Source organism: Sciurus carolinensis, chromosome 1 (genome assembly GCF_902686445.1).
Source record: "Sciurus carolinensis chromosome 1, mSciCar1.2, whole genome shotgun sequence".
Taxonomy (NCBI): domain Eukaryota; kingdom Metazoa; phylum Chordata; class Mammalia; order Rodentia; family Sciuridae; genus Sciurus; species Sciurus carolinensis.
This window is the reverse complement of record NC_062213.1, coordinates 30,932,639-31,004,727: the sequence shown is the minus strand read 5'-3', so window position 1 is coordinate 31,004,727 and position 72,089 is coordinate 30,932,639. Positions and strand designations below refer to the sequence as shown.

General features: G+C 36.3%; 1 long non-coding RNA gene across 1 annotated transcript; it reads right to left on the bottom strand.

The window, feature by feature from the left end:
* Nucleotides 1–22,877: 22,877 nt before the first annotated feature.
* Nucleotides 22,878–50,176, bottom strand: LOC124960187 (uncharacterized). The gene is made up of 4 exons (XR_007104043.1): nt 50,099–50,176; nt 49,071–49,116; nt 30,128–30,252; nt 22,878–24,268 (listed from the first exon to the last, which is right to left on the bottom strand). It is a non-coding gene; the product is annotated as an uncharacterized LOC124960187 (long non-coding RNA).
* Between the last annotated feature and the right edge of the window lie 21,913 nt (nt 50,177–72,089).

The window sequence follows — 72,089 nt, the reverse complement described above, 5'->3', positions numbered from 1 at the left end:
GAGACAAGAAAACTAGACAAAACAAATCAATGTTTTGCCAAGATGTGACTGAATGTAAGAAAAAACAGCAAATGAACAGGATCGAAAGCATAAAATACATTCAATCCAGTGAGAATTGATTTATCCTCAGAACAGAATCACTAGCTAATAGCCGTACTATTTTGCTATATTCCTGTGGCACTTAGGAAGTCTGCATAATCCTGCATGCCCATTCATACAAGTGGAAATAATTTGCCGTTTTATAATGAAAGATCTGTGACCACAATCCGTATCGTGAATCCTCTGTTGCCTCTCTGCCACTAACAGGTCCTGAGAAAGGCAAAGATCTACAAACTGGTGTGTGTGTGTGTGTGTGTGTGTGTGTGTGTGTGTGTGTGTGAGAGAGAGAGAGAGAGAGAGAGACAGAGAGAGAGACAGAGAGAGAGACAGAGACAGAGACAAACACACATAGAGACAGAGACAGCACAACTCTTGTCCAAGATTCCTACATGGGACTCCTGACCCCAGCATGTGTCTTAGGCCTCTTGTGGCCCTTCTAGTCTAACACCCAGACCAGGGTTTTCCAAACTTGGTATTCCAGAAGAGGACAAAGGTCTACTTATCAAGAAAAATATAAGTAATAATGTTCAATACTCAAAGAACATTGGGAAATAGTATTAAGGATAAGGAGACTTCCTCAAAACTTCAAAGGTTTTACGGTATTATTATTGTACATTGTATATGTTCACAAATGACATATGCTGTCTTCATATTCAGACATATTTTAACCCTGGAGTTCCCAATAGTATTTAAGTAAAATATCCAGTGGAACATGATTGACAACTTTTGACTTAGACTAGTAAACGGCAGACTCTTAGGGTCCTTTACTCAAGTCTTATCTCCTGTTGTCCCCTGAAGTTGAGGTAAGAGGCATAGAATAACCAAACTAAGTTGCTCACCTGGTGACCTTCCAAGTCTATCAGTAAGTTGCAGTCTCAAATCTATCTTACCCAAGGATGCATGGTAGGAAACACTTCATAAGTGGAACAAAAAGGTCATAATCCTCAAACGTGGAAATTTGAAGAGGTAAAAAGTCATTTCAACAAAACAAGGGCTCTTAAGCATTGCTTCTCATACTGAGTCTCCACCCATAAACACTGTGGTTCCTAACCTTGAACCATACTAGCCCTTCTTCTGCACCTCTTCTTGAGGGATGTGAAATCTGATGAGATAGAAGGTTTTTAGCATCCTACATTGGACTTAAGACTGTCACTATAAATGTACTCATTCATAGACAATAATCATAGATATTCATATGATATTATTCTTACCTAGCAAAATGTAAATTTTGCAATTTACCAGAACCTATAATGGTATTTTATTTAATTAATAATTTTTCTTTTTAAAAAGGGCTAGAAAATAAGGCATGAAGAGGAACTCTGTAAATGAGTGTGGTCTAACTAAAACACCAAAGAATGTCTCATACACATCAGGAATCATCTAATGCCTCACTTACAAAGAGTGCCTGCTGGCAGGTAATGCTCAAACTTCCTACAGATTGGCAGAAAAAATAATTATTGTGACTTGACTGTGTAAGATGTGTGTGGAAGCAAGGGTTTTGTCATATAGGACTTCATTTTTAATAAAGTCTCCTAAACAGATAAAAGAGAGAAACAACTGAACACTAAATTTATTCTTTATTAAGCTGGGTAGGTTGCACTAAATGCTTCCTTCTGGAGTATTTTTTCTTAGAAAATAATAAGACCTATAATGTGAAGTTCCCACATTTTGGAATCAAACAAACCAGGGATTGGATACCTCCCCATACCACTTTCTAGCTAATTACTTCAGGCAAATTCATTAATCTTTCTCAGCTTTAGTTTGTTCATCTATAAGACAAGGATCATAATGTCTAATTCAAATGGTTAATATGTGAATATCATCTTGCAATATTTCCAGTTCATTATAATTATTCTATAAATAAGGTCTCTTCAAGATAAAATAAAATCAAACTGATAAGCAAAATCAGAATAGTATTAACAAGAACTATCAATTTTGTTTCTATGATTGTTGTTATTCCACAATAAAATTCTTTTACCTAATTTGATTCTATTTTAAGATTGTACCACATCTCTAAAAAATTATAGCATATATATGGTTCAAAATGAGTTATGTACCTGACAGTGAGATCTAACAGTGGCAAAGGTAAAACTAATCACTCTAATTGGTGAATAGAGGGAGACTTAACTTTGGAGAATTTTCAGTAGAAAACGGATTCACCATCTTGGAAGTAAAGTCTCCTCTATTTAGGTTTTACTTTGTAGTCAGTTTTGAAAAAAAAGTTCTAAATTATTGACCAAATAAAACATTGATGAAATAAAATGTAAATTCTTATTGAAATGGTAGAATCAAGTATCTAGTAACTTGTATACATGTCATTGTCAATTATTTGTTGAATACTTGCAACTTTAGGAAGAAGCCCTAGGCTTATTTTAATCTACAGTGCTCTTTTAGTGTATTCCAGAGCATATTACCCCAACTTCTTCACACTCAATATTTATGAAACGTTGCAGGCATATTAAAGGTAAAATACAATCAGACTGTCTGAAAGCAGATGTATTTCCCTGGGGATAATATAAGAAAATTGAAATGGGGGTCAGAGGTACTCCATCAAGTGAGCATTTGTTAGAAAGGTATTATAGAGTATTCGTGTTTAGTAGGAAAAGTAGAACTATTGTACTTAGCATTGGAATAGAAAAATTAATAGACAAATTGAGGTTTACATAAATGTGAAAGAAACTAAGGAAGTGAAGGTCTAGCAGGCTACAACTGAAGGATTGGGAAACAGTCACTGATGACTTCAACCTGAAGTGCTGGAATGGGCTGGAAACCAGAGCTCAGGAGTCTGAGAAGTTACTCTTTCTGGTCATCATGACCCAAAAGAGGGAACTACAGAAATAGCCATAAAAAGGCACATGACTCACCGGAACACCATCTGAGAATATGGCTACCTCTTCAGTTCTGACTTCCAAGTCTCTTTGTTCCTGAGTTCTCAGCCAGAATTATACATAGTTCTGAGGCAGATCTATCCAGGGAAAAGGATTAAAGAAAATGTACTTCCCAGTCTTGGAAATGTACTCCTCTGTCTTGGCTCCCATGGGAGGGCAGTGAGAGTCACAGAATGTTTAGAGAGATCTATTTCTCTAGTATGACTTTTAGTATTTTCCCTGTAAAAACTCTGTTGGCAAAAGTAGAATCAAAATGACTTAGTCTAATGATCTTATGACTAAATCAGGAACAAAGAGACATTGGCAATTATGAAGATCTTTTGTGTAAGAGACATTAAAAGATTTATAGATTATTTCATTTAATTTCAAAATGTGGATTATTATTATTTTTTCATATTACAGAGAAGGCAACTTCATGTTAAGGATGAAATAAATGTCTCCTGAATAATGTAACTTCTAGATCATGAAGTAGATAAACCTTACATTTTTGTCTACAGTGTTACTTCTACCACATCATCTCACAGCCCATGAATGAATGGGATAGAAATTTTGACATTACTTTTAGTAAATCACAAGTAGTTTTGTTATTAATTCAAGTCCACATGGGCATTTATTTAACATTCACTGTATATTTTGTGGCTTATCTGCATCAGAAAGGGAGAAATAAGTATTTTAAACTATCTCTCTGGATGACTGGCATTTGCCCTATAGTTTGTAAATCATGGACTTAAAGATTTCATTAATCATCAGGGTGATCATAGAACTAGTTTGGGAAGAAAGACAATTTTTCTGCAAATAATATAGTAATTAATACAAATTAAAATATAGAATTTGCAAAGGTTCTGTAACATACAGATTAGAGGTAGTTCTAATTTCCTACCTTCTTTTTCAGTATAACTGCTTTGCATAATTGTCTTCCTGGAATTAAATAACATGCTATGATTATTTCAAAATAAAAAGGAATCTCACACCCAAGAAAAGCACAAATGTTTCTTTCTTTCTAGGAAAAAAGTCAGTAAGTTATCGAAGATCTTAACATTTTCAAATATATATGATAGTAGTCTGATTATTTTCACCCCCAGCTGTTGTCACAGATTTAGAATGCAGCCACATTACTAAAGCCAATTAGCAATGCACACTAAGTTCATTTTGGGTTCCTACATAATGACCTAGTACACTCAGCACTCCAATAACCTTGGCAGGCACAATAATACTTTGAAGTACTTACAGTCACCACTCCAGAACTCTTGGTACATCTTGTGCTGCTGGTTCCAATTTCTAAGTAAAATATTATGACCTTAATTGGAGATATGTTTCTTTTTAACAGAGATCTTTGCAGACTTGAGCTTATGTTCTAAATGCATCAACAAGAGGAAAATCATATTAAAAGAATAATCATAAAACTTCAAGTACCTCACCTACAGGATTTAAGCAAGAAGCAAATGTCTAATTATGCTGTTGTTCACATAGCTCAACAATCCTGCTCCGGATTTTCTTGTGTGGAAACCACAACATTTAGAAAACCAGTTCTTAGCCCCAGGAAGTCTTCCCAAAGTGAAAACCCAAAATATTTAAATTCAATAACAGAAGGGGAACTTCAGTTTTAGCTTATTGTTTTACCATTGAGAAACACAGTGGAAATTATTTATGTCAAAGCTTAATGAAGAAAATGAATTAAAGGAAGCTCTTTGAAACATTTCAAATGGGGATAAACTGGTCTTTCTGAAGTTGTTAGTATTCTTCTTCCTAAAGAACCGACCGGATTCCTCTGCAATAACTGCCTGATTCCTATCTGAGAATGGGTTTCTGCCACCTGGGAGCCATGAACACTAGACTAAAATTACCTTACTGTCCAGTTCTTTTTGGTGGGGATTTGCACTATGCTCATCGACATTGGACTCCATCAATTCCTACGGAACCTACTTTTTTTGATCTTCTAGTGTCTGGTACCCAGCTCACCTGCCTTTCAAGATTCATCTTTCTCAAGACCCCCAATGCTTTGTTCTACCCTGGAAGTCCCTGTGGTTTCTCTAACTACTCGGTCACCTTACCTATTGCAGTCACATGGGACTTTACACCTGATTCTAACAGACAATGGCCCCACAAATCCCTTATTTAAGAATCAATTGCTGAGAAAGTTTAATAACAAGTCTTTCTACAGACCTTTATTTATTTTCCTCATGTTTAACGTGGCAGTTTTTACTACTTCTAAGGTAGCTTTGAGAATTAAATGAAATGACACTTGAAAGCATTCAGTGTCTATACACATTCAGCACCTGTCACTTGGCATGTACTCAAGAATTAAAGCTATTTTTTCCTCCATTTTATTACTCTTACTGTGCTTTGACAATGTAAACTTTTTATATTTTTCTATTTCATGCGATAGTTCATCTACTCTTTTGAAATAATCACAACATTATAGCATTAGATAAAGTTTTCAAAACTCTAGGGTAAGAATTACATGCTTCATTTGGAAGTTTCTTTACCTACCATCCTGATAGTATGTATTTAATAAATAATTACTGAAATGAAGTGAAGAGGAAGCTGGAGGAGCTTTGATGGCCGTTGCCAGGCTGCCTGTTACGTGTTACTCCTGTCAGAATGTCTTCCATGAATTAATGATTCAGAACATTAGGTGGTCAGCTGAAGCTTCCCAAAGAGGGAGACAAGCAGGAGAAGAGGAGGATTTAGCATGAAAGCCTAAGTTTCATCACAGTAAATTCAAATCCTTCTCAAACTAGGCAGGTGGTGCTTTCATTCCAACTGTTAATGAGATGGCATTGGTGTTTAGGGGCACAAGGCAGGATGTCCTGCTTTCTCTCACCCCTGCCCTGCTTCCAAGCTCTAATGATCCCAATGATTCATTTGCACTTAAATCAAACTTAATAGATACAGTATTTGTGCAAGTACAATTCCAGGTTTTTTTTTTAAACCTAAGTCAAAGTTAAAGGAAAGCTATGAATGATTTTAATACTTCCTAGGATTCAAATTTGGCAAGAATTTAGCAAGTCAAAAGAAAAATTTTTATGGTACCAAGAATTGCCTTTATTTTATAGCCACAGTCCTTTGGAGTCCTGAGTGACATATTAGAAAGAATGGAGAAACCAGATAAAAGACTTTGGAAAGTTTTATTTAGCTGATTTCTCTTCTAATAGTGAGAATAAAGCCATTGATCTCTTGATTCAAGTATGAAAAAACACGATTTTTATCAACTTATTTAAGCATACACATGTGCGCGCATGCACACACACACACACACTTGTTAATATATTGAATATTACTTTTTAAGCATCCCCTCTTATCACCATAGCAACCTACCACCCACAAAGATAAGCTTAAGGGGCCTACCAGTGCTAATTTCATCCACAATTTGACGTTAAAGGTCTTCTTACACCTTGTGGGGCATTTTTGGTATCTTATCATATATAATATCTGTCCATAGACATAAATATTTTTAGAGATTGCACACTGTATCTCAATTTATGTCTTCTAGCAGAAGTAGGTCAAATACAAAAATTAGACAAATCCTACACACAGACCTCATAAAGGAAGGAGATAAAATGCTATCATATCATAAAATAAGAAAATGTAAAGATTACCACTTGCTGGTCCTACTTACCACTTAAGAAATTATAGGATAGAGGACAATAGAGAAAAATTCACTGACATATATTTAAACCAGGTACTCAACAGCTAAGTGAAGATCCTAAAAGCTCCCTAATTCTTCTTTAGTCACCCTATTCAGTGGGAATTACTTCAGCAGCCTGTCAGAACTTCCACAAATTCCTTTGTGTAACTTCATTCTACATTTATACTATATACGCATATCTTGAGAAATACTCTTAATGCAATGTAAAAGAGTAATGTGACTCTAGTCTAACACCCTGGCACTTTTATTTCCTGAGTAGTATTGTTACTGCAAGTCTGTTTGAATTACTGATACTTAGTTTTAATTCAAAGGTGAGAGCACCAGATAGCAGTAAGTCACAATCAACAAAATTCTCCACAAGTACCAACTGTTGGTGAGGGTGTAAAGCAACTGAAACTCTCAAACACTCATGGTAGGATTACAGAATGGCATCACCACTTAGGAAACAGTTTTGTAATTTTTTTATATAGTTAAATATGTACTTATTCTATAAAGAGGAATTATACTCCTATGTATTTACCCAGGGCAAACAAAAACATTGTATGCTGATACAAAGACTTATTATCCAATGACCATAGCAACATTATTCATAAAAGTAAAAAGAAAAGAATAAAGAACTGGACACAACCCAAATGCCCACTATTGAACTGATAAACAAATTGTGGTGTATTCATAACATGGAATAATATCCAGCAATAAAAACAGGCAAACTGCTGATTTGCACAGTGAGTTAGATGAATCTTAAAAACATTAAGCAAAGCAATGAAGCCACACACAAAGGACTATACACCATGTGATTCCATTTATATAAAATTCTAGAAAAGACACAAACTAGAGTGGCAGAAAGTAGATCACTAGTTTCCTGCAGGCAGGACAGAGGGAAAAAGATTGAGTTTAGAGTCACAAAGAAATCTTTTTTTTTTTTTTTTTTTTTTTACATAGGGTAATGATGTTTATTATATTTTTCCCCTCCACCCCACCCCTCCCACCCCTCCCACCCCTCCCACCCCTCTTTTCCCTCTACACAGTCCTTCTTTCCTTCATTCTTACTGCTCTCCTTAGCCTAACTCTAAACCTAACCCTAAACCTAATGCTAGCCCCTCCCACCCCCCATTATATGTCCTCATCCGCTTATCAGCGAGATCATTCGTCCTTTAGTTTTTTGAGATTGGCTTATCTCACTTAGCATGATATTCTCCAATTTCGACCATTTGCCTACAAATGCCATAATTTTATCATTCTTCATTGCGGAGTAATATTCCATTGTATAAATATGCCACAGTTTCTTTATCCATTCATCAACTGAAGGGCATCTAGGTTGGTTCCACAATCTGGCTATGGTGAATTGAGCAGCAATGAACATTGATGTGGCTGTATCTCTGTAGTATGCTGATTTTAAGTCCTTTGGGTATAGGCCAAGGAGTGGGATAGCTGGGTCAAATGGTGTTTCCATTCCAAGCTTTCTGAGGAATCTCCACACTGCTTTCCAGAGTGGTTGCACTAATTTGCAACCCCACCAGCAATGTATGAGTGTTCCTTTTTCACCACATCCTCGCCAACACCTATTGTTGCTTGTATTCTTGATAATCGCCATTCTAATTGGGGTGAGATGAAATCTTAGGGTGGTTTTGATTTGCATTTCCCTTATTACTAGGGATGTTGAACATTTTTTCATATATCTGGTGATTACTTGTACATCTTCTTCTGTGAAGTGTCTGTTCATTTCCTTAGCCCATTTGTTGATTGGATTATTTGTATTCTTCGTGTAGAGTTTTTTGAGTTCTTTATAGATTCTGGAAATTAGCGCTCTATCTGAGGTATGGTTGGCAAAGATATTCTCCCACTCTGTAGGCTCTCTCTTCACATTTCTGATAGTTTCCTTTGCTGAGAGAAAGCTTTTTAGTTTGAATCTATCCCAGTTGTTGATTCTTGCTTTTATTTCTTGTGCTATGGGAGTCCTGTTAAGGAAATCTGATCCTGAGCCAACAAGTTGAAGATTTGGACCTACTTTTTCTTCTATAAGATGCAGGGTCTCTGGTCTGATTCCGAGGTCCTTGATCCATTTTGAGTTGAGTTTTGTGTAGGGTGAGAGATAGGGGTTTAGTTTCATTCTATTGCATATAGTTTTCCAGTTTTCCCAGCACCATTTGTTGAAGAGGCTATCTTTTCTCCATTGCATATTGTTGGAACCTTTGTCTAGTATGAGAAAATTGTATTTATTTGGGTTTGTGTCCATGTCCTCTATTCTGTACCATTGATCTACCTGTCTATTTTGGTACCAATACCATGCCGTTTTTGTTACTATTGCTTTGTAGTAGAGTTGAAGATCTGGTATTGCAATACCCCCTGCTTCGCTCTTGCTACTGAGGATTGCTTTAGCTATTCTAGGTTTTTTATTCTTCCAGATGAATTTCATAATTGCTTGCTCTATTTCTGCTAGGTACATCATTGGGATTTTAATTGGAATTGCATTGAATCTGTATAGAACTTTAGGTAGTATAGCCATTTTGACGATATTAATTCTGCCTATCCAGGAACATGGGAGATCTTTCCATCTTCTAAGGTTTTCTTGAATTTCTTTCTTTAGTGTTCTGTAGTTCTCATTGTAGAGGTCTTTCACCTCTTTTGTGAGATTGATTCCCAAGTATTTTATTTTTTTCGATGCTATTGTGAATGGAGTAGTTTTCCTAATTTCTCTTTCTGAAGATTCATCACTTATGTATAAAAATGCATTGGATTTATGAGCATTGATCTTGTAACCTGCTACTTTACTGAATTCACTTATGAGTTCTAAAAGTTTTCTGGTGGAATTTCCAGGTTCCTCTAAATATATAATCATGTCATCAGCGAACAGGGATAGTTTGAGTTCTTCTTTTCCTATTCGTATCCCTTTAATTTCTTTGGTTTGTCTGATTGCTCTGGCTAGAGTTTCAAGGACGATGTTGAATAGAAGCGGTGAAAGAGGGCATCCCTGCCTTGTTCCAGTTTTTAGGGGGAACGCTTTCAGTTTTTCACCATTTAGAATGATATTAGCCATGGGCTTAGCGTAGATGGCCTTTATAATGTTTAGGAATGTTCCCATTACCCCAATTTTTTCTAGTGTTTTGAGCATGAAGGGATGCTGTATTTTATCAAATGCTTTTTCTGCATCTATTGAAATAATCATGTGATTCTTAACTTTAAGTCTGTTGATATGGTGAATGACATTTATTGATTTCCGAATGTTGAACCAACCTTGCATCCCTGGGATAAAACCCACTTGATCGTGGTGCACTATCTTTTTAATATATATTTGTATGCGATTTGCTAAAATTTTGTTGAGAATTTTTGCATCGATGTTCATTAAGGATATTGGTCTGAAATTTTCTTTCCTTGATGTGTCTCTGTCTGGTTTAGGTATCAGGGTGATATTGGCTTCATAGAACGAGTTTGGTAGGGTTCCCTCCTCTTCTATTTCATGGAATAGTTTGAGGAGTATTGGAATGAGCTCTTCTTTAAAGGTTTTATAGAACTCGGCTGAGAACCCATCTGGTCCTGGACTTTTCTTTGTTGGTAGGCTTTTGATGACCTCTTCTATTTCATTGCTTGAAATTGGTTTATTTAAGTTGTGTATGTCCTCCTCGTTCAGTTTAGGTAGTTCATATGTCTCTAGAAATTTGTTGATGTCTTCAAGATTTTCTGTTTTGTTGGAGTATAGATTTTCGAAATAGCTTCTAATTACGTTTTGTATTTCACTCGTGTCTGTTGTGATGTTTCCTTGTTCATTCCGAATTTTAGTAATTTGAGTTTTCTCCCTCTTTCTCTTTGTTAGTGTGGCTAAGGGTTTATCAATTTTATTTATTTTTTCAAAGAACCAACTATTTATTTTATTAATTTTTCCAATTGTTTCTTTTGTTTCGATTTCGTTGATTTCAGCTCTGATTTTAACTATTTCCTGTCTTCTACTACTTTTGGTATTGGTCTGCTCTTCTTTTTCTAGTGCTTTGAGCTGTAGTGTTAACTCGTTTATTTGTTGATTTCTACTTCTTTTTTTGAATGCACCCCATGAAATAAATCTTCCTCTAAGTACTGCTTTCATAGTGTCCCAGAGATTTTGATATGATGTGTCTTTGTTCTCGTTTACTTCTAAGAATTTTTTTATTTCCCTCCTGATGTCTTCTGTTATCCATTCATCATATAATAGTGTATTATTTAGTCTCCAGGTATTGGAGAAGTTTCTGTTTTTTATTCTGTCATTTATTTCTAATTTCAATCCATTATGATCTGATAGAGTACAAGGTAGTATCTCTATCTTCTTGTATTTACTAACAGTAGCTTTGTGGCATAAAATATGGTCTATTTTAGAGAAGGATCCATGTGCTGCTGAGAAGAAAGTGTATTCATTCTTTGTTGGATGGTATATTCTATATATGTCCGTTAAGTCTAAATTGCTGATTGTGTTGTTGAGATCTATAGTTTCTTTATTCAATTTTTGTTTGGACGATCTATCCAGTGGTGAGAGAGGTGTGTTAAAATCGCCTAGTATTATTGTGTTGTGGTCTATTTGATTTCTGGAATTGAGAAGGATTTGTTTGACGTACGTGGATGAGCCAATGTTCGGGGCATAGATATTTATGATTGTTATGTCTTGCTGATTTATGCTTCCCTTAAGCAGCATGTAATGTCCTTCTTTATCCCTTCTGACTAGTTTTGGTTTGAAGTCCACATTATCTGAGATGAGGATGGATACTCCAGCTTTTTTGCTGTGTCCGTGTGCATGGTATGTTTTTCCCCATCCTTTCACCTTTAGTCTATGGGTGTCTCTTTCTATGAGATGTGTCTCTTGCAGGCAGCATATTGTTGGATTTTTCTTTTTAATCCAATCTGCCAGTCTGTGTCTTTTGATTGATGAATTCAGGCCATTAACATTCAGGGTTATTATTGTGATATGATTTGTATTCCCAGTCAATTGACTCATATTTGTTTTTGACATGATTTGGTTTCTCCTTTATTTGGCTATTCCTTTAGGCTAGCGCCTCCTGTTGCTGATTTGCATCGTTGTTTTTCATCTCTTCCTCATGGAATATTTTGCTGAGAATGTTCTGTAATGCTGGCTTTCTTTTTGTAAATTCCTTTAGCTTTTGTTTATCATGGAAGGATCTTATTTCATCGTCAAATTTGAAGGTAAGTTTTGCTGGGTATAAGATTCTTGGTTGGCATCCATTTTCTTTCAGGGCTTGGTATATGTTGTTCCAGGCCCTTCTAGCTTTTAGGGTCTGGATTGAAAAATCTGCTGATATTCTTATTGGTTTCCCTCTGAATGTAATTTGATTCTTTTCTCTCGCGGCCTTTAAAATTCTGTCTTTATTTTGTATGTTAGGTATTTTCATAATAATGTGCCTTGGTGTGGGTCTGTTGTAATTTTGTATGTTTGGAGTTCTATAAGCCTCTTGTACTTGGTTTTCCATTTCGTTCTTCAGATTTGGGAAATTTTCTGTTATTATTTCATTGAATAGATTGTTCATTCCTTTGGTTTGTTTCTCTAAGCCTTCCTCAATCCCAATAATTCTCAAATTTGGCCTTTTCATGATATCCCATAGTTCTTGGAGATTCTGTTCATGATTTCTTACCATCTTCTCTGTTTGTTCCACTTTGTTTTCAAGGTTAAATATTTTGTCTTCAATGTCTGAGGTTCTGTCTTCCAGGTGTTCTATCCTATTGGTTATGCTTTCTATGGAGTTTTTAACTTGGTTTATTGTTTCCTTCATTTCAAGGATTTCAGTTTGGTTTTTTTTCAGTATCTCTAACTCTTTATTGAAATGATCTCTTGCTTCCCGTATTTGGTCTTTTAACTGTTGATTGGTGCGATCATTTAATGCCTGCATTTGCTCTTTCATCTCCTCCTTCAATGCCTGCATTTGCTCTTTCATCTCCTCATTAGCTTCCCTGATCGTTTTAATTACGTACATTCTGAACTCCCTTTCTGACATTTCTTCTGCTCTGCTGTCATTGGGTTTTATTGATGTAGTATCTAGGTTTGTTTGGGACATTTTCTTCCCTTGTTTTCTCATAATGGTCAGTTGTCAGTGGGACCCTGAGATATTGCAGTTTTCCACTATTGGCTTATAGTGTCCCAGTAGATTTCCAGTGTATCACCTCCCAGCCTTCAGTAGCCTGATGTCTTGGAGGAATCTGATAAAGCAGCTCATTCGAAGAATACTGCCCCTAGCCCCCTACTGGTTCCACGTTTTGGAACTGGCTCTGTACTGAAATGCTCTCACTGTGGGCCTGCACCGTGCAGCTGGCCGTGTGGGAAGAGCCCACTGCCGGAGTGTGGGAGACTACCTTGGGAAGACTCAAGCTGCCCTGCCCGGCTCTGCTAAGCCACCTCTATCTGGGCCTGCCACCCGGGCTGAGCTTTACCCAGTGGGCAGACTCACCCGTGGCTCCACTTCAGTCCGAGTCTCTCAATGCCTCCCCTTCTTAACTCCTGGGTTCTGGAGCGACCGGGGGTGCAGTCTCCCTCTAGGCCGCCATCTTGGATCGCCCCGTGAAGAGAGCCCGCAGCCGGAGTGGGCAGAGCCGCCTGAAGAGGTCTCCGGCTGCCCTGTCCTTATCCCTGAGGCTGACTGCAGATCGAGCCTCTCCGCTGGTTCTTTGCAGGAATACACTGCACTGCAGGGGCTCCGGGACTCGGAGCGTGCTCTGTTCAGACAGGCTCTCACTAGCGGGCCAGTTCCGTTCCGAGAACCTGGAGAAGCTGGCTGTGTGGGCGGGGCCCACCGCCGGAGTGCGCAGGACTGCCTGTGGATGACTCTAGCTGCCCTGCCCGGCTCCGATAAGCCACCTCTATCTGGGCCTGCCACCCGGGCCGAGCTTTACCCAGTGGGCAGACTCACCCGTGGCTCCACTTCAGTCCGAGTCTCTCAATGCCTCCCCTTCTTAACTCCTGGGTTCTGGAGCGACCGGGGGTGCAGTCTCCCTCTAGGCCGCCATCTTGGATCGCCCCGTGAAGAGAGCCCGCAGCCAGAGTGGGCAGTGCCGCCTGAAGAGGTCTCCTGCTGCCCTGCCCTTATCCCTGAGGCTGACTGCAGATCGAGGCTCTCCGCTGGTTCTTTGCAGGAGTACACTGCACTGCAGGGGCTCCGGGACTCGGAGCGTGCTCTGTTCAGACAGGCTCTCACTAGCGGGCCAGTTCCGTTCCGAGAACCTGGAGAAGCTGGCTGTCACAAAGAAATCTTTCAGAATGATTTGATTTTTTATTGCAAGACCTCATCTTGTCACTATCTGGCTGAGGAAGGGTTATTCTGAAGTTCTTCCTCAATTCCCTGTCTCCATTCATTTTTTTTCCCAAATTATATGTAATTACTAATAAGCATGGTTTGGGTGATAAGCACCTAGATAATCTGGGGAGATGTGGAAATAACTATAAAGAGAAAGAGAAAGTATTACTAATCCATGTTGGTGATTCTTTTCGGTTACATTTCTAAAATTTTTCTGAAATGATTATTGTGATTTTTTTGTGTGTTGTTATGTGAGACATTTAAAATATTTAAGAAGATGTCACATTAGAGAATCTGGGAAAGACTATAAAGAATTTGTTAGACTTGTGATTTATTTTAAAACAGGTTAAAAAAATGAATGTTATTAGATTTCTATCTTGATTTCTTAATTTTTAAAAACAGATACCAATTATAAAATCAAATTGAAGGGTGTGGGTACAAAGTCTTATAAATTTCTTGACTAAATATGTTCTCACAATTTGGTAATAGGTTTTAAAGGAGTTATCAATATCAGTCTGCCCGTTTAGGTTTCAAGATACATTTTAAATTTTTTCATTTTTATATTCAGTCCTAATTTTGAAGAAGATTTAGAATTCCCCTCCTCTCTTCTGCCTCTCCTTTGCCAAGTGTCATTTTAGTCTTTCCAAGGCTTTAAACTTTCAAGAATCAAAGGAAGTCATCCATTTTTCCTTTGTTTTCAAATTCAGTGTTTCTTTGGGTACCATTGCTACTTAGTTGAATGAAAAGTGACACAGACATGAACTGAGAGCAAATAGATGAATAAAATAATCTATATTTTAAACATTTTATCCCCGACAGCTCCTAAATCCATAAAATTTTGTAAGCTTGTTTATTTAGCCAATCCATTTTTGGAAGGAACTTTTCAGAAATTACCCATGAATAGGAACCATGTCTTACTTGAAGGCCATACATGGAAGATTATTTTCAATAATGAAAACTATTCACAATCTAAATGTCCAACAAAAGATAATTAGTTAATTAACTATGGTAGAATCTGGTAGAATCTCTCATTGGACCATTATTTGATCATAAAATTAGATAAAAGGAACTTGCACAGTGGCATATGCCCATGATCCCAGTTACTTGGGAAACTGAGACAGGTGTGCAAGTCCAAGTCAATTCTGGGCAACTTAGAGAAATTAAATTGAATTAAATTAAATTAAATTAAACCTAAATGACTGGGAAGGTAGCTCAATGGTATCTGGGTTTAATGCACAGTACCAAATAACAACAATGATAACAACAACAATAATATAAAAGAATATTATAGCACATGGAAGGATCCAGGATTTAATGTTCACTTAAAAAATCAAATAAACAATGTATGATTCTATATTAAACAAATAAACAATACATACATATTGAGTAAAGATCTCAAATATATATATGTTTCTGAAGTGATCTCTCCAGTTTATATCTCCAGCTTTCTGTATTTGATTGCCTACTGGATACTTCTGCTGTGAAATCTCACAGCACTTCAAAATCAACATGCCCCCAACTGAGTACATCTTGTATTCCTCCAAACATGTTCTGTTTGTTATGTTCCTTAGCTCAGTCAATGGCTATCCATCCAGGTATTCCAGCCAGACATCTGGATGTCCTCAGGTCTTCCATCTGCCTCCCACATTCATATTCAACAAATATTACATTGGCACCTGTTGTATGCCAGAAACTGGCCATACCCTGAGCATTCCATGTGGATAAAAGCACACGTGTTGCCTACATTCATAGAACTTAGTGTCAATAGAAAGTAGACATTAATTACAACACTGTGAATAAGTAAAATTATAATGTATTTTGATTCTTCTATGAAGGAATAAAATAGGTGTTCTGACAGAATAACAGGAACAATCATAAATAGCACAATCAGGAAATTCCTCTCTGAGCAGATGACATTAAGAGACTTAAAAAGTCATGAGAAAAGTGTGTATCAGAGAGGAGAGAATTATTGGTAAATGAAAGAGAAATAAAAATCACCCAGGAAGCAATTCAGGATCACATTGATTTTGAATTCTCAACATTTCTTGAATCTGTCCTCTTCTCTCTATCCTCAGAGCCTGAACTTCCTTCTGGTGGTTTAGGAGTTTCTTTGGGTGCCATTGCTACTTGCTTGAATGAAGAATGACACAGGCATGAAATGAGAGCAAATAGATGAATAAAATAATCTATATTTCAAACATTTTATCCTCTACATTCTGGATAAAAGTGCAAATGTTCCCTACATTCTCACTTCCTCACTGAACCAATCCCCTTCCACCACCCACCTTCCATCCCATACTTCAGTCATACCAAAGTTCTTTTACATCTTCACATGTACAATTCTGTTTCCCTAAAAGCCTTTCCCCAAGCTGTACCCTCAACCTGAAATACTACTCCTATTCCCTTTCATCTGATTACATTCTTTGTATCTCTCCTAAGACATCATTTCACTGGGAGAATCTTCCTTGAACTCCCAAGTATGATGAGGTGCCCTTCTTAGGTGGCCCAAGAGCACACTGTCCTTCCCCTTTCACCCATGCCCTGCATTGCAATCACCTGCTTGCTCTCTTAGTGCCTAGACTATAAATTTCTCAACACAGGGACTTTTCTTTCCTTTCATTGCTTTATCTTGAAAATCTAGAATAGGTCCTGATATTCAGTGAGGGTTCAATAAAGACATAGAGAATCATTGAATATATGAATGAATAAATATACAAATGAGCAAAAATATTTATCACTGAGTTATGAAAAGTATGAAAGACTTAAGGTTTTGTTTTTTTGAAAGTCTTCATATTCTAAATTTTCTATAGATAACATGTATTACTATGCTACAGAGGAAAAGTATACAGGTTTTAGATGGTCCATCAAGAACTGATATGGAAATGGCTAATACTTTTTAGGCTATCCCAGAACTTAGGTTGATCTGTCTAGAAATAGGTGAAAATTTCAAGATCTTGAGAGTGGGTAGGATCTGAAGCAGGGGTGCTACATCATCTTAGTCAGTCTGAATGGATGAAGCTGAGATGAAAGGTTCCAAGGGAGGGAATTTAGGGGGAGAAAAAAATGCAAATCCAGAGCATCCCATCCAACTAAGCCATCCTCCCACAGGGACTGGAAAATAGACTGCATCCAGTGGTCAAGCATCTGTTCAGATTCCTAGAAGCCTATAGAAGGGGGACGTGATATGGAGAGCAGGTGGTAGAACAAACCTGGAAATGAAGCAACTATTCTCTCTTTATGGGGAATTTACATCCTCAGCATCAGTGGAGGGGAAATTACTAATGATATTGACAGCAGGAGGATCATCACATGGTTCAAAGACCACTGGAGAGGTTGTCATGTGGCCAATATTTAGGTTACTTGATTTTGTGTGACCCCAAGAGAGGAAAGTATCTTCTGGATCTTGACTTCTTCCTTTGTAAAATTAATGGATTAGACCAGCTGAACCCTTAAGTTGTTTTGCAATTAGAACATTCTGTGTTCTCTCATTCTGGGCAGAAAGCCCAAGGTGCTCAACAAAATAAATCTGTTTTGAAGTCATATATAAGGGAATGATTCACCTGTACTTATTTCTAAAGCTCAATGTGAATTTTCTGACTTTCAGATAACACCTTGACACATGCTTGATAGTTTCTGAATAAACTTGCTTTATATGTGATGAAACATACTAAATTTAAATTGACTCTAGTTTAATCTAAAAGCCATAGCAATCTGACACATTCATACCCATAGACAAGGGTATGAAGAATTTCATTTGCTGCTCATGCTTGGTGCTAGAAATCCTTGAGAGTCAAACACAAGTCATTTATTTTATGACTCATTTCTAGCAACTTGGGAAAAATATATTTAGTAGTTCTGTTGCAGTGCTATGAAAAGTCAAAATAATGAACAAATATTGAAATTCCCTCTAAAGCACCAGAGAAAATCACATATAAAAAGATATTCTGGACATAGTTTACACTGACTCTTTACTTCAGAAATTCATTTGTCCTTGAGACAATTCCATTATGAGGCATCCTATTCTACCTTGGATGGAGGAGAGACTTGATCTTTCATTCCATCCTAAGACTATCTTGCTTCAAGTCTGGTTCTGATCTTGGTGACCTGCTCCAACACCAGGCATTTTCAAATCTTCTCTAACCTTGGTTTACAATATTCAAGGCCCCCCCAACTGGTATTTCCCTCATGGATATCCCTGCCTGGTTATGCTTTCCTGACTGGAATTTTCAGAATCCTTGGGGTCACACAGAAATGTTGTGCACATATTGCCTTCTGTAATGATGGCTCATGGTAGAAATTCTTCCCATAATATAGCAAGGACATCAATGTTACATGTATCCAAGACATGCAAAACCAATGTGTACGATGCATATCATGAGTATTGAAACAATAGCTAAACCTTGTCCACCCAAACCACTGCTCTTCATCTTTACCTTTAACAAGCATAGGTGATATGATTGTGCCAGGTCATTACCACCTAAGTGCAATCTCACAGGCACTGAACCTGTCTTAAATTAAATAAAGATACTTTCAGGTAATGTACCCAAGTCAGGTCAAATTAACTACAATCTGGGTAGCAAGATAGATTTCATCTGATCCACAAGGCACAATCATATCACATGAGCCAGAAGAGAATTTGGGGCATCTTACTTCAGAATGGGACCATATAAATGAGCAAGCACTCAGAAGCTTTATTAAGTTTATGTCAGATTACATTGCAGATGAGTAGTAAGCACAGGTAGTCAACAAAGATACCACAAAGCCACTAATGATTCTCTGCATGTTCATACATCCAATACAGGAATCACACGTCTCCTCTCCAGGAGATCTGACAAACTTGTATGCTGATTTCACTGTTATTTTTGTAAAGACTATCTGTAAGATTGACTCCATTGTATCTGTTTTGCAAAGAGGTCTCATTGATGATAAGCAGTTGTGAAATTACACCCATATGTTTTAGAGTGTGATTTACTCCTTAGGAGGTTCATATAATCCCATTAAAATTTAAATAATAATATAGATATTTCCACTCTCCACCACTAATGTATGGAAATCTTTTAACCAGAAACATATCCAAGGTTTCCTAAATTCACTCTCTATGAAATGAAATGCTTAACTCTACAAAGTTGAGCTGGCCTTCTGATAAAACACCCATTCCAAAGGTAAATAAATCTGTTCTCTAAGTTGAGATGGAAGTTGGAGAAATAGTGAGAAATAATGAGAAATTTTTAATGATTTGTAAGTCATTTTTTATTCATATAAATTATTGGTATACTTAAATTTATTCTTTTTCTTGTATCCTATTTACTGTGCTTTTTCCCTTTCTTTTTTGTCTCCTCCTTTTGATTGTATTATCTTTTTCTTCTTGTTTTTTCCCTTCCTGCCTTAAAACAATTTGGGAAATTATCCATGTTACTTCTGCTATTTCAGTAATGATCTTTATATTTTTAATACATCACATTTGCTTACTTATGCTAATTTTTTCTACAGTTTTAACTTTCTTCTTTATACAAAGGAACTTAAATGCTGCAAATGTGGCCATTTCTATTATTTTAGTAATGACCCTTATATTTTTAACATATCAAATTTACTTAACTATGTTCTAATCTTTTCCAAAGTAAAGTCCTTTATAAAAAGGATTTTAATATGCTGCAAATATGACCACCTGTCCCTTTGTTTAAAAAATTGTTTATTATCTTTAGATGTACTTTATTTCTCAATTTCTTTAGTTACCATTGCTTTTTTCATGCAGTTCTTTCCTCCCAGATTCATTCTTTCTTGCTGACATACATTCTTTAGCATTTCTTTCAGTAAATGTGTATGAAAGCAAAATTTCATAGTGTACATGAAAATATCTTTATTTTACACTCACTCTTGAATAATAGTTCTGAATGTCACATAATTCTGTATTAACAAATATTTTGGTTTAGCAGTTTAAAATATTCCATTTTCTTTATACTTCTATGTTGCTGGTGAGAAGTCTGCGTGAGATTTAATCATCAGTCTTTATAGATCTTGTTTCACTCTGTTTGCTTTGATTTTATCTTTTTGTCTATACCATAGTGCATCTATGTCTGTAGCAGCTTTATTTTTCTATCTAGGGAAATAGGAGGAATGTTGGAATAAAATGCAATATTGGAATTACTTTTCTTTTACTCTCAAGGATCACATCAATGTCTTTTCTAATGGTTTCACAGTATCTGCACTTGACTTCTTCCATTTAGTGTTCCTCAGTGTTCAGTTTACACCATAGTAAGCCTAATTATCTAAAATAAAATTCTGATTATGTCATTTTCTTGCTTAGAACACTGGAGAATGTTTTGAGTCCCTAAGATTAAGACCAAAATTTTAAACAAGAAATAAAGGCCCTAAATGATCTCCCCAGAATTATCTTGAACTCTTTTTTCTTTGCTTTCTGACTTCCAATCATATTGAGTTTCTCTTAGTTCTTTACCTCTTTGCCCAATTAAATGCTGATAATTCTTGGGATTTAATTTTAATATTGCTTATAAAATGAAGTCATCTCTGACCACTTGGAATACATTAGATCTCTCTAAGATGTGCTCTCATAACTGTCTGCCTTTTGGTTCAAAGGTTAATAGGACTATATAAATATATGACCATATGACTGCCTATCTTGTCCTTTTGAGGGCAGAAACCCTTCCTCTTTACTCAACATTATGATCCCAGCACCCTGCATAATTCTTCTTGACAACTAGTGATTATTCTAAAATGCTAAAAATAAAACAACTCAAAAAACCCTGCTAGCATATTCTTTTTCTGTTTTACATGCATGGAAGACATCTATTGCCTATTAAACTAAAAAATTGCTTGTTAAGACTTAGTAGACCTAATGTATCATTTCTAGCAAATGTTAGACACAGCTGAATTTGAAAATTGCATCACTCATAACAATGTTTTATGGAACTCATCAACACTTTTCTCTCAAAATAGGTGAAGATCAACACCATCGTATTTCACTTTGGAAAATGCTTCTCAAAGGAGATCATGGATAGCTTCCTCTTTGTAAATATATTTTCTTGATGTTTGTCTTTTTGCCAAAATGTCATACAATTAAAAATTAGACATGTATACATAAAAGTAAATATGATTAAAAAATAAAAATCTACTCTTGGGATCATGGTCTTAGCTAAGCAAGAAACTGCCATCTGGAAAATGATTTTCACACCCTGGTGACTGAAGTGACCTCATAGCACCAAGTGTGACATGCATCCTTCACTTCTTTTCTAATTAAATGCCATTTTCTTTGAAGGAGTTTTTAACTAAAAATATAATTCTACTGATCTAATCCAAGTGAAATATAGCCTGACAGATGGAGGAATAGTGGGAAGTACTTTAATATCACTCTTTCAAAATAAAGTATGACCAGAGAAAGATGTGGTTAATCATTAGACTTTATTTAAAATGCTGATGTATTCTTATTTTCCACTTCTATCACAATTATAATTTGAATTCCTAGCTCACTTAGTTTGAAAACAAAGAAAGAAATAGCAATCTTCTATTTTTCACTGATTTATTCCCTTAAGGTTTTGCACATGAAAAATGAAATCATTTTGTTTCTTTTTTTTTTTTTTCCATGAGCATATTTGGTGGTATAGTGCTTTTCAATTCAGCAGAGCAAACATTTCACAGCAATTTCAATAGAGCAGCTGGATCAAGTCTGTCCATGGTAACAATTTCAAGGAACATATACAGTTATATGACAATTGATAATATATCAATATTATACATTGGTAATATATAATATAACATTTGCCTCGATGTACCTTTTTTATAACAATGTTTTGTTTATGTCAGTTAGGTTTTGCCTCCAGCTGATATATTAGAGACCCAAAATAACAGTGGTGCATGCTAGACACTTATTTCCCCCTGTGTACTAGAAATGCAGAGGTAGGTAGTCTGAGGCTAACCAGGGCCCCATATTCTATATTTCTGCTTTGGCAATCTTGATATAGTAGACTAAATGTTTTTGTCCTCCTCAAATTTATATGTTCAAGCCCTAACTTCAGTGTGATGGTATTTGGAGATGGAACCTGTGGGAGATAATTGGGATTAGAAGGAGATCCTGAGGGTGGTGTCCTCATAATGAGATTAGTGCCTTTATAAGAAAAGGAACAAAACTGGTTATTTCTCTCCATGTGCATGAACTGTGGAAGGGGCATATGAGGACACAGAGAGAGGGCAGCCTTCTACAAGGGAAAAGGACTCTCATCAAGAGAGTGCATCAGCTGGCACCTTATCTGGGACTTGCCAGCCTACAGAACTGGAGAAATAAATCCCAATTGTTTAAATGACCCAATCTATAGTATTTTGTTGTATAGCCCAAGCTGACTAATACACTTAGTGTCTCCACTGTTAGCTTTCCTCATTAAACTAGGTTTCTGCTTGATCTCTAAATTGGAAGCAAGAGCAAGGGGAGGATGATAAGAGCTTTCCAGAAGCCCCACGCAGTGACAGTCATTTAAATCTCGTGTATATAAGGGGCCCAGGAAATGTTCTTGATCATCAAGGGAACTTACCCAGCTTTCTGTAAGGAAGAAGAAAATGACTATTGGGTAGGCAGAGGGTGTGTGTATCTGTTCTCAAGAACCAGAGAGGCTCTGTTTACCCACTACCAGAGTAGATTTTTTAACCAATCTGATTCCAATCTTGGACAATAGAAGACAATCTTCCTTAGGATGCACCAGGTCCACTGATTTTCTTTTCCTGAACATTAGTACTATCTATTTTATTTAGTAAATGTGTTGTCTGTGTCTAAAAAATATGCTTTTGGTTAATTAAGTCATATTTAATGTGTGCTAGAAAAAGTCAAAAATCAAACAAATCTCAAGAGATTCTTTTCTCAAATTTTATTTCATGTGATAAATTTCTTTTTAATAGAATTTTTTTTAATTTTTTTTTTCATTTCAGTAAAAGTAAAGAACATCAGCTCAGTGACAGAAAAATCTATAGGTCATATCAATTAAATTCTTTGTTAATGGTGTTTAATTATGGAGTAAACATGAGGATATGAAGTCCATGCAGAAAATATGCCCATCATAGTAAGTGAGTAATGTCAGAAACTTAGCAGATATTTAGTTCCCATCTCTCTCATATTCTAACAAACAAAAGCAAATAAAATAAAATAGAAAAATTAGTGTAATACTAAAATATAATTCAATATTTAGAACCTGCTAGTCTGAAGAGAGGGGGTTTTCCACATCTTACCACAATAAAAACCATGTTTTCATTCATTTCTCTTCTTTTTACCAGTGACTATCTAGCTCTTTAGATAACCAGAGAAAGTAATGACAGACCATTTATACTACGATAACTCAGATAACTAAAATATAAAATGCTTTATAAAATATAGTATATAAAGTCAAAATAAAAATCTGTAAGGTCTGTTTCTTCTGATAGAAATGAAAATAATGACTCAGATCCTCACCTCTCCCGCTCTTGCATGTGATGAATATTTGCTCCTTGACAAACACACATTTCTCGCCCCAGAAAAATCTGAGTATGCTGTGTGGTCCCCAACAGTCACCTCTCTTTTATATATTGCCAGGGCAGTCAGACAGCTCTTGCCCTTGGATTTTCCAGGTGTGATTCAGATGCTTGCCCTCTGCAGACTGCATGATACAAATATTGAGATTCTCAAAACTTCTTTTCTTGGGTTTCGGGGAACAAGATCCTTCTACCGTCTTTCTTCCAACTCAGCATGCAACTTTTTCCAAAGAAACCTCCCTACTTTAATCTATAACTCTTAAGACTTTCATACCATGAAGGTGAGCAAAGGGATATTAGCCAGGTAACTGGTAGATTCTGGGGCAAGCATGGCAAATAGCTCCAGAGGAGACCAGGAGTGGGCATGTTGGCCCAGTTTTTCCATCTATGGTCATTCTTTCTTATATCTTGGCCAACCACTGTTGCCTGAATTCTTTTCCCAATCATTTTGCTTTAGACCTTTCCTAAAATGTCTTGTTTTCTTAGCTCTCTCTTTTCCAAATGCTCAAGGCAACATTTTTCTGTATGATCTTTTTGACCTTTCAGAAATGGGTAACAAATTTGAGAACACAATCCAAATGATTGGGAAATGCTAATCTGTTGCAAAATTTCCTTTTAGTTCTGAGGTTTCACCAGGACAAGTTCTAGGAGAAAATGCTTCATTTTTCTTCCACATCTTTTTCTGTTCTCCATTTCCTCATAACAAATTTACCTTTGGCAAGTTCTATTTGGTGAGAAATGATAGCAATTCCCAACCTAAATACTTCTGGCAAGAGTTCAGCATCTTAGCAATTGACTGATCATTCTGGCCTCCAAGCTGGACAATGCAGAACCACCTTGAAGAAGAGCTCTTCCAGGAACCTCTGGTATATGTAAATAAAAGGAAATGATTGAAACAAATGTACAACAAACATCAAAATCCATTATCTAGACTTATAAAAATGCACCATCAATTTTGTACAAAGCCTCTAAGTCCCAATAAAAAATGTAAAAAGACTTACAGGAAATTTTTTTTAAAAAACTAGGAAATCTATATGGGCAAACACTGTGACTTTAAGGCTCTTCTTTCTTCCTTAGGATGAATTAAAATCTAAGAATCTACTTTATATAGAATTGAAACAATTTTTAAATTGGTAATTAGCCACAGTAAAACCAGCAGGATTTCTTCTGACTAGAAATTCCTGAAAAGTTTCTCTCATTTTGCTGTTGAATTCATGAAAGGCCTTCTGTTTATGACAAGACTTTCATGAATCTATGGAAGCTTTTCATCTTTTAAATCCACCTGCACCATCAGATGTCAATGAGAGGTCTGCAATCAAAGAGTGAGATAAAATTTAGACTGGACTATCTCTGGCTTGCTGCAAAAGTTGGTAGTCTATATTACCACTTGCTTCTTCCATGCATGCTTGTGACATTGTTGAGAGAAACAGGTAGATTGAGAGAAATTCTTTCTGGTGTTTTTCTCTGGCCTCAGTGGTCTAAGGAATTCATATTCCTGGTTGATGACCCCCAAATCTATGTCATCTCTATCACTTGACAGTTCTTCCCCTTGACCTCTGAGCCACACCTGTAACTGCTGCCACAAATCCCTGAAACTCATCATATTGTAAACTTACATTCATGAACTTTCTTACCAAGCCCTACCCATCCCCACATGTCTTAGATTAATACTCCACTACTCAGACAGTCACACAAAACTGAAATCTTATTGCTTCCTAACAATTCTTGAGTATGTGACAATATTTGCATTTCAGGACTCATGGACAACTGAAAAAAGATTAAGAAGCAGTAGATAATCTAAATATATATTTTAAGAAGTACTTTGATTTGGGTGACACAGTTACAATTCTCTGCAGGGTTTTGATAGTTTGCTAGAAAATGCAAATGATTCAGTACTAATACTACAATTAAAAAATCAACAAAAGCAACATCTTGTTCCACTTTAAATGACTAGGAGATGCACTTTTTCTTACTATTAACTAAATTTTGGTTTTATTTGAATTTTACCATTTTTTTCATGAGTGCCCTTTTTCTGTTCCAGGATACAATCCAGGGTACCACACTGCATTTACTTGTTATGTCTCTTCACCTCTTCTCTTCTACGACAGTTTCTCAGCCTCTCCTTTTCTTACAACCTTGAAATATACTCATTTATGTAATATCTCTCAATTGGAGTTTGTCTGATATTTTCCTCATGACTACACTGGGGTTTGGAATTTTTCAAAAGAATGCTACAGAGGTGAAATACCTTTCTCATTACATAAAATCAGGGTACATGATGTCACATGCCATCACTGGTAATCTTCACCTTTAACACCTGGCTAAGGTCATGACTCTCAGGCATCCACTGGAAATTTACTATTTTTCTATTTTCCATATACTATTAGGAATGAAATTTTATGCTTAAAAGATTTAAGTTTTCTAAAAAGATTTATTTACTTATGTTTCTGTTTTGTAGTTCTCTAACACAGAGCAGCACCTTTCTTTCCAGAAAAACTAAATTATTTGAATTTCTTCCCAGAATCTAATATAATCCAAGGTCAATTTTTTAACAAATGTTTGTTTAATATCAAAATATAACAACCCTGTGCTGACTTTCATATAGAACATTTACATCAATATCATGACTCATAGTTGTAATGCATTTGAGCTGTTCTTCTCATTGATTGACTAGATTTCCTAGAACTTATAAAAGCTAACTTATATGGATAGTCTTTGTGGCATTAATCAATCAAGAAATCACTTATAATAGCCCCTTTTATATAGAAAAGCATGTATAATGTATTTCTGTGAAGCTTTTAAAAAGTTCCAACAAAAAGAAATATACTTGAAATATATGTGATGAATTCTGATGTAGTTTGGTGAAATAAAAATACTAATATAAAAGCATTTTAAATTATATTTAAAATTTTGCGAAACACCTAAAACTTCCTGTGGCAGGGAAAACATGCGCATGCAATAAAACATTATCTTTGACAGGTTTATCTTTAAAGTTGAAGTGTATATCAATCCCCTTTTCAGTAATGATTTTCTAGCTCAAGGTGTGTTCAGCTGATCTCTATCTGGGCACTTCCTGAACCTCCAAAGGTGAATACATTGTTGGTAAACATGGCTCACACCTGACAAAAAGCAAAGTCGAATAATTAGAACATTAAACTTACACGCACAAGAATAGGCTTGTCACCAGTATTATATTTTGAAAAACTCCTCCAGGAAAATTTACAGCTATGTCTTCTTGTATCTGTGGAATCTTTGTGTCATTACTGCAATCTCAAATGGTTAAATTTTGAAAGTTAAACTTAAGTATCTAGACATGATACCAGTTTAAAGAACCAGTGGGGGTATGAAAAATGGTGGAACGAGACAGACATCATTACATCATTACCCTATGTAGATGCATGATTACATGAATGGTATGAATCTACATCATGCACAACCATAGAAACAAAATGATGCACCCTATTTGTGTACAATGAATCAAAATGCAGTCTGTAGAAATTTTAAAAAATAGTTAAAAAAAGAACTAGTGCTATTTGCTTCTAGTGACAGATTTCCTTTTTGGGGGGGGATACTGGGGTTTGAACTCAGGGGTGCTTAAACACTGAGTAACATCCCCAGTCATTTTTTATTTCAAGACAGAGTCTCACTAAGTTGCTTCGGGCCTCACTAAGTTACTGAGTTTGGCTTTGAACTTGTGATCCTCCTGGCTCAGCCTCTTGAGCAGTTGGGACACAGGTGTGCACACAGCACACAGCACCCTGCCTAGTGACAGACCTCAAAGAGCCATTACATTCAAAGTTCTGTTAGCACTGGGGTCCTAGGCAGTGCTTTGATAGAAGACTGAGTGTTGCCTTTAAAAGATGGACATCTTGCAGCTTTCGTGGTAATGAGGAAGCTTGTACTGGATGGATGGTTCAAGAACAGAGCACTGGTTGTCACCAGGAAGGTGCTAGGGTATTAGCTATGGTTGTGGAGACGCTGACAAGGCCCAGTTGTAGAGCACCAGCCAGTGCCTGAGATGGCAGCAATGATGTCCCAGGTACTCTGCTCTGGAATGAGTGCTGGCTATGGCTAAAAGAGGCCTTGGCAGTAGGTAAAGGCTGAAGAATGTGAAGTGACCCAATTTCATTTGATTCTAAAGGCAGTTTTTCATAATTTTAGTCTTAGTCTTAGCTAAGAAGGGATCATACAAACTATTTGGCTCACTCTTAGAAATCTGAAAAGTGATTCTGTCTTCCTAAATGCATATGCCAACACCAGCAACAAAACTGAGAATAAATGCTTAAAGTACAGACATGAAGAACTTGATAATAACATACTAATGCCTCTTACTATGATCTCTAGTTACTAAATGGCAACAAGTGAAGTAATGTGTCTTACCATATGCGATTATTTTATTGGACTTATTTCCTAACAGGGCCATGGGTCTTCAAAAGTGTTAAGAGTAGTACATTGAGTGACCACATGGTGTCAGGAGTTACATACTGTTCTTTCAAAGGGACTAGCTTTTCAGTCTGGAAAAGAAACATGAGGAATACTTTCACAGGGTTGGCCTTCCTAATTTTCTCCAACTGTGATACTTTGACTATGTAACATCTTAATACAATTTCTAAAAGTTCAGCTTGATATTTTCATTATTAGGTTTGCTCATATTTTACTAAAGTTAAATGGTTAATAAATTTCTGTTACATATTAATTTAAAATTTGGGATGATTTGCCTTGGAGTCTAGCTGTAATAAATAACTATGGAAGAGATATTCAAGGGCATATTTCTTCCTCTCCCTATTACAGGGTTGGTCTATAAGGAGCAAGGTGTAGAAGGATTAGAAGTTAGATCTGGGTTCAAATCCCTGCCTTGCCACTTTCCTGCTACCACACTTTGTTTAAGATACTGCCTCTGAGCCCTAGTATATAATAGAAATTGGTACTGACAGTGATATAATAGACAAATGAGAAAATATATGCCAATTAAAAATGTACAGGAAAGATGGAAAGAAGGTAGGCTGGCAGGTCTTTGTTCCACTTCATGGCCAAGATTCCATCCTGGGACACCATCTAATTTTTCCTGACACACCTGAATGATGGTAGCATCCAAATGTCTCCTAACCTCAGACCTTCATCCCCTGGGCTCCTAATGTGACTTGTGAGCTTTCAATGGTTCTAGATCTCCAGTTCTTCAGATCATTACTCTGGGGAGGCATAAATAATAGGAGTGGATTCTCTTTAACTTGTAATCTGTCGATAAATGTCATTTATCCGCTCTATGAGGTTCCATAAAGTTCTCTCAACCTGTCTCACTCTCATTTTTCGGCAAGTTCAGATACATGATTCAATGAACGCTTATTAAAAGCTAGGTTTAAGGGTTAAGGTAAGGTGCAGAATTTAGCATGTGGAGTTTTTCAGCTTCCCTTGCAATTACCAATAGAGCATTTGAACACTATCCACTTAGCTTTATCTTCAGTCCCTGATGTTTGATGCAAGAAAGAACTAAAGTTCTCCCTATGTGTTGTCATGAGATAGAATTTATAAAGAACAAAGAGTTACCGATGGAGTCCTGTAGAACACATTCACTTAAAGTTGAGAGAAAGGAAAAAGGGCACTCGAAGTTAACCAGGAAGAAAATAGAGAAATAAAATGAGAAGTAGTGTCATCGGGGTAACACCAAAGCTTTTCACAGGAAGTACTCAAGAGTACCAAAAGCTTATGGGGTCAAGGAAGATGTAATATTTAAAAAAAAATCACTGAATTTGACAAGTGAGATGCTACTGGGGATGTGTGCCAAAGTACATTTATTAAAGCAGTGAGAGCCAAAGTTAGACTATAGTGAATTGGCAAGTCACAGATGTAAGGAAGCAGAAATAGTCAATGCAGATCAATCAACTAGTTAAGGAAGTTGGCTGTGGATTGGAGCAGGTATGGAAGCACTTAAAGGAGACACAGGATTGAAGGTTTTCTCTCTGCTTGTTCTTTCAAGGGGACAGGAGATTGAGGCCTTGTTGTTGTTTGTAATGGTTGAAACTTGATCATTTCTTCTTAGTTGGGGAAATCAAGGCTGAAACTGTAGAAGAGAGGACAGACCATAAAGAACAGTCACCATCCAGAAAGTGAATGGACTGGGAAACAGAAGCACAGATGGAGGTTTTAATCTTAAAGCAGAGGTGGCCTGTTTCAGGTTCTGTTTTGTGTACTGTAACTAAACACCAGGAGATGAAGGTCAGTAAGTTGTATGGGTGATGGGGAGACAAGTAATGTGGAGAAACCAGTAATGTTGCCCTTTCATACTTAACTGTGAATGAGCACATCTACTCAAGAATAGTCATGTTAGCAAGAATCAACTGATGCCTGAAGAAATAATAGGTCAACCAGAAAGACTCAAGTCAGACAGCAGAGCAAGTGTGAAAAATGGTGAGAAATGCTTGGCTTGTTCGAGGGAGAGTGCGCTCAGCAGGTCTACCTGGAAGATGTATCACTAGTGATGTAGGAGATTCTAGTGCCTTTAAGGTTCAAATGTTTTAACTAATCTACCTGGTTTTTATTTTATTCTCAGAACCTTTTCCAAGTACCTCTTACCTGTATGGGTGTTTATTCTACCTTCAATTTGCATTCTCATATCTAATGAGTCATTTGATAATTTAGTCTCTTACGAATCAGTATTAAGTCAGCTTCCCTAAGATAAATTAACAGCAGCAACTGGATCAGATCTAAATTTTTGATGTGCATACCTGACAGCAAGAGGCTTAACCGAATGGATGCAGTCACTTGTGACACTTCCTACAATAGCTGGTCCAGCTCTTCTGGAGACATTCCAATCCAGATGCATAATTTTCCCTTAGCTGAGGGTGGAGGTCTAGGTAATAGAGAATCCTGGTTAAGTGCATGATCTCTGAAAACAGATGAACTGAATTAGAATTCAAGCTCTTCTACTTGAGCTGTGGACCCTCAAGCAAGCTAATGAACTTTCTGTTACCTTAATTTCTTCACTTTAAAAACGGATATAATCTTAGTGTTTTGTTGTTTTAGTTGTCGTTGTTTTCAGGACAGGGGATTGTACTCAAGGAGGCTCTAGCACTGAGCTCCATCCCCAGTCCTTTTGATATTTTTGAGACAGGGTCTTGCTAAGTTGCCAAGGCTGTCCTTGAACTTGAGATCCTCTTGCCTCAGGCTCCCAAATCCCTGGCATGTGCCGTGTGCTTGGCTTGTTTTGTATTTTAAGAGTACATGAGTTGATGCATATAAAACTCATAGTACAATACAATATTTGAATTGTATAGTGCTTAAATAATCTTAACTACTAGTGTTCACTCCAAAATTACCATTCCCACAAACCATATGAATGGAATCCCAATCTTTTTTTTTTTTTTCCACTTCTTATTTAACAAAAATGTATTGAGCATCTTTTTCATGCTTAGTCTCCCAGTGCTGGTTGCAAGGAAAACAATGGTGAAGAACTTGGGAACAGTCCCTTTCCCCAAGAAGTTTACAATCTGGTGGGAAAAACACTTATAAGCAAATAGTCAATAGTAAACAATGAAATATGATGCTTATCCTTTAATGCCATGATAAGCAACTCAGTCACCTAAATTAAAAAACAAAAACAAAAACATGTTTTGTGAGCTCTGTTCTCTCCTTTATTAACTACACCCAAGTCACCAAGATGTTTCATTTGTACATACAGAGGGATGTGACCTAGTATTTTCCATAGATCTGAATCTCTTAGAGGTGTTCCTTAACCTGCAGTATCATCAGGCATTTGAGGTCTTTCATCTTTTGCATCTGTAGTCCCTGGTGTATAGACCTTTACCCTCTTGCTTACCATCTCGTGGTCACAACATGAAAGTTGCACCTCCAGGCTATACGCCCACAGTTCAGGCACAAAGAAGGGAAAAGAGAAAAGAGGTAAAGTCCAAGTGGACTTTGTCCCTGCAAACAAGAAAGAAAAGCCCCACAGCAACTTTCATCTGCATCTCATTGGCCAGAATACCCTCAGATGTTTGACCATAGTTGCCAAGGAGACTGAGATATAAATTGTGTAATTAACAACTATGTTTCTGCCTTAAAATCAAAAGGTTTTGTTAGGAAAATAGAAGCATGAAAAAGAAATGTCATGAAGCTACCATTTGTACTTGCCACATACACACAAACACACACACACACACACACACACAAAATATATAGTTTAATCCATATTTACAATCTGATCTTTACAGTACTTCTATATTCACTGTAATATAAATGTTTTTTTTTTCTTTATTAGGACTGAGAATGCCCAGCTTATTAATTTTTTTTCTTTATGTCTTAATCAGTTTTCCATCACTGTGAATGAGATACCTGACAATAATAGACAAGGAAAAGTTTATTTTGGCTCATGATTTCAAAGGTTCAGTTCATGGTCAGCTATTTCCATTTCTCTGAGCCTCAGATGAGATAAAGCATCATGGCAGAAGGGTGTGATGGAGGAAAGCTGCTTCCCTCGTGGCATCCAGGAAGCAGAGAGAGAGGGGGCAATAGGGACAAAATACAATCCCCAAAGACATACCCCCAGTGACCTACTTCCTCCAGCCACATCCCACCTGCCTATAGTTACCACCAAGTTAGTTCATTCAAATTATTAATCCAGAAAATGGATTAATCCACTGATAAGTTTACAGCTCTCACAATTTTAATCATTTCACTTCCAAACATTGCTGCATTAGATGTTTCCAACATGACTTTTTAGGAAGACTCTTTATATCCAAATCAAAACACTTCATAAAAGCATTTGCAACTCATTCTGTAACAGAGGTCAATTTAAGAAATAAAAGCTTAACCATTTTATTTCCTCTTTCACTTTGTACTATCTTTACTGGTCTCACTTTGCTTTGCCTGAGTGCATTGTTAAAACTTTTTGTATTTCCTGGTGTTGCACATTAAATGGATTTTTAAAATTAGAAGATAATTATTTTTGGTATAGTTTTGATAACTTGAAAAATTAAGAATAAGTTTGATTACTTGAATATTATTTTCAGCTTTTTTTATCCTATAAGAGAATTTTTTTCCCCAGGTTTTATAGGCTAGAAAAAAATGAGGACAATTTTAAAACCACCATTCTAATTAAGATCATTTTATAGTCATTTGGTCTAAGATGCTGGCTTTATTTTTAAAATCAGAATGTAGTCAGTATCAGTCATTCATTTTTCAATAAGAAAGTTTGATTAATACCTTATTAATAGAGTTAGGGAGATTTCCATTCAGTTTTCCAATTGTCACTAATGCTATCTGGTGTAAAAGATAGTGCCTTAAAGGATTGTCTTTTTGCAAATGAACTTAGGCACAGCTCCAGCTCTTAGGGACATTTAACTCTTTGGCATAATGGTGAGCCTTTGGGATAATAAAAGTAATATGGAAAAAAGACCCCTACCTTGAAAATGTCAAATATTATCTTTGTATCTGCATCCATTTGTCATGAATTCCCAAAGCTTTTTAATTTGAATGTTAAAGCAATTATCCTACATTGTCCTCAAGGAATAATGAAGAAATAACCAAGATAACTGTTAGCTAACAGGATGACTTTAACGATTGTGAATTGGGAGGCTTCTCTTTGAACCAAGAACAACTGTTTTTCTCAAGTCCTTTGTTTTATTTATTTTAGAAGTGGATAGTTTACCACGGCAATCAGTCTGACTTCTAAAGATGCAATTACCTAACAGAATAAGCATCAATCAGCCCTGCGAAGGAACACTTCTACGGCTTTCAAAACACAAGCAAGATTTCTTGGCTATTTTTAAAAATCTGAATATGACCTTAAAAGTACATTTATATAAAATGACACTATATAAGTTTGTTTAACTTTATTGAACACCTATTCTTTCTATAGCAGTTATTAAAGGAAGAAATAAAATATTTTTAATCCATTAAGGAGGTTATATGCTATATAAAGATATATAGGAAAATAAGCAATTATACAATGGAGTAATCGTAAATTTGATTTAGTGCCCATTAAGGTTTTGTAGCTGAACAACAAAATAATGACCATAGTAGCATTATTCATAGAATTTGTAAAATGTCTACTAAACAGCAATGAAAATAAACTACTACATGTGAAAATGAGGATGAATTTCATAAGCATAAATTTGAAATAAAGAAAGCAGTCATAAAGAGCTGCCAGTTTAATCCCATTGCATTTAAAACTCAGAAAGATGTTACAAGTTACCACAGTGGGAATTCTGGGGATGTTGGTCATGCTTTTTTTCCATTATCTCAATTTGGATACTGATTACATGGGTATTTCCACTTTGTGAAAATTCATAGAGCTATTCATGTAATTTGTATGTATTTCTCTGTGTATGCCATATATTAATGACCAAATTGGCCTCTGGCATTTGGAATCAGGCTGACAATGATCTTTGTGTAAGACAGAGGAGATTTTGTTCAGGATTGGCACAAGTGGGTTTTAGCAACAGCTAATGATAACTTTCTTGATGACCAGATGGTGGTTAAATGGGTGTGTTCACTTTATGAATATTTTGTGTGTGTTCATAATTTGCACTTTCCTATATGAACATTATACTGAAGCTAGAAATCCAGACCAAAACAAAATATAACAGACATTCAAAATTCTTGTTACATTGTTAATATTCTGGATGAATGGGGTATACATGCCAGATCTAAGTTGTTGATACTAGACTGATAGTGCTGAGTACCTATTTTCCTTTCTGCTGTCCCTTACAATTATCATAACTTGTCTAGAAAGAACCCATTCGAGATGGTTGTACTACCATTTATCAGAGTCCCTAAGATTTAGACAACATTCTTATTTTCCTGATGAACAAATATTCCAGAATCATCTTGAAGTTTTTTGTCTCAAAAATATTGAGTCATCTCTCTCTTTAAAGTTCTGGTTCCTTTTTGTGGAAGATGATGTTAGAAACTAACGTCTGAGTGCCAGGAATGATAACCAGATGAAGTACTACATTATTAAAGCACTTTTTAGACTCTGCTAGAAAAATTGTATCTGAAAATATGCATTCAAGGCACTCTCCTGTATGGTCCATGGAGTTGCCCATGGAGAAAAATTGATATTTTCTATCAAAATGACAAACATATATAGCTTTTGGACCAGCAATCCCACTTTGAGAAATCACCAGACAGATATTTTGCACAAGTACAAAATAATATATTTTTGTAATAATAAAAAAATACCACTCAAGTGTCTTCTCAAAGGAAGATTGGTATATTCATAAATAGTCCATTTCATAGCTATTTAAACAGAGAGGGAGAGAGAGAGAGAGGTGAGATCTTTGGCGTGGCTTCAGAGTTGGCAAGGATTGTGGTAGATGGGAAGGAGCTAGGGGAGAAGCTGGAGATGGCACAAAGTGGTAGAGCTACCACAGTAACAGAGGGAAGTTCCAGTCACAACACTGAGAAGCAATCAGCTCAGAAAAAGCAAGAAGACCTACTAAGGTCTCTGAATTTCTGTTTGCTACAGTCAGACAATAAAGAATTCATCAAATTTGGATGACATACAGAAACTGTTCCAGTTCCACAAACCCTTTCACAAGCAACAGCTTTTAATGAAATTGAAGCTAGTCAACCAGAGGAAATTTATCTAGCTGAGCCTGAAGAATATTGGAAGGGAAGCACTGACATCCACAAGATTCCACTCCTTCAATTGAAAAAAAGCACAGGTTTGCTGATAGCCAGAAGCTATGAGAGTATATTCTAAAAATCTCACCTGGGAGATGTCCATGACCATGACAATTAAATGATGTTTGGAAAATCAGATGTTGAGTGGGCAAAAAGTAAAAGAAGCATTTCTCTTTTTAAAGAATGGTATAAGATTAAATAAGAACTACCAATAAATGAGTTTGGAATTGGAGGTAATTTGTTTTATGTATAGATTTCAAGACAGTCACTCATTTATAGTTTCATGTGATTAATTCCAAATATTTTAGATGATTAAAAAAATCATAACTACTATCTTTTCAGGAATAGCATACTTTTAAAGCAAAACTATTAGCACATTGAAAGGAAGTAAACAGTTATCTTCTTATTTAAATCGTGAGCAATTACACTTAACTCTCTTGTTACCTAAACTAGCTGACTCTCAGAAACAGTCTTGTAGAAAGAAAATATATTGGGGGAGGGAGGGTGTGTAATTGAACTGGAAGTAAATTTAGATAACATTAAAATACAGCTTTTTGAGCATTTGTTTTATTTCAAATTATAGTTAACTAGTGATTGAGTTGCTCTTAGTGAATACTATCACTTACCTCTTTACAAATGACCATTTTTTTGAAATTTCATGTAAATTGTTGTTTAAAATAGTCCATTCCACCTCTCTAATGAGTCTTGTCTACATTCATTAGACTCCAAAGAGTAATCATTTGCAACCAAAGTAAATCATGTGCTCCCCTTGGTTTTTATTTTTAACTATTTCCTGTAAGATTTTCCAAAAAAGTAAAAGAACAAATAAGTTCTCTTTGCACTGGAAGACCTTTAATGAAAATAAAAAGAGTGTGTGTTGTACAATATCATACGCAAGAAAAAGTTGAAATAGTAACTCTATTTGCTTATATTTACAAATGGAATCTCTACAAGTATTGAGAAGAAAATAGAAAATAATGTGTTTATTGAGATCCCAATTTGGAACAGGGTCATTAACTATAGGGGTAATGATACCGCCGTTTACTGGTGACGAGTTCTGCTTCTTCTAATGTTGAAGATTAAGCACTAGAGAAGCACGCCAAGGCAAGCATATTAAGCAGGTTTATTTAAAGGGAATAATACAGACTTCTCCCGGCAGGGAGAAGGGGGCCATGGCTGATGTTCTAAAGTCCCAAGAAGTGAGCACACCCTGCATCTTTTATAGGTTAAAGTCTCTTTTGTTCTCCAGTTCTTCCCCCCTTATCTCTCCTTCCTGCCTTCGTGACTAGGCCCGGTTTTGCATAAGTGAGAAGCCAAGGGCAGGGGGAGGGCCAAGGTGATTCAGGCGGGTAAGGGCCAGGGGGCATTAATTAGCAGCTCCTTGTTTGCAGTCCTTGATAAAGGCAGGTAAATTTGGTAATCAATGGGCTCCGGAGATCTTTGATATTCCATTCTTCCAGGGGCAGTCTCCAACTTCCAAAGGCAGATGGCTTCATGGCTTCATTTCCTTGAATTGACCCGATTTTCTATTTCTACACTAACTGTCCTTAATTCTGGCTTCATTCCCCCCTTTAGCTATAGGAACTCCTAACTGCTTTAAGGAAAAGGGGGCGTCGGTCGTTCTGGCTGCTTCGAAGCTGAAAGGGGGCAGCGAGGGGTAAAGCAGTTTGGAGTTCCTTTTTTTAAAAATCGGGTCAATCGAGGGGTCCAAGGTAGAAGTCTGGTTGGGGAAGAGCAGGTTGTAAAGTCATCTGGGGGTGGGTGCTTCTATGATAGAAGAACAAAAAGACATGAGTACTGAAATGAGATTAGTACAAAGTAAATGTTACTGAGTATCATGAAAATGACAGAAGTCAATCTCTCACCAGGTGGTGGAAGAACTGAGAAATTGTTCCCATAACTAGGCCTAGCAAAGGCTGGAAAGGACAAGGCCTTTATTTGGGAACTTTAACATTGTCCAGGTTATCAGGAATGTAAACACAACATTTAACTCTTAATGTCATAGATGTCCCAAAAAAAATATAGTTAAGCTACTTAATGTCATCTGATTTTTGTAATAATATCCCTTTATTGGTATAACCTGTGTTTAGTAGAGATCTCTATACTTCTGTTACTTAGGGATAGCTAATCATATGAGCAAACATAGGTTAAGTCTACCTGTGTAGCTTAGGAAGGTCTGCAGGCCTTAAACTGACTAAAAACTTCTGACTCTGGCAGTTTCTCTTGATAGTTATCAGGCACATTTGCTGAAGAATCTTTCTTTCATTTGTAGCTTCCAGTCTTTATTCTAGTGGGCGAATACAAGTGTACATCTTAAGTTACATTTAACTATTATTTCTTTTAAATGCCCAAGAATGACTATATTTTGGTTTTAACTGTTTTGCTGGGTGTCTAAGATCAAGCTGGTCAAATTGACCTGGTTCCTGTCTTGTTAAAGAGTCAGCTGAGTTCCCACAGGGGCCACTTGTAGAGAACTTAAGAGCAGCTTCTTAGCTCCACCAGTGCCATTGGTTAGGTGGGGTCTCCTTGATGAGGTGACTTCCTTTGGAAGCATTAAGGGATGTCTCCCTTTTTCCATGACCCTCCTTTGCAGCAGATGCACTGAGTGATTTTTCATCCTCTAGTCTCAACAATCTCCTTGATCAGGAGGTTGTGTGACCCAGAGTTGCAGCACTCCTTAGAGAAGTCCTCTTATTCCCTGGGTTCAGGCTGACTGAGAGCAAAAGATCCAAATACTGGTCTATCTTGCCTTCTGTATTTAATTCCAATCTCTAAGTTTGATCTTAATCATCCAGCAAGCCAGTCTCACCAGTCATAAAGTAAGAGTACTGGGCTTTAACTTTAATGTCCATAACTTTACAGTTATTTACCCTTTTATCTAACTGGAGTCTGCATTAGTTCTGGAAGTTACCACTATCTGTTAGGTGATGGCTTATTATCACAAGTTACCTAGGTTGCGTGTTCTTGAAGCACCTACTTCTGCAAAACATTAACAGGTAACAATTTTACAAAATGAAATTAGCAAGAGTAAAAATATATTCAGCTTGTATAATAGCTATCTTGAATTTTGACTGAGAACCACATTATATTCCCTATTTGAGATCATATAACTTTAAATAAGCTGAAGTCTGACTTATTTTGGAGTCACTCTAACATGCAGTAAGGTGGGAGGCAGAGCCTTATCTCAGGTAAGGCGTGGCTCTTTACAGATCTTAAGTGTTCTTATTCTGATGTTGATCTTTGCTTCCTCCTTAAATATCATGAAGCAGTCTACATATACTGTTTCCTGAGTTTATATAAACTTTATAATTAACACAATTTAACATTGTATCTAAAACATGAATCAAAGAAAGGCTGAGAGAGCTTTTAACTTTCCTTTTGTGTGTCAAAGTGGCAAAATATTTTCATGTTTCACAAAATTAACCTTTAAACAAGTCAGGCTCTAATGTTTAGAAATACATTTACATTTGAAATTCTTTATCTCAGTGTAAAAAGTAACCAATTTTACATGTACCCTATTGATAACAGGTCCTATAATAGAACATTAAATGATAGAAATTAATCCCCAATAAAATTTACTCTTTATAAGCTTAAAATTACCATTACAGACAAGTTTAATCTGGTGAATAGCAGCTGGATAAATTCCCTGCTTTAAAACTTGTATACCTGAAAAATATTAACACATTTAATATACAACTAGTGACCACTTTACAATTACCTTGACACTTTTTCTTACCAAATTTAGTTTTTTTAAGAAAAATGTAGACTCTGTAACACAGTACAATACTCTAACAGTTGTTTAACCATAATTGTATACACCCCAATTTTTAAGACTAATTGTTCTAAAGAATAAAACTTAATAGACACAAAGTTAAGAGTAAATTAGTGTTTCTAAGAAATCCTTGCCATTTTACCATATAGATTAAACTTTGGTTTATATCAGAACATTAGTGTTTCACCTTAGGAAAAACCTTAAATAGCTTTAGCTGTCTCACATACATACAACCAACTTAGTTACACGCAAACTTGTTGAAACTTGCCCTTTACGTACACAGACTTTCTTAGCACTTACTTAGACCCTCATGTATTTCATCACACAAGCACTTTCTTACCCAGAACCTTTTATTTTCTCTTTCCTATTCGTTGACCCCTTTCTTGTTCATATTCTGAAACAACTCTTATGAAATTTCTGAATTTAGATAAATTGCTCTATTTTAATAAGATTAAATATTTTGTTGTTTATAGTACTCTAATTGAAACACAGTTGAAACTTTTGGGACCCTTTGTACATAGAATTGCACTTGTTAGGCATAACTCTTAGTAACCTTGTTTTTAGTTTAGTGATGACACAAAGCAAGTTTAAACCCTTTTATTTACCAACCTATAAAAACACCAATAATGTTTAAGTATGATACCCCATGGAATTTAAAGAGTTAAGAGTACTTGATGTTATTTAACAATTAGCATTTTAACTTTGAAAATTAATCAGATGTCTCTACAAACACATTTGAATAATCCCATACATGTTAACTCCAATTCCCTTATTCTGTAAAAACCAAGAAATCAGACAAGTGTCCTGAACAGTATTTGCTGTCTCTTTCCTGTTGAGGAAAAGTCTTAGAAACAATTGATATTAGACATTTTACTTCCGCAATTCCAAAGTGCTGGGGACTCGAACCTGGGTCTGGAGCATGCGAGGCAGGCACTCTGCAAGTTGGGCCATATGGCCAGCACTGATATTAGACATATTATTAACATCAATATTTTATTAGATTGACCACCTAGAGACTTGCTAGTTATTTTCAAAGACATTTTACTTTCATTAGTTTACCCAATTTGAATTGAACCTTTAAATCACGTGAATTAAAAGTATTTGGATCCATTTTTAAATTTTAATTTTAGGAGTGCTCAGTTTTGATACAGACAACACCAGACAGCACGACATACAAATAACACAAAATCAAAGGCCTTGTAACTTTATAGGTGAATCTCCATTGCAATGTAACAGATGTTCAAAAGCTGTAGTTGAATAAAAAAAATAGAACTTATCAAAAAAAAATCATGAGCTCAAAAAATATATAGAATTAAAAAAAACAAGAGTCCTGGAAAAATGATACGGCCGTTAATTACTTTAGTAAGGCACCATAAAATTTACTTTTGCTGGAGTTTAGGTAAGGCTCTTTTTACCTTTTTTTTCTTGGGTTTGAGACCGGTCTCCTACTGAGCCTTTAGGCTTCCTTTATTTACATTTCAATGTAAGCCTTGACTGAGATCTGGAAGGACCTAACAGGTTTTAACAGAAACTTTGTGCCTAGGGCATTTTAGTCATTTCATTAGGACAGGTTGGATGTCAAAGAAAATTATGAGACCTTATTTTCCATTTCTTTTGAGAATGAAGCTACTTTGCTAAGTTCCTCACTGAGATATGCCATTGGTTATTGAGTTGCCTATGGCTGTCTATCCAGGATTTATTTTCCCCTTTTGTGACAAACAGGTTAAATCTTGCTTCATAGGTAAGCTGAGGACAGGAGCTTGAAGTAAGGCCCCTTCCTGGGGCAGAATATTGTGCTATGGTGGCTATTTCCTGTAGCATTGAACCTGTTGATGACATAATTAAGCTTTATTTTTTGAGATCTTATAATTCCTATTAGCTAAGAAGTTTAGGAGTTCTGCAATGGCCTTTTGATATTCCTCCTGGGTGGAGGCACATAAAGGATGTACTTTACTTACTGGAGAACAATCACAGAATGTTTTATCTCTGAATTTTGTTAAGTCCTTAGCTAAGGTTTGTCCGGAACAGGTGAGGGCCATCTAAATCCTGAGGCAATACTGTCTAGGTTAGTTGAGATACAGTATCTGGTTCCTCAAAGGCAAACAAATTGTTATTCAGAGTCTAGCATAAACAGGAAAAACCATCTTTTAAATCTAACAGTAAACCAAGCAGCAGTTGGAATCCAAGATAAAAGTGTATGGATTAAGAACTACAGGATGGGGGAAATTACTGCTTCATTATTCTAAGGTCTTAGACTAGGCAGTTTGCTTTTTAACTCCTAAAATGGGCAAATTGCATGGACTATTGCAAGGCATTAAAAGTTTCTATCAGTTTGAATGATCTTTAATAAGTCCTTTTTCTTGCCTATATGTTCCCTTTTCTTTCCTTTGATGTCTATTAAAAATGGAAGATGCAAGTTGGAGAAGATCATCTGAGGATTGATCAGGGCCACGTGCCAATTTTGAAATTTCCTCTAAATATTTGGGGCTGACTAAATGATAAATTTATACTTTAAAAGTAGGTGGCCCTTTATGGATTCAGGATTCAGAGTGGTGTGCTTTCTTATTGCTTTCCTAAGTCTCTCCATGAAAATAGCAGGACTTTCCTGAAGGCTGCATAATAGTTTTTTTAGGCATCCTACTCATTATTGGATGGTTTCTGGGAAGTGCCTGTGCTCTAGATGGTTAATAGCATAATTTTCCAGGTGAGGTCAAATACCTGGCATAAGTTTTGAAACATCTCAATATTTATTAGGATCCTCCAAAAGCCTCCTTAAATTTATTTTTGCCTATCCTAAGTTGGGAGGGTTCCCTCAATTTTCCTCCCTTAGTGGGCGATTCCTCAAGACTTTCTCCTCTCATGGTAGAGATTATTGCTGTCAAGCATGGTAACATATGAAAGGCACTTTTCATTTGCAATTTAGCAGTATGCAGGCTAGTGGTGAACCTGGCAATACTGTTGAGAGAGAAGCTCCCATCTAAGTGGAAGAAAAGAAAAATAGACCTCAGGCACCCGCGCCGGAGACTATGTGCAGGGACGTCTCCCTAAGTTTGAGCTTCAATCCGGTCCAGAAAACCCGTCTCTCACTACCTGGCTTTGCCAAAGTATTTCTGGCCTCCTTTGGCAAAGTGCTGGGGCTCTAGTTTGCCCTGTGCTAGAGACCCTTGGAGGATTCAGACTTAAGGGCATTACTGCTTTCCTCCCTGCCACTATAAACTCCTAATTATGAAAAACAATGACAAAAGTAAAAAGTGTGCCTTTTACCTATCTTCTTGCCCTGTAAACTAAAGGAATCTCCGGAGGGTGAGGGGACATCTATTGGTTGTTAGGCGTATAACACCCTTTGCTTGGAGGGTCTCACGGGAGGGGTTTTTAAATGCCTCCCTCTTGCAGCTTAAAGAGAACACAGTGAGCACATTTAAGCATGGGAACAGTAATGGGGAGACTCTAGATGTCTAGACTAGTGAAGGCTAACTATGCGAACAAAGGGAACCTGGGCATTTTCATACTAATCATCCCAGGCCTTAATCCTACAGCTTGAATTCCTAATGTCTGACCGGCAAGGGAAGGGGAGCATCCAGGAGGGAGTGGATGTGTGGGAGTGTTGTGCACTGTACGGCCCATACGGAGGCAAAGGTGATTGGCGCTTTCCCTCAGTGCCATTGTCTACTGATCAGCCTGGATACCCTTCAGGGCTGTCGGGAGGGGGAGTCTGGAGAAGGAACCTTTGGGGTCCACCCGAGAGTAGCCCGGGCCGAGAACCCCGCAGTTGCTCCAACCCTTCCTCCACCTCCACGCATCCTGGGCAGATCAGGACTAGGGACACTGTGTACTTGCGGCAATTGCGCTCCGGGCCTGGACAGAAAAGTAGGAAACGGCTTCAGCAGAGCCCCAACATGCCTGCAGAGCAGGGGATTGGAAACTTGCCTGGGCCGGGAAACCTCTCACCCGAGTCTTAAGGATGGCGGCTGCACTAACTGCATTTAAGTAGCCGACGGGTGCCCATTTTGCCCTCCAAAAATAAAGAGACAGAAAGAAAGATGCACCTCAAACAGATGTGGGGTGTGTGGAGAGAGAAGCTTACTTACCTTGGCGTAAATCTCGCTGGGGCCTCCAAATCTGATACCGCCATTTACTGGTGACGAGTTCTGCTTCTTCTAATGTTGAAGATTAAGCACTAGAGAAGCACGCCAAGGCAAGCATATTAAGCAGGTTTATTTAAAGGGAATAATACAGACTTCTCCCGGCAGGGAGAAGGGGGCCATGGCTGATGTTCTAAAGTCCCAAGAAGTGAGCACACCCTGCATCTTTTATAGGTTAAAGTCTCTTTTGTTCTCCAGTTCTCTCCCCCCTTATCTCTCCTTCCTGCCTTCGTGACTAGGCCCGGTTTTGCATAAGTGAGAAGCCAAGGGCAGGGGGAGGGCCAAGGTGATTCAGGCGGGTAAGGGCCAGGGGGCATTAATTAGCAGCTCCTTGTTTGCAGTCCTTGATAAAGGCAGGTAAATTTGGTAATCAATGGGCTCCGGAGATCTTTGATATTCCATTCTTCCAGGGGCAGTCTCCAACTTCCAAAGGCAGATGGCTTCATGGCTTCATTTCCTTGAATTGACCCGATTTTCTATTTCTACACTAACTGTCCTTAATTCTGGCTTCAGTAATATCAAAAATTTTCATTATATGTCTTTTAATTTTAATTTTTTTAAAAAAAATGTGTTCAAAGTCATGTGTATTACCTATCCAAATATTAAAAATAGAAAATGCAGTCACACTCGAAAGTAAATAACTAAGTACAATGTAAAAATAAAAGACATCATCTGTATTGATCTTGTCAACATTTCTTTGTAACATAATCATTTTACTTTTTTAACCACTCAAGCAAAGTACAATTGCACTCTTTTCCTCTACAATTTAGTGAGCTATATAAGTTTCCAATTAAATGAAAACTTGATTGTAACTAATGTAATTATTTATTTTTTATACTAATCCACACAAAAAACCAAATTCAATATAACAGTACTTTAACTATGTAATGAACAATATTAATATTATAGTTTTTTTTGGCAGCTGTCTTTTGAATTCATTCCACAAGCATTCCACTATCAAATTACTTTGCTATTGAATCAACAGTAGTTAATTCCTCATCCTCTGGCACTTACAATAAATTTCTCATTAAAAACTATATTCCACATTTTTAGGTTCATTTTAAATTTAAAATGGACATTGTTCCTGTAAACTGCAAGTTTTCACTTTATAACAGTTTTATTGACTCCTATTTACACAAAGAGTTGTGGAAGTTGGTTCTTCTCCAAAGATTTAAATTCAAAGTCATGCATTAAAGTATCTTTTAACCACTATGATAAACAGTGCTTACCAATATCTATTCTCCCCCACTTATTCCTAGAAAAATAGATAAACACCTCTTCCAATCTTTCTGTCTGATAAATGTGATCATTTGTCTGAGTTCTGGTGAATGAAACAGGTGGGCAGTGTTGCTATTTCCAGGCCTGACCCATAGATAACTACCTATAACTCCTACTCACTTTTTTTCTCTACCTGTTAACTAAAGGGAAATTTTATTGATTTAGAATTGGGAGATGAACAAAATAAGGTTTGGTCCCTGAATGGTTACACAGAGAGAACTGGCACACTTCCTTTTCAACAACCTACATTCGGCCTATCCTGTATTCAATATTTATGGTGTTAAGCCCTTGATAATTTGTGGTTGTTATAGAATTAATCTATCTAACTAATAGAGGCAACCATCTGGCACATCTAAAATTATTTCAAGGCATGGTTATGCATATATGATTTATGTTCAAAAATTACTGCAATTTTGTCTTCTAATAGACACAAAAATATACATTTAGGAAATATCATAATCCATATTACTAAATATTGAAAGTACATTTTAAAATTTGAGGAATTGCTATAATTATCTAAATATATTAGGCCAAAGAGAAAATAATAGTATATTTGATCAAAACATATTGGAAATTATTCAGTCTGAGGGATAGGTAAAAAGAATAAAGACAAATGAATTTAGCCTAAGAGGTTCTCTCTCTCTCTCTCTCTCTCTCCTTCAGTACCCAGTGGCACTTAATTACTGAGCCACATCCCCAGTCCATTTTATTTTTCATTTTGAGACAGCATCTTGCTAAGTTGCTCAGGGCCTTGCTAAGTTGCTAAGGCAGGCTTTGAACTTGAGATCCTCCTGCCTCAGCCTCCTGAGTGACTGGGATTATAGGCATGCACTATTGTGCTGGTGCCATGGAGCATGGAATACTATTAAGCATGCGTATGGATATATGTACATATTGGGAATACCAGAGGAGAAGAGAAAAAAGGGCCAGAAGATGTATTTGAAGAAACAATGGCTAAAAGTTTCAATATTTGATAAAAGGCATGAAGCTACCCATTCAAGAAGCCCAACAAATACCAAATGGAATAAACTAAAAGAGATTGAAATTATCTTAGTTTGTTCAGACTGTTGTAACAAATTGCCATAAACTAGGCAGTTTATAAACAACAGAAGTCCATTTCTTCCAATTCTGGAAACTTAGGAATTCCAAGATCAAGATATAGGCTCACTGTTTGCTTAATAGATGGCACCTTTCTTTCTGCAGCCTTACATGGTAGAAAAGGCAAATAAACTCTTTGGGGCCTATTTTTTAAGACCACTAAACCTCCCAAAGTCCTCACCTTTTAATTCTATCATATTGTGGATTAGGTTTCAACATATAAATTTTAGAAGAATAGAAACACTCAAACCATCACACATACAGAGATACATTATAACCAAATTGTCAAAAGACAAAAAAAGCTATGTTTTGAAAGTGTAAAGATAGAACAACTTTTCACATACAAGAGATCCTCAAAAGGCAGTGGGAGAATATATTTAAAGTGTAAAAGAAAAATAAAACTGTCAATCAAGAATTCTCTATCCAATAAAATTATACTTCAGAAATTAAAAGGAAATAATGACCTTCTTGAATAAATGAAAGCTGAAAGAATATGTTGCTGGTACAACTGCCCTATAAGAAATTATAAAGACTTGTGTTTCCATACGCTAATAATAAACCATATGAATAGGAAATTTAGAAAACAAGCACATTTAAAGAGCACTGCCTGTGGTTAAAGATTGGAAAACCAGATAGGATTAAAATGTCCACACTACTTAAAGTTATCTACAGATTCAATGTTTTTCCCATAAAAAATAGCAATTATTTTTACACAAGAACATTCTAAAATTCAGATGGAATAACAAAATCTCAGAACCAAACTGATTCAGAGAAAGAGGAGAGCTGGATGAATTGTACTTTCTTGCATGAAAATGTCAGACAAAATAGACTTTCAGTAAAATATGCAAGAATAATGAAAGGCATTATATGAAATAGACTTTCAGTAAAAGACACAAGATAGTGAAAGGCATTATATGCTGACAAAAGTGTTAACACATCCAGAAGATATAGAATTTGTAAATAGGCATGCACCTAAAACATAGCTCCCAAACATATGAAGAAAAGTCTGACAGAATCAAGGGAGAAACAGGCAATCCACAGTGAAAGCTGGATACTTCAACACCAACAGCATAACTTTACAATGTACAAGGAAAGACTCACAAGAAGGGCTTATCTCACTTCCCAATTCCTGTTGAAAAGAATTTAGTCACATGACACCCACTAGAAAATGTCAGGGATTGCCTGCACATGTAGTAAGCAATAATTGTCCTCTCCACACCTGCCCTCTGAAATGCTCCAATTTATTCTTTGCACTTCCAAAGTAATTGAATGAAAGTGTACTTGATTACTTAAACCAATATTCTATGGTTTCTTCCCATGAAATACAATTCGGTCCCCTTAGTCTGTCATTGAACGTCCTTCCTTGCCTGAACCCAACAGTTTTCATTCACACTTTCTGCCTCCTCCCAAAGTCACCAAAAATAATAATGGCACTTTCAGATTTTTGTTCATAATTTTTTCCAACAACATCCTCCTCCTTTCCTTCATGTTGAAATCCATTGTATTTCTTTGTTTTCTGCACTGTCTTCCTAATCATCTGGATCAAAATTAGTTTCTCACCTCTGGAAACTTCCACACTACCACTCATTTATATTTCAAATATAGCCCTTATTCTAGTCTTACTTGTGTAATTCTCACAACTAAAGCTATTTGGTTCTTAAAATTAAATTGTATTAATCCTGTGAAAACAGAAAAAATGTAAATGTGATGCTCCAAAGTTCTTTCTTGAAGTTAGCTTGATTTGGGGACAGGGTATGTGTTGCAAAACAGGAGTAACAAAAGCATGAAATTGAAAGCTTTTGGAAATTTTATAGAGTAGCCACTGTGCTCTACTGTTCAAAGAAAGTTTTGTGACATATTTGATTTTTCATTGGGAAAACAACAACTGAGTAGAATTTATTGCTCAGGATAACTTATTAAGTCTAGAAGCATAGAAAAAAACAGACTAGTTCTCTTGGAGGTCTATGTTAGATAAATAAAAATATGAGAAGGCATAGTAAGTAAACTATCAGCTCAACTGTATAGGTTCAGACTCTAAAAAATTATTGGCAACCTGAATGTTTGACTTTCTGCATTGTACAGAGAATATTAGACAAACTCTGCTTATGGTCTGCAGCCAAATTCTATCATTCAGTCAAGCCCCTACATAGACACTGAATCATATATTGAGTGACACAACATTAATAAGGGAAGAACTAGACTTGAAAATAAAATATAACTTTAAGACTTTTCTCATAAAATGTTAATTCTCTAGGAGATAAAAGAGGATAACTTACTGAGGTAAAGTTTCTGTAAATATGTATCACTATTAAAAATGTATTAAGTGCCTACTTGTGAGTCATGAAGTGGAGATTCTTACGTAGGTTCTTAATTAACAAGATTTGCATTTCCTATGGAATCATGGCATTCATTGAATTTTTATATTTGATTAGCAATTCTTTTATAGCTCTCAGTAGAATTCTGAGAATACACAATAAAATTTATTATTTGAATAGTAAGTATACATTGTTGAAATAGCTACAGCTATTCCATTCTTAAAATTAAACTGTATTAATCCTGTGAAAGATAGCCAAATGTAAATGTAACACCATGAAATTCTTTCCTAGAACTTAACTTGAGTTGGGGGAAATGTCAGTAATAATAAAACCATGAACTGAAAGTTTTTGGAGATTCTATTACAAAGATTTCATCTTCTCAATTTATGAAGCATATAAGCAAGAAAAACACACATTCCTTTTCCTCCGATGATGTTCTTTGAGTTAATGGACTCTCTGAATTTTTTCCCCTTTAAGAGAAAGATGGGAATCTGATATGAAGTCATAGTACTTTTAGAAGAATAATAATTCACTTTAACTCTTGCTTTCTCTCATTCAATAGACATTGAAGAATTGAATCAGGAGTAGGAGAAGTCAAACTGGGACTGAGAAAGGATGTTTTACTACTCAGCAAATGATTTGTTGTTCACCTTGAAACTCAGTAGAATAGTAGAACCTGTCTGCAATTTCAGGCAGGATTTTTACTAACTCCCTTTTTCTATACAATGCCAGAAATTAAACAGTAAGCTTATCAGTGTTCTGTTAAATAGAATGAAAATCTACACAATTCCCTGAATAGTTGATAATCTGAAAGTTATCAGATGCATGCTTCTTCAGATCAATCTATATTAGATTATATTAGAAGCCATGGGTTCTGGATAAAATTAGAAAATATCTCTGGAGATATATTTGGAGAATATGGAAGGTAAAATACACAGTACTGTGCAAATCCATTTGCAAGACAAATGTAGAAAACATCAATGATTTAGATAGTTTCTTTGGTGAGACTCTCCCTGATGTTTCCTGTCATTGAGCTGTACTTAGATCTTTAGATTCTTCAATATAAGTTTTTAAAATTCACAAATATTTTATGACTGATTTCAATAAAAAGATGATGATCTAAATATAACTTTTAGATGAAATCTCTGTGGATAAGGGGAAGCTCCCAGTTCAGGTGGGTCCTGTCTGCTGATCACTCATAGCAGTTGGGAGAGCAGTTCTTGGGTCTGAGAAGGGGGAGACTGGCAGGTCCCAGGGCATCTGTTTTAGTTACCTAAGAGGTTTCATGGGACATGGGACCCAGTACTCCTCTGATCTTATCATCTGTCAACCTAACAAACAGATTTCCATCAATGAATGTTCATTGACTATGAGGTAGGTGGCAGGTACACTTTTATGTCCTGGTGGACACGGTACAAGACAGAGTTATGGAACTCACCTCCAAAGTAGACAAACACCATCTCAGATGTCAGCAGGGGTCCATTCTGGGAAGAGATTTAAAGTATGAGATATAATAGTTACTGGGTGGTAAAACTGGATGCTATAGAAGAACTTTTTTCTAGAATGATACCCAACCTAAGTTGTAATAAAAGGGAAGAGCCAGCCAGGATGAGCATATCCCACACAAGGGAACAGGTAGTATAAATGATATAATTAAACAACAACAACAATGAAAAAAAAAAAGAAGACTAATGTTTCTAGAAAACAGAAGTAAAGGGGATTAATAGTATTAGGGAGGAATGGCGATGGAGATAGTGACAACAGATAATTCTAAGAACTTTGCTGTAAAGGGAAGCAGAAAAAGAAGGTAATGACTGGAGGAAAATTGGAGGATTTTTGTTTTTATTGTTGCTTTTCAAAAGATGAGTGATATTTTAGTAAGTTTGTGTACTGACTGGAATGATCTAGTGGAATGCAAAGAATCAATGCTCTGGAAGCAGAATTTTCAGGAATGAAGTTTTCGAAAGTACATTGTGAAGATGTTGACTGATAACCAAAGGACCCCATGTTCACAGGAAGGTGAGCAGACAGGTCAATAAATTTAGTTATGCAAATATTAGCAACAAACTAAGAGTTAGTGTAGGAAGTGGTTGTTGAAGTTTTCAGGAGAGGGAAAAAAAGATATAAAAATAGATATTTAAGTTATGGGAGACTGAGCAATTAGAGAAATGTCAAAGAAAACAAGAACCTCCTTGCATTGCTGAAAGTGTAAATAATGTAGCTATTTTGGATAGCAATTTGGCAGCATTCAAGGAAACAAAGGATGTGTGTATATGCTATTTCTCAGTTATTACATTTTTGGCAATATAGTCCAAAGAATCTTTTAAACAAACACAGAGACAAGAGCAAGAATCTGCATCCTGGCATTGTTTCCACACTGGAAATGTGATGTCAGTCAGGCCACGGCTGCATAAAATGTCAAAAACACATGCAGAATGCAAAAGAACAGACACATTCAACACATACCTCTAAGGCTGGATGTCTAAAGCATAATGCTGAGTCTAAGGTAGCAGAGGCAGGATAAGCATAATTCAATTTCCTGAAATTAAACACACCAAACAATCTTTCAAATTGTACTTTGATTCTAACATATTAAAGTTGACCTGGCTGATGGGGAATGAAGTATAGATGGAAGAGGAAGACAAATATTGAAAAGGAAACAAGAGCAGCAAGAATCAGTGATAATAGTTTGCAATAACTGTGATTGATCTGTTACATAGCCAAGGCCTCTATATAGCAGCTGTAAAACCAAAAGACTGGATATGTGAGATAAAATACTTCAGCATATATCCAAGTACAGAAAAAAGAACACATTTATAAAGCATCTGCTGGAAATTTCAAAAGAGGAAAATTCTCTACATTTTCAAGTTACCAAGGAAGGATGAATAGAAATTATTGCTATTACTACTAGTTGAGTATTATAGATCATGGATAATGAATTTATTTTGTATGTCACTTTCATTGTCCCATTTTAGTCAATTTAAATCTTCATAAGGGCTTTTTAAAGGCTCGTTTTAACTTCTAATCTTGTCCATAACTTTTACCACAAAATTTGAGTACCTCAACAGAGACATACACAGGGAATGTTTGGGGAAAGCTAACCTCAAGGTTTGGAATAATTGTATTGCTGTTATATATAATAGAATTCTCCTGAATGCCTGTGTCCTGTCCTTTCTTGTGTTTTTTGTGTGATTTCTCAAGAATGGCAGTTGATGTTTGGGGTGGAAAACTCTTTCCTGTTGGGGGACTGTCCTGCACATTTTAGGATTTCATCAGCATCCTGGTTTCTACTCACTTGATGCCCATAGAAAAACTCTCCTAGCATTTGCATCCAAAAATTTCCCCATACAGTTACAGATGTTCCTGAGGGTGTATCAGAATACTAAACCAAAGGTTGAATAACTCCTAAAAAGTTGACCAAATTACTGCTGTGTATTCCTCCACGGACTGCCTATTCTTTGTAGACAATCAGTGCATACTGTTGTGGTTTGGTTATAAAGAGTCCCCCAAAAGCTCCTGTGTGAGACAATGCAGGACCTTTCAGAGGTGAAATGATTAGATTATGAGTGCTGTAACCTAATCGTGGATTAATACCCTGATGGATTAACTGGGTGGTAACTGTGGCTGGGAGGATGTAGCTGGAGGCGGTAGGTCACTGGGGACGTGCCTTTAGGGTTTATGTTTCCTCTCTGGTGAGCTGAGGCTCTTTGTTTCCCAACTGCCCTATCCTGAGCCACTTTACTCCTCTACACCCTCCTACCATGATGTTCTGCCACATGTAGGGCCCAGAGCAATGGAGTGGGCTGTTTATAGACTGAGGCCTCTGAAACCATTAGTCAAATAAACTTTCCCTCCTCTAATCCTTCTTGTCAGGTCTTTTGGTCACAGTAACGAAAACCCTAACTAAATCCCATGGGGTACCTACAAGTATGAAAATAATCAATTAACAAAAATATATATCTGAGTGTCTGGGGCCATACTCCACAAATATACTTTAACATTTAGATCTTTGGTTGAATTGAGTGCAATTCTGATATGGAACCAATTTGGTAGTTACATATGGTAATACCTTATAATTATCAGAATTTACTATCATGTTCTTTATTTGTTTCTCCTAGTTCAATTTATTTTCCCTGAGAATTCATTGCTATATCCCTTCCTCATGGTATGGTATCCAACAGACAGTACACTCCATAGACATTGTCCATAAAAATTAATTAATATACAAACACAATTATACATTTTACTAGGATTGTTGCAAGAATCTAAGAAATTATTTAATAACAGTAACATCTATTATTCTGGTGACTTAGAAAGGTTTTATGCCTTTCCCAAATATTCATTATACAACTCTAGTTGTCTCAGGTGCCTCTCAGTCTATTTGGCAGTTCTGGACTTTGGAGTGAGATATTCCAAAGTTTGAGTCACAGCAGCAATACACACCAGCTGCATGATCTTGTCTATAAACAAATACAACACTAATTCACTTAGTGGATTAAGGAGATGGTAAATGTAAAGAGGCAAAGTACTCTGCTTACTGTTAGCTCAGGGTTGGCATTTAGGAAATGTCAGATGCTTTTTAGTTTCCTCCTATTTACCCATTCCTACCATTTGAACATCTTATGATTGGCCTCTATTTTGTTTTGGTGAGAGTTTTTTGTTTGTTTGCTTGTTTTTTTTTTTTGTACTGGTTTTGGCATTTCTTCTCAGTTGGATATTTTTCAACTGATAATTTATTCAAGGAAAGTAGAAATTCAGGGCTCTACTACCTTGCTATTCTCAAGCTGAAAACAAATTTCCATTAACTACATGTACTTGTATTTAACTGAATTCAGCATTGGATTGATGTACACAGAATGTTATGATTTACTTATTACTAGATTTTAATATAATGACATCCTATGATAACCATACTTCTTAGATTATTTGACATTGAATTGCAGTTTCTTTAATCTTTAAACAGAGAAAGTATAATTATAAGGCAAATGCACAATTGTTAAAAGATATCATTAAGTGTTTTACACATTTTGCATTTAAGTTAAATTATACACAAAATACAGTAGCTTGAAAAATACTCTTTTTTTTCTGCACAAAATGTTTTTCTTCTAAGAACGTTTACAACCCCAAATGCACAAAAATATTCTGTTATCTTGAAAAGATTATACAGGTTGTACACAGACCAAATGTTGTCTTTCTAGAATTTTTGAAATGGTAGCATTTACATGACAGGTTTACAAAAGTGTCTCATTAGCTTTTTGATTCCTAAAATGAATTGCATTTTTTCCTTTGATATCAGATTCTAATTTATCAGCAGTTTCAATGTCTACTCCCACAGAAATAAGGACCTTTTACAACCAGAAATACTGGCCAGGAATCCAGAATAGCTCACTGTACTAGTTCAAAATTATATTTTATATAGCAAGTAAGAGAGCTTTAAAAAATCTGATTTGAAAATATACATAACAATATAAAGGAATAACAGGAATAGTCAATACTAAATGAAAAAAAAAAAAAAAACTATTTTTTTTTCCAGAAGGGCATGATTCCAGAAACCAATTCTAACTCTGCTTCATTTGCCTTGGTCTGCAATTCTGAGAGTTAACTCTAGCTTATTATTTGAACTCCATTATAATAATGTGTCCTTTGAAGTTAGATGTAAAAAGAAAGAAGAAGATTCCTCAGTAGATAGTGGTACACTGACACTTCTCCAGTGAACACTTACGTAACCAAGATGCATGTGTGGGCAAACACAAATACAGACACACTCTCCAATAATCCCACAGTTTCCTTTCTCATTTTATGTCCTTCTCTTTTTTCACCTTTTCCATCTCCATCACTTTCCACATTTTCTTCTTCTCATTCTTATTTATCTTTATATTATCACCTTTCAGTCCTCATCTCACTGTTCTCAGAAAGGTGTTTTGTAAGAAGGCACCTTCAGATTTCTGTTTCTCCATGAAGGCTCAAGAATTCCCCTGGTTTTATTCATTCATTGATTTGGCAGCTCTGGGTGCATTCTAAATGGCAGGTCACAGAGAAACAAAGATGATCAAATTTATATCAGCCTCATGTGGCTCTCAGACAACAAATTAATTATACATTTATATCTGTCATGCCATATATATTCTGTCCCATTTACTTCTCACAAAAAAAAACTATATTATTTCCCCCATTTCAGAGATAAAAAAACCATTTCATAAAAGTTCAATAATTTTCCCACATAGCTGGTAGTTGGGATTGCTAAATTAGTAGCCCAGATTTCTGACCCCAAAGCCCACAATCTTTCTTCTGCACTGCTGATATCTGTACCTCCTAACCTATCCCTGTTGTCCCTTAGAGCACACTGAGTCTGCTTGGGTGATGGTTCAGTACATCTGTGTCTTAGAACACACCTATCTTACCCATAGGGCATGGGGGTTATTGGAATTCTTGCTTACACCAAATTCATAAAGAAGCAGCAATTTTGTCAAGGACCAAATTCTCCTTGCTCCTAAATGAGTTTTACCTGCTTAACTTTTTGTAAACCTCCTCCTACCGAACCTGCCACAGAGAGGGTTAAGACTGTGATCTTCATGTAATTTGCATAAGGTAAGGAAGTTCAATAGTAATTAATTAGATTGTACTACAATATTAACTGTTGATTTAAGATTCTCAAATTTTGTTTCATAAAAGGGACAAAACCATGAACACACAAGTTTGATCTTCAGGGATCTGCTCATGGAGAGCCTTCTTTGATATTAAGTCTGGTCTTTTCTTGCACTTTCTAGGAGTTGTGAGAAGATGTCCAGAACTACTCAATGAAAATACCCCTTTGTGCACCCCAGAGGAACCCAGAGTCTATCAACTTCCTTATTCGCAGTTCTCCTGTGAGGGAACTCCACCAGGTCCTTACCAACTGCCCTCAATGTGAGTTGCTTTCCTATAACTTTTGAGTTACTTTGGAAATACAGTTTCCAAGGAAATCTGGCTTGGTTTTAATCAGAAATGACTATAGTGTTTTCTGACAGCCTGCTAAGTGCTTTGGCCAAAGTCCATTTTTATCTTTTATTTGTTACCTTGATCTTAAGAGGTATGCAACTTGGCACACAAGTGAAGTTGGGGAAAGAAAATAAAAGGCAGCTCAGCCAGAGTTCCATGATATATTATTATTTTTAACTTTACCTTTATGATCAGTCATATATAATAAAGTCTTGTAAAAACGTACAAAAAAGAAGTTGAAAACAAAGAAACAAAGGAAGCATCTCTGTATCTCATGACCAAGACAACCTGCTTCAGAACTTGGGTAAATACTCTTCAGGTCTCTGCAAATTTCTTTGAAAAGGAAAGAAATGGGAAAAATAATAAAAGTAATAAAATATGTTGTGTATTCATATGTATCTGCTTTGGCTTGTTAAGGTCCCATTAGAAATTCTTGTCTTAAGAAAAATGTAGACAAAAACTGAAAGTCTGGTTTAATGAAACTAATGGGGACACTGGGAGAATGCCAAGTTGCCTAGGTTTGGAGAAGCCAGCAAAAATTCTCTACTCCTGAGAATTCTTAACTCCTCCTGCTCACTAAACGCTTAAATACTATACCTCAAGATGCCAGTTTGGATCCTTTTGCTCTCCAAAATCTTCAGTGTGAATGGTCTTATCTATCTCGTGTAAATTAATCCAAGGAAACTTACAATTTAGCAGAAGGGAAAAGAACATGTATCATAATATAGCACAAGGACAATACTATGAGACAAATGATTTAAAGTTAATCGTATGTTCAAAAGGCAGCTTTTCTCGGGGAATAGAGAAAGAATGTAGGGATGGTTGATACAGAAGTGCCTCTGGTACTGGGCCTTGAAGCCTGGGCAGGAATGGGCCAGAGGGTAGTGGAGAAATGTGTTCTAGCTGTTGCCAGCCCCAGGCTGAAGAGATAAGGGGGAAAAGCAGTTATGAAATTCAGAATGTGCATAGTGGATTCCCTGATGGGAGCTGTGACCCAGCATGAAAGATACAGCCAAGCAAGATGACCTCCCTGGGAGAAGTCAGTGGGGTACTTACTCTGACCTTTATCTTCTCCAACCTATTGATTTTCTATCAGTACCTCCCACTGGCCAAAACCAAGACAAAATTAGATGGCAAGGGACCTTTGTTGATTGAAGCACATATTCTTAGAGCCCTTAAAATTATTCCTTTTTCAATCCATGTAGACACACTTCTTTTTTGTTGAGGAATACTCACCCAGAGTATTCCTGGTTCAAATGATGAAAAATCATTTGAAAAATCATGGTTCAAATGATGAAAAAATAGTTTTGAGCACCTGGACGGTATTCTACAGACTGGGACTAGAACCATAAACAAGAAAGACCAGGGCACCATAGTGAGTGAGCAGACAGTATGGTAGGGAAAGGGAAATATCCCAGAGCTCCTCAGAATCCCCTTGGAGAGACAAGGTCACAGATTACAGAATCAAAGCAAAACATTACTTGGTTTGCTGAGGCTATTTTTCACTGAGTTTTGGTTTCATCTGTTGGAAGGGAATTGTGACATCTATTTATTAGTTAATACATGATTTACAGATTATGTATGCAACACACTTGGAATAGGTCCTGGAGAATGGCAACTAATTTTAACCAGGGTATCCCATGTAGTGTGGCAGCAGGTACCAAATCATTACAAAACATCACCAACTACTCTGTTCCTCTCATCCTCTTCTTAGGCATCTCCCTCCTATGTCCTCTCCGCTTCAGCTCTCTCCTTCAAAGGACTGGAAAGCACTGAACAAAACCACAGTTGGCACTTGGGAAAGAATATGTCTGTAGCTTTCCCTTCACTTCAAAGCCTACAATTTTCTCTCCATTTTGAACCTAACATGGGAGCAGATAGTCAGTGGAGAGTCTGCAACTCCATGTTTTTAAAGAACCCAGGAAGTGGGGAACCCCTGTTCTGAGGGTTGGGTGGCCCCAGGTAAACCCAAGCCCAGTTGTTGACACAGGCGGGCCTGCAATGTGTCCATGTGGAGTGTGGCCATGGAGGCAGCTTCCTATTCCTCAGTTTGCTGGACACAGACCAGGGCTCTCTCCTGAACTTTCCTGCTCTTGGGCTGTTTATTAAGTGAACTGTATGCAGAGTGAAATGCTGAGGACTTCTGAGTAATAAGTGGGTGACCTTTAAAAAGTTTTTATTAGGGGTACATGACCTGTTTATGATATTTCATTCTCATTGCCTGCCACAAGAAACTTTTAGTTGAAGAATTAACACACCTATGATTGAACAAAGGAAAATTTTCAAATTGTGAGGCAGGAAAAGGAAAAAAGAAGAGGAAGAATAAGAAGGAGGAGGAGGAGGAGGAAGAGGAGGAGGAGAAACAACCTCAGCACCAACAGAACAATGTAAGTTATCTTGTTGATCCACACTCCAGCTCACTCCAGGGTCTGCTCTCTCTCTCCCTCTGTCTCTCTCTTTCCCAAACACACTGGAAGATTAACAGATGCCTGATTTTATTATTACAGTTTTTCCACACTTACATTTTTGAAAAGACACTTAAAGTTGCTTTATTTCTCTCTCTTTTTTTATTGTAAACAAATGGGATACATGTTGTTTCTCTGTTTGTACATGGAGTTAAGGCATACCATTTGTGTATCATAAATTTACATAGGGTAATGTTGATTGATTCATTCTGTTATTTTTTTCCCTTCCCCCCCACCCCTCCCACCCCTCTTTTCCCTCTATACAGTCCTTCCTTCCTCCATTCTTACCACCCTCCTGATCCCTAACCCTAAACCTAACCCTAACCCTAACGCTAACCCCTCCCATCCCCCATTATATGTCCTCATCCACTTATCAGCAAGATCATTCGTCCTTTAGTTTTCTGAGATTGGCTTATCTTACTTAGCATGATATTCTCCAATTTCATCCATTTGCCTGCAAATGCCATAATTTTATCATTCTTCATGGCAGAGTAATATTCCATTGTATATATATGCCACAGTTTCTTTATCCATTCATCAACTGAAGGGCATCTAGGTTGGTTCTACAATCTGGCTATGGTGAATTGAGCAGCTATGAACATTGATGTGGCTGTATCTCTGTAGTATGCTGATTTTAAGTCCTTTGGGTATAGGCCAAGGAGTGGGATAGCTGGGTCAAATGGTGGTTCCATTCCAAGTTTTCTGAGGAATCTCCATACTGCTTTCCAGAGTGGCTGCACTAATTTGCAACCCCACCAGCAATGTATGAGTGTACCTTTTTCCCCACATCCTCACCAACACCTATTGTTGCTTGTGTTCTTGATAATCGCCATTCTAATTGGGGTGAGATGGAATCTTAGGGTAGTATTGATTTGCATTTCTCTTATTACTAGAGATGTTGAACATTTTTTTCATATATCTGTTGATTGCTTGTACATCTTCTTCTGTCAAGTGTCTGTTCATTTCCTTAGCCCATTTGTTGATTGGGTTATTTGTATTCTTGGTGTAGAGTTTTTTTGAGTTCTTTATGGATTCTGGAAATTAGCGCTCTATCTGAAGTATGATTGGCAAAGATTTTCTCCCACTCTGTAGGCTCTCTCTTCACATTACTGATAGTTTCCTTTGCTGAGAGAAAGCTTTTTAGTTTGAATCTATCCCAGTTGTTGATTCTTGCTTTTATTTCTTGTGCTATGGGAGTCTTGTTAAGGAAGTCTGATCCTAAGCCAACAAGTTGAAGATTTGGACCTACTTTTTCTTCTATAAGATGCAGCGTCTCTGGTCTGATTCCAAGGTCCTTGATCCATTTTGAGTTGAGTTTTGTGTAGGGTGAGAGATAGGGGTTTAATTTCATTCTTTTGCATATGGTTTTCCAGTTTTCCCAGCACCATTTGTTGAAGAGGCTATCTTTTCTCCATTGCATATTTTCGGCACCTTTGTCTAGTGTGAGAAAATTGTATTTATTTGTGTTTGTGTCCATGTCCTCTATTCTGTACCATTGATCTACCTGTCTATTTTGGTACCAATACCATGCCGTTTTTGTTACTATTGCTTTGTATTAGAGTTGAGGATCTGGTATTGCGATACCCCCTGCTTCGCTCTTTCTACTGAGGATTGCTTTAGCTATTCTGGGTTTTTTATTCTTCCAGATGAATTTCATAATTGCTTGCTCTATTTCTGTAAGGTACATCATTAGGATTTTAATTGGAATTGCATTGAATCTGTATAGCACTTTTGGTAGTATGGCCATTTTGACAATATTAATTCTGCCTATCCAAGATCATGGGAGATCTTTCCATCTTCTAAGATTTTCTTTAATTTCTTTCTTTAGTGTTCTGTAGTTCTCATTGTAGAGGTCTTTCACCTATTTTGTTAGATTGATTCCCAAGTATTTTATTTTTTTCGAGGCTATTGTGAATGGGGTAGTTTTCCTAATTTCTCTTTCTGAAGATTCATCACTTATGTATAAAAAGTCATTGGATTTATGAGCATTGATCTTATATCCTGCTACTTTACTAAAGTCACTTATGAGTTCTAAAAGTTTTCTGGTGGAATTTCCCAATTCCTCTAAATATACAATCATGTGATCAACAAATAGGGATAGTTTGAGTTCTTCTTTTCCTATTTGTATCCCTTTAATTTCTTTGGTCTGTCTAATTGCTCTGGCTAGAGTCTCAAGGACGATGTTGAATAGAAGTGGTGAAAGAGGGCATCCCTGCCTTGTTCCAGTTTTTAGGGGGAATGCTTTCAGTTTTTCACCATTTAGAATGATATTGGCCATGGGCTTAGCATAGATGGCCTTTACAATGTTAAGGAATGTTCCCACTACCCCAATTTTTCTAGTGTTTTGAGCATGAAGGGATGCTGTATTTTATTGAATGCTTTTTCTGCATCTATTGAAATAATCATGTGATTCTTAACTTTAAGTCTGTTGATATGGTGAATGACATTTATTGATTTCCTGATGTTGAACCAACCTTGCATCCCTGGGATAAAACCCACTTGATCGTGGTGCACTATCTTTTTAATATATTTTTGTATGCGATTTGCTAAAATTTTGTTGAGAATTTTTGCATCGATGTTCATTCAGGATATTGGTCTGAAATTTTCTTTCCTCGATGTGTCTCTGTCTGGTTTAGGTATCAGGGTGATATTGGCTTCATAGAATGAGTTTGGGAGGGTTCCCTCCTCTTTTGAGGAGTATTGGAATGAGCTCTTCTTTAAAGGTTTTGTAGAACTCAACTGAGAACCCATCTGGTCCCGGACTTTTCTTTGTTGGTAGACTTTTGATGACCTCTTCTATTTCATTGCTTGAAATTGATTTATTTAAGTTGTGTATGTCCTCCTCGTTCAGTTTAGGCAATTCATATGTCTCTAGAAACTTGTTGATGTCTTCAAGGTTTTCTGTTTTGTTGGAGTATAGATTTTCAAAATAGCTTCTAATTATGTTTTGTATTTCAGTCGTGTCTGTTGTGATATTTCCTTGTTCATTCCGAATTTTAGTAATTTGAGTTTTCTCCCTCTTTCTGTTTGTTAGTGTGGCTAAAGGGTTATCAATTTTGTTTATTTTTTCAAAGAACCAACTATTTATTTTGTTAATTTTTCCAATTGTTTCTTCTGTTTCATTTTCATTGATTTCGGCTCTGATTTTAACTATTTCCTGTCTTCTACTACTTTTGGTGTTTATTTCTCTTTTTAAAAATACTTTCTTAGGTGCTGGGTCACTCATCAGAAATCAGGTCTATAAACCTCTTGTTTTTCATTGGTCTTCCAGTTATACATATTGGGTTCCCCCCATAGAATTAAAGCTTAAAATTTCTAGCAAATGAAATCAAATTTTCAAAAAAATTGTCAGAAATGACAGGAAGAACTTATTTGCAAGGCTGAGCAAAGTCATTTCCTTCGTATCCCCTTTGCACTCATGATTCAGTATAAATTCTTTATACTTTAAGTACAAAGTGAGTTTTGTTTCCCATCTCTTACTGCCTCTATGAAATAGATAATAAATACAGCCCTTGTGAACTGATGACTACTATGACCAGGTAACTATTGAATGTCTGTTGGAGTAAGACAGGACACCTAAAATACTATGAGAAAAACAAAATTGTAGCTCCTATCATTAGGCAACATACTTCACCAACCTGTCATTTTGGCTCTTTGTTTTCTTCACTTAGTGGTACAATGAATGATGCTTGAAACAGTGAAAAGGAAAGTTATATGGCATGATATCTGCTTTTAATGTTTCTTCAGGGTAACTGCACGTGACCAGATCAAGTAGGTGATCATCCTAGAGCTGTTACAGAGGTCTCGCTGTATCTCATATTTTTAGTTTTGTATGTGTGATAATGTCGCCTCCAACATGCAACCAGCTTCAGAGACTGAGAGAATGAAGCAAATATTTTAAAAAATTGTCAGACTCATCAAGTGTTCTTAGATATCCTTCTTTTCTTGGAATAATTTCTAAAATTGTTTCCATTACAGAATCAGGAAACTATTTACAAACAAAATTTTTTCTTGTGTATGTGTATTGTGTACTGTGACTCTACAATGTTTGTTGTATTATATTGTCCATATCTAATTTTACTCTAAAGCTATTCTTTTTCATCTTTTTCATATATTAAATGTGATATCATTTGCACAGATAACACCACATGGCCTTTCCCTTGTTGGGAGTGTGTGAGAATAGATTGCTTCATCCTCTTATGCTATAGTGCCAGCTGTTAAACAGAAATTCTGTCTTCACAGAGTGCAGCAAATATGGAGGTAATTCAACAAGGTTATTTCTCTCTTGTCAGTTGCAGAGGGGACTGTACAAAGTCTCTGTCCACTCTGCAGCCAGATCGAACTTTGAAAAAAGCCAAATTGATCTCATTACCTGCCTGATTCAGACCTGTCAATTGTGTCTAGGTACTATTAGGATAAAAAACATTCTTTAACAAAACCATGTGATCCCATTCCTGCCCTCCTTTCAGGATTAATAGTAGCAAGGAATCATGTGGCCAGCAGGCAGGCCACAAGGCCACTGCATCATCAAGAAAGGAAAACTGAAACAGTTGAGAGAAAGAGAAAAATAAATGGGGGAATGAGTGAGAAACTATAAAGGAATAAATAATTATCCCAACAGCGCCCCTGAAAATAGAGCAAAGAGAGTAAATAATCAATGACAGAAGTAGAGGTGGAAGCTTCTTGGAAGACCTCATGTATCCAACTATAACTCTGCTTCTGGACCACAGCAAACTGACTGTCAGGTGCCACATATTCAAGAACCTCTTTTATAGTTTCCCACATCCTCTTTTAAGAACTACAAAGCATTAGTCTTTCATCAGGAACACTTCTGATCTATTTCCTCCTCAATGATGATCTCTTCATTTATGTTTTATCTTCCCTTACTTTCTTCTTCAAGGCAAAAATCAATTCTGGTGAACTCCGTATACTTCTTAGGGGATTTATATATATGTATATATATATATATTTTTTTCTTTCTCTCTTTCTAAAAAGAATTGGCCTAAACATGATAGGCTTTCTGTTATTTCTGCACACAAGGTCATATTTCTTTTTCTTTCTCCAAGTTTAACAGTTAACCCAAGAAGGGTGCTATTTATTTTCCTTTCTGGTGCTTCAATCTTTTTTGCTATACCACAGTCTATCAGAAGATGTCAGTCTTACAACTCAAACTGATTTTTCATCCCTCTCCTGAGGAGCCTAAAAACAAGTCAACTTAAGATTAAAGGGCAAAGGACAAGGACTTTGAAATTCCCTAAAACTCCAAGCAACAGCATATGATTCTATGCACTAAGGTATTCTTTTTTAAAAAACTTATTTTTAGTTGTCAATGGACCTTTATTTTCTTCCTACTTTATTTATATGTGGTGCTGAGAATCGAACCCAGTGCCTCACACTTGCTAGGAAAGTACTCTACACTAAGCCACAACCCCAGACCACAGTAATGTATTCTTTACATTCTATTTGGGTTTTACAGAGTTGAAATGATTAAGGAACTACTATTCACAGGCCTTTTCTAAATAATTGAAACCGAACCAGCATTGAAGCAAAAGAATCATAGATCTATGGAGATGGAAGGGTCTTGGAGTAAATGAGACTGATCACTCTCCCCTCTCTACTTGAATCTGTTTTATACAAAAAATGAATATGAATTTCTTAATATAACCACATTCTCATATTCATACTTTCATTTATTTATCAAATCATATTTTTATTGAACATGTCCTATGTATTTTGAAATGAGATTATTGATGAAGATACAAAAATAAAGCAATGAAACAGACATAATCCTTGCTCACTGTCATGAGTTGAATTGTGTGACTCCCCCACAACTCCAGCAAAAAATTTGCTTTAGTCTTAACTCCCAGTATCTAAGAACGTGAACTTGTTTGTAAATGTGGGTGCTTATACTGGAGTAGGGTGGGCAGTGTGACTGGGATCTTCCTAAAAAGAGAAGTACACAGGGAGAAGATGACCATGTGGCAATGGAGGCAGAGGGTGGCGTGATCCACGTACAAGCCAAGGAATGCCAAGATAGCTGACACTGGAAGTAGAAAGGCAAGAAAGATGTCCCCCTGCGGGTTTCAGTGGGTGTCCTGTTGACACCCCCATTTCACACTTCCAGCCTCCAGAACTGAGGTAATAACTCTCTGTTGTGTTAAGCCACCAGTTTGTGTTATTTTGTTACAACAGCCCAAAGAAGTTAATACACCCACAAACCATTGTACAAGGCAAACAGCATGATAAATGCTCTTCCAAGTGAAATATGGAGATTGGGAAATATGAGGAAAAGGCCCATTTTTCTAGAACCTCTCAGAGGAAGCATTTCTGGGGAGCTGACTTCCATTCCAAAACCAACCAAACAAACAAACAAAAAGATGTTGAAGAAATGCCTGAGTAAACACTTGTGAAGCAGTCACGCCATTTATAAGTGCAAAATGGCACCTAACCCTCCCACTTCCCTACAGCCATTCTTTGTCCAGTTCAAACCATCAGAATATTATTAGAGATGAATCCCAACTCAGATGTTAAGAGACTGATTGTACCAGATTTAACTTGCAAATATTTTTATTAACCTGTATCATGTTCCTAAGAGAAAAATAAATGTCTTTCCTACATTTAATTACTAGAGAAACCAATTTGCACTCCAACCCTCCACTTGCCTTCATCTTCACCCTCCTCACTTGTCCTTCTAAACCCACCCTGCTACCGCTACCCCAGTCTGATCAGTGCTCTGCATTCCCATCATTCTCTCTGCTCTTGCTCCCCATCTGATTAGGCCCCGCCTCTGCTGACTGCCCTCCACTACTTCCTCATTGTGCTCCTTTTCTCTGGAACCTCTCAAGTGCCCATCAGAACTTTTGCTACCAATACCTCAATCTTGCTCCTAGCTCGCCTCTCTCCTCTAAGCCTTAAAGTCTTTCTAGGGCTTCTTATTGCACTTATCTCTGTAGCTGTCTTCGTGAAACTTCCAGAGCATCTATCAGAGGCCTTCTCTAAAGCACTTTTTTAATTAATTTTTTATTTGTCCTAATTAGTTGTACATGACAATAGAATGCATTCATACATTTTGATAGATCATACATAAATGGAGTATGATTTCTCATTTTTCTGATTGTACACTTTGTAGAATCACATTGGTCACGCAGTCATATATGTACATGAGGTAATAATGTCTGTTTCACTCTACTATCATTCCTACCCACCTTCCCCTTCCCTTCCCTTCACTCCCCTCTACCTAATATAAAGTAACTTTATTCGTCCCTAGGACTCCACTCTTATGGTGGAATTAGCATCCACATGTCAGAGAAAACATTCAGTCTTTTGGTTTTTTTGGTTTTGACTCATTTCCCTTAGCATGGTATTCTCCAACTCCATCCATTTGCCAACAAATGCCATAATTTCATTCTTCTTTAAAGCTGAGTAAGTATTCCATCATGTAAGGTTGGTTCCATAGTTTAGCTATCATGAGTTGAGCTGTTAAAAATTGATGTGGCTGTGTCACTGTAGTATGCTGATTTTAAGTTCTTTGGTTATAAATTGAGGAGTGGGATAGCTGGGTCAAATGGTGGTTCCATTCCAAGTTTTGTGAGGAATCTCCATATCGTTTTCCGTAATGGTTGCACCAATTTGCATTCCCACCAACAATTAATGAGTGTACCTTTTCCCCACATCCTCGCCAACATTTATTGTTGCTTGTATTCTTGATAATTGCCATTCTGACTGGAGTGAGATGAAATCTTAGACTAGTTTTGATTTACATTTCTCTAATTGCTGGAGATGTTCAACATTTTTTCATGTATTTGTTGATTGATTGTATATCTTCTTCTGTGAACTGTCTGCTCAATTCCTTAGCCCATTTATTGATTGGGTTATTTGTCTTTTTGGTGTTAAATTTTTTGAGTTCTTTATATATCCTAGAGATTCATGCTTTATCTGAGGTATATGTGGTAAAGGTTTTCTCCCAGTCTGTAGGCTCTCTCTTCACATTATTGTTTAGTTTGCTGAGAAGAAGCTTTATAGTTTGAGTCCATCCCATTTATTGATTTTTGATTTAGCTTCTTGCATTTTAGGGTCTTGTTAAGGAAATCAGATCCTAGGCTGATATGGTGAAGGTTTGGGCCTACTTTTTCTTCAGTTAGGTGCAAGGTCTCTGTTCTAGTGCCTAAGTCTTTGATCCACTGTGAGTCAAGTTTCATGCAGGGTGAGAGATAAAGGTTTAATTTCATTTTGTTCCATATGGCTTTTCATTTTTCCCAGTACCATTTGTTGAATAGGCTATCTTTTCTCCAGTGAATGATTTTGGCACCTTTGTCTAGTATGAGATAATTGTACTTGTGTGGATTTGTCTCTGTGTCTTCTGTTCTGTACCATTGATCTATGTGTCTGTTTTGGTGCCAATACCATACCGTTTTTATTAATATAGCTCTATAGTATAGGTCTGGTATTGTGATGCCTCCTGCTTCACTTTTCAGGCTAAGGATTACTTTGACTAATCTGGGTCTCTTATTTTTCCAAATGAATTTGGAGCAGGACCCTCAATTCTTTATTTTGCTAATTTGAATCATTACTGTGGTGGACTATATTGGAGAAGCCTAGACTCAATAATGATTTGGACTGGGGAGATATTCAACATGCATAAAATCTTCTTCTAGTCTTTCATAGCATTTTGTGACCCTCAGTACATTAGGAAGGTGCAAATCAAACCTGGCTTCCTGTGTGTCATATAAATTTAGTTCACACTTAACTAAAACACAAGCTGCTTCTCCTTTCTGCCTGGCCCAGAAATGGAAAGCTATTAATACAGGCTTTTAAAATGATTTAATTATAATTCTGAAAAACAAGAACAGTGGTTAAGTGATTAGAGAACTGAAAGTAATATTATGCATAATGTTTGAAATATAATTGTGAAGACTTTGTAGCAATCTAGTAAATATGTTCTGCTCTAAAATAAGAGAGAGAAGTAAATTTAAAAAATGTTATATGGCTAAGATAAAGAGAGATAAACATCTCAATCATACAAATGGTATAAATCATAACTTTCCATATTTTAAAAAAGCCCAGAGGAAAATTACTTAGAATCACATCACCTTAAAAAAAAAATCAAACATTTTCCATTTTTTTCTTTGTCATTTTTGGCCCACCATGCCCTTGTCAAATTTTATGGCTACTTTGCCTTTGGACTTATTGTTCCATATCCTTGGAATACCTTTTATTATATTCTGTAACTAGGAAATTAATTGATTAGATCATATGTGGCCTAATAATATAAGTATTCTCTTATATATGCAAGTAATATATTACAAAATATCTAGAGTTGTCTTTATTCCTTCAGGAATACAATCCCCTGCACTGCAAAAAAAAAAAAAAAAAAAAAAAGATTTTCTCATTAAGATCAACTTCAAGGGGCAATTCCCTTTGTGATGCCTTCTTAGTCCTCCCTTGGAGTTCATTGGGCATTTCTTCCTCTGTACATAGCACTATAAGAGCATTTATCAAATTACATGTTAATAATTGTTTATTGTATTTCTTTTTAGCTTAAGAACCGGAGGATATTGGAAAAGGAAGATGGTCCTACTTTCTTTTGTAAACCTTAGGTACGAAAGTGTACACGGTCTACAATAGAGTAAGCAATAGGCGAAGGAAAGTGGCAGAAGGAGAGATGGAAAGAACGGCAGGGATGAGCGAGCGAGGGTGTGGAGATTGTGCTAAGAAGAAAGTAATTGGCTTGACGTATGTAGATGTGGTTTGACTAAAACACCTGGAGCAGCATCGTCAATCTTTAGAAAAAGCATCGAAGGGTACTTGACTTGCAAGGGGTTGAGGCCCCTGCCCTTGAAATCATTACCTGGGTGCTTGTTACACTGAGCAGCTGACCCTATTGTCCTACATTGCCATGTGTTTATTTTATGATCCATCGTTAGTCAGAACAATTCCAAACAGTGGAGTATCATTGTGAGAATTTAAATATCTCTTCTTAGTAATGAGAGAGATGTTTTGAAGACAACTTTTGCCTCTTAGAATAATAGAGTTTTTTTTTTTTTCTTATCAGTTTGTAGCAAGTAGAAGATAGGATGGGTTTGTTGTTACTGCTTTGTTGTTTTGTTTTTTGTTTAAGATTTAATCACAAACTCCTTTTAGTAATTGTTGATGTATTAGGATTACATACACAGGAAAAAATATTATCTGTAGTTTCTCCCACCCACCCTCCACCTCCCTCTCTCCCCTACCCTCTCCCACATAAATCCTTACATCAGTGCAAGAAGAAAATGCTTTTCTTTGTCAGACTTCCCAAAAAATTCATAATAATTCAAAATCCCTCCCACGGCGCATGCGTATATGCATATTTATATATTCGTGGTTTCTTACAAATTCGTTGTAGATAGATATTTAACTTTTTGTTTCTTTCTAAAAAGCAATATTGCTTGGTTCTTTTGAGACTTTTCTCACTAGACATCACACATATAAAGACACCATGATTTTACAGTCTTTGAACTTGTGTGGAAAGTCAACCATTCATCCATTTATCTATGTTTCCACTGAAGTTTTCATAAAGCAAACACTTGTCGGATGCCTGTGTCTAAGGCTGGGACTAGGATAGGACACGGAGGTACTAATTGTAATGAAATTGAATCACTTGCTCTTAAGGATCACACAGTTTGAAAGGAAGAACAAAATAAATAGTTGATGGAGGTTTAATTTAACTTAGGTCATGCTAATTCTTGGTAGTGGTACTTCCTAATGGATTTAATCTGCATTTCCCTGATGACATAAGGGATCTTTTCATGCTTATTGACCTTTTGTACCTTCTTTCATGAACTGCCTGCTGGTTTCTTATTAAGGACTTGTGAAGATTGTTAGTTTGTTTTATATATATTCTGAAAAGTCTGGATTTTTTTTTTTTTGGTAAAATATGTTGCAAATAGTATTTTTTTACTCTCTGTGACTTGTAGTTTCAGTTTTTAACAGTATCTTTTAAAAATCAGAAATATTTTTAGTATAATTCAGATTACCAATTATAATGGTTTGTATAGTTAGTGTTGTATCTAAGAAAGATTTGCCTATTATGGACACAATGATTTCCTATGATGTTTTTCTTTTAGAATTTTTGTAATTTTGGCTTTTGGTTTTATGTCTGTGATTCATTTAGAGTTAATTTTTATGCATGGTGTGAGGTTCATTTTTTTTCTATATGAAGATACTTATTTTCTAATGTAATCTGTTGAAAAACATCCTTTGTCCATTAAAATAGCTTAACAGCTTTATTAAAACTAAAACCACTGTGGGGATTTATTTAGGATCTATTTCTGAATCTTCTATTCTGTTTTCTTGAACTACATGTGCATATTTATGCCCACATTACTATTGATTTATAATACATCTTGATAGCATACAGTACAAACCTTCTAACTTGTTTTTCTTTTTTCCAAAATTATCTTGATTATTCAGGATCCTTTGCATTTCTATGTGAACTTTAGAACCAGCTTACCAGTTTTCATAGAAATAGAAAAAGCAGTCATCAAATTCATTTGAAAAAAAAAGAGGCCCAGAATAGACAAAGCAATCCTTAGTGAGATAAGTGAAGCAGGAGGCATCACAATACCAGACCTTAAATTATACTACAGAGCTATAGTAACAAAAAGAGTATGATAGCACCAAAACAGCCATGAAGACTAATGGAACAGAGTAAAAGACATAGAGACAAACCCACATAAACACAGTTATCTCATACTAGACAAAGGAGCCAAAAGCATACACTGGAGAAAAGATAGCCTCTTCAACAAATGGTGCTGGGAAAATTGGCAATCCACATGTAGCAGAATGAAACTTCTCTCACCCTGCACAAAACTCAACTCAAAGTGGATCAAGGACCTATGCATTTAGACCAGAGATCCTGTGCTTACTAGAAGAAAATATAGGCTCAACAATCCATCATGTCAGCTTAGGAACCAACTTCCTCCAGAAGACTCCTAAAGCACAAGAAGTGAAATCAAGAATCAATAAATGGGATGGTATCAAATTAAAGTCTTCTTCACAGCAAAGGAAATAATAAAGTGAAGAGAGAGCCTACAGAATGGGAGAAATCTTTGCTACCTATACCTCAGATAGAACACTAATCTCCAGGATATATAAAGAACTCAGAAAACACCAAAAACCAAACAAGAACAAAAAATAACCCAACCAATAAATGGTCAAAGGAATTGTACAGGTATTTCTCAAAAGAAAAAAATATGAAAGTCAACAAATATGTGAAAAAATGTTCAACATTTCTAGCAATTAGAGAAATGCAAATTAAAACTACACTGGGATTCCATCCCACTTCAGTCAGAATGGCAATTATCAAGAATACAAGTAAAATAAATGTTAGTGAGGATGTGGGGGAAAAGGTATACTCATACATTGCTGGTGGAGTTGCAAATTGGTGCAACCACTATAGAAAACAGTATGGAGATTCCTCAGAAAACTTGAAATAGAACCACCATTTGACCCAGTCATCCCACTCCTCAGTATATACCCAAGGATTTAAAATCAGCATACTACAGTGACACAGCCACATCAAACTTTATAGCAGCTCAATTCACAATAGCTAAGCTATGGAACCAATCTAAGTACCCTTGAATGAATAAAGAAAATGTGGTATATATACCCAATGGAATATTATTTAGCCATAAGGAAGAATGATTTTATGACTTTTACTGATAAATGAATGGAGTTGGAGACTATCATGCTAAGTGAAATAAGCCATCCCGTAAAACGAAAGGTTGAATGTTCTCTTTGATAAATGGATGCCATCTAACAAGAGAGGGGTGGGAGGGCAGAGAATAGAAGAGGAGTGGATTAGACAAAGGGGAATGAAGGGAAGGGAGGGTATATAGGAATAGGAAAGACAGTGAAATGAAACAGTCAAAACTTTCTTATGTCCATATATGAATACACCACTAGTGAATCTCTACATCATATACAACACAAGCATGGAATCCTAATTAGAATAAGTTATACTTCATGTATGTATCATATGTCAAAATACACTCTACTGCCATAGATATCTAGGAAAAAAGATTTTTTTTTTAGATCCTTACATATTCTGGATATTACTTCTCTCTCAGAAGAATAACTGGCAAAGTCAGGTCTTACTTTCAATGGGTCAGAAAATGCCACAGTGTTAAAAAAAAAAGAAAGATATTTTATAGCATACGAAAGCTGAAATAATTTATTATCAGTAGACACACACTACCAAAAAATGTCAAAGGAAGTATGTTATTTAGAAGGAATATGATACCAGATGAAAATATGTGTTTATCACTGAAGAATGAAAAACCTCCAAAATTGTAACTACATGGATAAATATGTAAGCTATACGATAAGACTTGTTTTTGCACAAATTGACAGGACGCCATCCCCTAAGGTGCTTACAATTTAGTTGGCAGAGCATAGTACTGTAAATTTCTTCAGAATGAATCATCAGCACATATGTTATATTTAAAATGTATTAATGATAGACAAATTAAAAGATAAATTGCCAAAATCTGCCACAAGGCAGAATTTTAATTATGCGCCACCCTTGTGTGATATAACCATTTGGAAAGTCTAGTCAATGTAGATTTTGTGGACCACAATAATAGAAGGAAATCCCAAAGGAAATCTATTCCATACCCTGTGAAAGAGAATATAAGATAATCCTAGGAAATAAAAATCTATTCCACTTTAATGTTCTAAAAATATGATTTTCTTACATTCTATGATATTAAAGTTATAAAGGCAAAAAAAGACTAATAACATTGCATTTAATCTATAGAAAACTGTGAGAAAATTCATGCTGTGCTTTCTCATTTATATCATCTTTAATTTCTATTAGCATTTTTAAAGCTTTGAACACATAAACCAGGCATACATTTTAATAAATTTGTCAGTAGTTCACAGTGACCATAGCAAAGCAATACTCATGTTGGGCACCAAATGAGCCATACTGGATAACATGATTCTTAACATTGCTTTTACTTCTATTTCTAGTTCTTAACTGACCAAATGATAATGTTTATAAACCAAAGAAAAATTATGCCATAGGATTTTTGCTATCTGGCCCTTCATGCAAGAAAATTTTCAAACATCAAAGTTGGCTAGAACTGTGGAAAGGTAGATTTTGCAGAAATTTTTGCATGAGCATTCAGCTTTGTTCATACCATTTATGCTCCCTTTCACTCTTCCACATAATTTTATGGGGAACAACACAGAGAATATTTTACCAAGAAATAGGAGGACTCCCCTTTGAGCCTTCTACTGTGTGCTTTACTACATGCATAATTTTTAGAAAGCTGCTTAGGTCTTTTAGGCTTTTGTTTCTTCATCTTGAGTAGTTCATAATAACATGTTATATGGTCAAAGGCAGGGGACTGTACCCAGTAACTTCTTAGTGGTAATTTACAGTTTTATAACTGAGAACAAATCAACAGTGAATAGTAGCAAGGGAATTATTATTATTTTAATTGAAATAAGTCACTCCTAGATACTTTGTGCTTGCACTTTTTTAAAGTTTATTTTATTGTAAACAAATGGGGTACATCTTGTTTCTCTGTACATGAAGTAGAGTCATACTATTTGTGCAATCATATGTTTACATAGGGTAATGGTGTTTGAATCATTCTGTTGTTTTTTCCTTCCCCCACACCCCTCCCATCCCTCTTTTCCCTCTATACAGTCCCTCCTTCCATTCTTGCCTCCCTCCCACCCCCCATTATGTATCATCATCCACTTATCAGCCAGATCATTCTTCCTTTGGTTTTTTTGATTGGCTTATCTCACTTAGCATGATATTCTCCAATTTCATCCATTTGCCTGCAAATGCCATAATTTTATCATTCCTTATGGCTGAGTAATATTCCATTGTATATATATACCACAGTTTATCCACTCATCAATTGAGGGGCATCTAGGTTGGTTCCACAATCTGGCTATTGTGAATTGAGCAACTATGAACATTGATGTGGTTGTATCTCTGTAGTATGCTGATTTTAAGT